The following is a 60,948-nucleotide window of genomic DNA, read 5'->3' as shown; positions in this document are numbered from 1 at the left end:
CAATCCTAGCATGCCTACTCAGAAGGTACCACCTTCCTCCCAGGTAAGTGGGTATAGGATGGGTGGGAAGGTGTTATGGAGTCGGGGTCAGAAATGATCTGGAGCCATCAGTTAATAGTAAGAGGTAAGTTTTTGAAACATCATGTTATTGAGGGGCAACACAATCATAGAGTTGAGATCAAGTGTGAGTAAATGTAAACTGCAGCACTTTTCCCCACAAAAAGAACAAGAACACTTAAGGGGGATGTCAGGGCTGCCTCAGGTCTCAGCTCACAAAAGACCAACGCCAAGCTCTTCTTATGTACAAGGATGTTTATTGCAGTTCATTATTGGTTCCACAACCGAGGCGTGCAGCCCCGCGTCTCTTTTTCCTAGACATTAGAAGTCCCCTCTGAATCGGTCCCTCCCCTACACCAGTTTAATAAGCTAATGCTGCTCCGCCTCTTTCTCTCTTTCCTTTTCCGCAGGGTCTTTCTGCCCGTCGGGGTTCCTCCCCTCCTGCTTTCTCCTGAAGCGGAGTCTCCAGACTGCTCCTGCCTCCTCCTGCGGGCTTTGGGTCCTGGCCCCTCCTCCTCCGGGCTCCCTGTTCTCCCGCGCGCCTCCTCATTTGAACTTGGCACGCGCCCCCAACTTCTGACCTTCCTTTTGATAGTTATGCTACTCCCCTCACTGCCTTCCTCCCCTTCCGGGAGAACGGCTTGCTCTGATCCCTCCCCTTTCTCTGTCACCGGAGCTGCTCCCTCTGACACACTGGAACCTCCCCCTCCCTCGCTGTGCTCTGGTGGGGAGGCTGGCCCTGATTCCCAGCTGCCGCTTTGGGGTCCCCTGCTGGCCCCCCGCTCCTGACACGTCCCCCCCGGGGCTCCCCTTGCCCTTACCACAGGCGCCCCTTTCTGGGAATCCTCTGATTTGCTGGAGAGACTCATGGAATCCCCTGCGTCATTGCTATCCTCTTCCTCGCTCTCCTGGGATTCCTCTCCATCGCTCTCCATTTCCTGCCTTCCCTGTGCCTCTGTCCCTGTACCCCTGACAGGGGAAAATAAATCCCAACTGCTATGGAAATCTAGAATAGCTGCAGTTGCCTACAAAAGAGGTCATGGGGCAGAGTAGAAAGCTCAGTAGAAATACTAGCACAGTCTGCTGCAGCAGCAAAATAACTGATTATCAAAAAGTACTAAGAAAGGGACTGCAAATAGAACACTGAGCATCATTGGGCTTGTTTGGACACAGTTTAGGGTCCTAAGAATGATCTTAATCTCTCTCCAGTGTTGCTACTTCTTCTCTGGTGTGACCTTGAGGGCTTTGGAATCCTCTATTTTTTTAAATTAATCAGAGCATGCTATATTGTCTGAACCCAAATATTTGTTAATATAAACCTTGGTTTGAAAAATCGACTTGTTTCAGCAAACCATAGTTAAGATTAAACACTGTTTAGGGTTCAGACATAACACAAAACTGCACTTAATATAAAATGGAAGTGGAAGCTTGGAACTGCTTCATCGTGGTTGCATTGGAGGAGGAGAAGAGGAGAAGCTGCAGCTTGTCCTATGGTTCAGCATTACATGTGAAACCCTCCCTCTATGTAGTCCTGAGCGGAAACTTCTATGAAGGTGCCAAAATTGGAGAGTGGAAGAAAATGACTGAAAAGAAGGGGGGATTGGGGGAACTCACCTTTTCTTTAGTAGTGGCTTCTTTCTTTCTTTCTTTCTTTCTTTCTTTCTTTCTTTCTTTCTTTCTTTCTTTCTTTCTTTCTCATTCTCACCATCTGTGTGTTCCTCTTCTGGCAGCCACCATTCCTTTCCAGATCTCCCCACACCCCACACCCTTATATTGTCATTCAATGGCCATCCTAGGAGGACAACGTGGTATACCAAGTCATTTTACTGGGGCTGACAGTCCCAGTTTTAGTCCAAAGCATCTGAAGGGCACCAGCTTAGGTTTGACTGGTCTACACTGGTCTGCTCTGACTGGCAGTGGTATTCCAAGGTCTTGCACATAATTCTCTCTGTTCCCTGCTTCCTCAGATCCTTTTTAACTGTGATGAAGCACCAGAAAGAGAACCTAGGGCTGTAGCTGTATCAGTAATGTGCTCTTACCATTGAGCTATGGCTCCTTTTATGTAAGCTCATGTAGATGTAGGATTATGAAATCCACAATGCAGTGTTCTGTTTAGGAAAGAAGATATGTATGCATGCATGAAGGGCCTCATCATAAAGTTAATAATAGTCTCCCCCGCCAAGTATTATTGGGGACCCAGCAGCAGCTGATATTCAAATTCACAGTTGGAAATGCAAACACAATTTCTCTTTGCAGGTTTCACATATGACTGCTTTACCCGAAATGTGTCTAATTGCTCGAGAGAAGGTGGGACTAATGTTATTAGACACTTCAAGGGGCACCTCTGTGACTAAATGTTGCAATAGGAGTGCTACTGTTCAGAGTTCCAGCCAATTAATGCCCCGTTCCAGGACATTCCATTCCTTTCTCCCTGATTTTCCATTCCACTCCCAAAGGATATTCTCCCTTCTATGTCGCTCTGTGTTCTGTGGCCACTGACCATGCTGAGTCCTCACTAGACTATTTTGGGACTCTCCTTGGCCCCCCGCCCAATTTTGTGGCATTTCTGCAAATCTTGAGGTTCCCTCGAGCCAACTCATGTGCATGATAGTGCCATTTTGGCTACATAATTATTAGCTCTCAGATAATGAGTTTGCTGTTAGTAGTATATATGATAGCTGAAAAAGGAGCTTGTGTGTGTGTTTTGTGGACTTGATTGCTAGTTATTAAGAACCAAGGACAGAGGTAGTTATCTTCATCATACCCTTTTTAAGGGTATCTGGCTGTCATGGTTGGAAAATGAATTATAGATTAGATAAACCTTTGGTCTGATCCAACAAGGCAATTTATAAATTATGTTCTTACAAGCAACATTTTTAAAAGAGAAAACTTTGTTATAAGCAACATTTAACTCTAAAAATGTGTGAGGGCAAACTAGGGTGCAAAATCCCCTTTCTTTATTGAAAGAACCTTGTAAAGAGATGCAGAAAATCCCACCAACCTAGTGACATTATTTTCCTCAGGATTTTCAGTTCTTTCTTCCAATGAAACTGACACTCTTGTCAACAAAATAAAATTGTCAGCTAATTGTCACCAGCCCCAAACCCTCTGAACTTTTTGGAGATGTTTACCAGCTAGAAATGCATTGATTTGCGATGTGCCAATCTGATGCTCATTTCAGATTGTTCCCAGAGATACTGTTTTCATTTCACGCTCTCTTTTTTGTTGTTGTTGTTTTGGGTTTTTTTGCCTCTTTCTATCAAGTGAAGCTATAGCATCCTATATCTTTTGGAGATCAGCAATTTCAATACTTGGTTGCATTGTAATTTCCTGCAGTGCAACTTTCCTTTGAGCAGAGAGAGCAGGGCAGAATGGATCCTTGCTTTTGTGTGTGTGAGAGATGACAGAATCCAGAAAACAGATTCAGAAACAACCAGACAAACCTCTCCACTTTCAGTGACCAGTATCTAGTGGATGGATAAGATTTTCCTAAATGACTCTGTGCTACAGTGCTTCCAAATGATTTGAGTGGACAACATGTAAACAAATCCATCTTAAGATACTTCAAGGACATGGCGCTATAGAAACCTGCCTTGGTCTATTCCCCTTACTCTGGCTCTTTTATTGATCATTGTGTGACCCAACTAATTCAGTTCAAAGGTTCTAGGACAAAACGATTCATTTACTCTAGTGGAAGTTGGAAGAGCTTAGAAAAACAGCTGCACAGTCATCCACGGACAGCCAGATTGACAATGACTTTCTGGTGCGATTACACACCCAGAAACGAAACAAACTCTTTAGCTGCTATACAAGTCACCATTCCTTACGGGAAATTTCAGCGGACATATAATTATTTGGGTTGGGGTCCTTTTTCATTTAAGTTCACTGAAAATCATTGTTGGCTGCAATTAAAAAGTACCTGGTGACCGTAAGCCTTCCCATATGCTTATATTATAAAGTGTTGGTGAAAGCTAAGAGTCAGCTCCAGAACCTTTCCAGGGAGTTTAGTGGTAAATCATTTGCTCTGTCTGCAGAAATTTCCAGGTTCATTTCCCAGCATTTCCAGATAGGGCTGGGAGGGGAGCGGGGGACATCCGTGTCTGAAACCATAGACAGTCGCTGCCAATCAGTGTAGACAATACTGAGATAGATGGGAAGACTCAGTATAAGGTAGCTTCCTGTGTTCTTGTTTTCAGTGACAAAGCACCCCCCCCCCTTAACCCTGAAGTGATAGCTAAGAAAGGAGTACCTCTGCAGAGCACTTTTTCCTAACTGCTTAGTAACAGCCACCTTTAAAAATCACCTGCAATTAGGAGTGGGGTCTTTCAAAGCAGATAGCGTGGCTTATATCCAGCCTTTGTGCTCCATCATTTTGGAACTGAAGTGCTGCCTTTTATGAATTCCCCCACTCCAAACAATCCAAACCCCGTTCGAGCCTTTGTGGTTGGGCGAAATAAAAGGGCTAATTGTAACCTCCAGGCAAATGCGCCCACACACCGACACTCCGCTGCTCTGAAACACCAGGGCGGTCCGATTTACCTGTCTGTGAAATGGTAGCAACAAAAGTTCAAGGAAAAAAGGAGAGGAGGGAGAGAATAAAAGACGGAGCGTTCGAGTACATTTCGCTTCAAGGCGCCCAAGCGATGCCTTCCCCCGCCCCTCCCCCCGCCCCCGCTGACCCGAGGTGGGCAAAGGCGACGTGGAGTTTCAGGGACTTTTCGGGCAGATGCATTCAAGCGACCCGAAGCCTTTTACAGCGGGGAAGCAGCTGCCCACGGCCGTCCTCTGCCTACAGGAGCAGTGTAGCGTAGCGTGGGGAGCAGTGGCGTAGCGTGGGGGGTGCAGGGGGGGCCGGCCGCACCGGGCGCAACATCTGGGGGTTAGCGTTAGGGGGCGCAAATCCACGGGTTAGGGGGCACAAATTACTTGCCTTGCCCCGGGTGCTGACAACCCACGCTACGCCACTGCTGGGGAGGCTTTCCGAGTCTCCCAGCGCAGGTACGCGAGCTGAACAGGCGAAGCCCAACGTGGCGCGCCTGCAGGTGGCGACAAATGCCCTTGAAGCTCAGCGCTGTCCAGGGTGCTGAAATGCTGGCGCTCGCCAGCCGGCGCCGAAACGGACTTCGTCGCCTCTGCTGCCGCGAGGAAGGCGGGGAGCGGAGCAGGGATGCCCATTCGCCGCCGCCTTCCTTGCAAAGCGCCCGATTCCAGCTAGGGAACGAGATGGTTGGGGGGGGGGAAGGGAAGGGGGATCCCTTCCCTACGGTTCTCGCCAGCCTCGCCAGTCTTCCTCCGCTGGTTCAGCGGAGCTGCTTCCCCGGGCAAAGCGCTCCAGTGGAAACGAAGCGAAATGAGAGACGGGGAGCTCAGTTCAGCGGTTCTCGCTGCTTTCCCTCGTCAAGCCCCGCCAGTTCCTCCGGGTCGCCTCCGGCCAAGACGAAGCTCAGTCTCCATTGCATCCTGCCTCTTTGGCACTCCTGGCTGAGGGCGCACCTACAGGGACTGGGTTTTCAAGGGGAGGGGGCTGACGCGCGGCGAAGCAGTCCCAGCAACACCACTATAACTTTTGCTCTTTTTTAACGATTCTCGCCTGCTGTTGGAGGGTTGCGATGGGGGGCGGGGAGCAGGAGGCGGTTTGCGTTGCGTGTAGGGGGTTCCCCTTCCTTTAGAGAATCTATCTGGTCTAGTTTCTGACATGTGTGTGGATCATGTGTGAATGTGTGTTGGGGTGGGGAGGAGAGAATGTGTCCTATCGGTCCTATCCTTACTCCCCTATGGCTGCTAAGGCACCCAATGAATGCTGCCCCAGATTCCATTGACGAAAAGGACCATCAGCCCAGAGTCCCATGTCATCCGGCGAGAAGCACCCACTAACACACACGAGGTGTCTATGTGGGGGCGTTGTGTGTGTGTGTGTGTGTGTGGAGGGGGGGCGGAGAAGTGAAAGGGAGGGACCGAGGGGAGGAGGAGGGAGGAAATAAACCCAAGAGGAGGAGAATTGGGGGGAGGGGGGCAACAAAATGCTGAAGGCGAGAGATCTCAGCAGTCCTTGGCAATGGAGAAGTGAAAAGAAGAAGGAGGGAAAGGAGGAGAGGAGAGGAGCCGGGGGCAGACCCAAAGGCTGAAAGAGGAGCAAAGAAGCCGACGGGGTGACAAGGAGAAGACGAAGGGGAGGGCTGGCAGCAGGCAGCGAGGACTACAAAAAGTGTGTGTGTGGACGGGGGAAGAGCGGCTGCAGAAAGAGAGCAGCAGCAGCAGCAGCGAGGGCTAGAGAAGCGGAGCAGAAGCGAGGGAGAAGGCGGGAGAGGGAAGACAAGGGAGGAAGAAGAGAAGAAGTGGGGCAGAGAGAAAAGGGATATAAATTTATAAATAAATGGGAGCCAGGCAGAAGGAAATAAATAAATAAAGGAGACAAAGAAGTCGAGGAGGGAGCCCAAGAGGCAGCGGCAGGAAGAGGAGCAGCAGAGAGAGAGAGAGAGAGAGAGGGGACGGCGAGAGCAACGGGAGGCTGCGAGAAGCCAAGCTCAGTGAGTGAGTGACGGGGGGATGTGGCAGGGAGGATAAGAAGCGGCGGGCAAGAGCCAGAGAGAAGCAGAGAGACTTTGAGAAGGAAGGGCGAGGAAGAGGAAGCAGGAGAGCCAGCCCAGCAGCAAGTGGGGGCCGCCGGAGGGTTGAGCAGCGGCGGCGGCGGCGGCGGGAGGGGGCAGTGGCAGCAGCAGCAGCAGCAGCAGCAGCAGCAGCAGCAGCAGCAGCAGCAGCAGCAAGGAGGCTCGAGAGGAGGTGCTGGGCACTGCTCCCGGGAATGCCTAGCCGAGGAGGAAGAGGAGGAACAGGAGGAGGAACAGGAGATGCAGCCGGTGTGTCGGGACTGGCGCTAGCCCGAGGCGCTGCCTGGCTTTAGCCCGCGAGGGGCGCGTGAGCCCCGCCAGCCGCCGCCGCCTCTCTCTGCCCGTCCCGTCGGGGGGCCATGGTGGTGCTGACCCTCTGGAAGCACTGCTGCCCACCGCCGCTGCCGCCGCCGCCGCCGGAGTGAAGGCGCTGCCTCCTCGGCCCCCCTCGCCCCCCGCTCCTCCCTCCGGCCCCCTTCCGCCATGGAGATGCCCAACAGCACGACGGCGGCCAACGGCAGCCAGCCGACTAGCCCGGCGCCCGCGGCCACCCTGGGTTACCAGCTGGGCACGTCGGTGGTGCTGGGCGCGCTGATCTTGTTCGCCGTGGTGGGCAACGCGTGTGTCATCGCCGCCATCGCCCTGGAGCGCACCTTGCAGACTGTGGCGAACTACCTGATCGGCTCGCTGGCCGTCACGGACCTGATGGTGTCGGTGCTCGTGCTGCCCATGGCCGCCCTGTACCAGGTGCTGGGCAAGTGGACGCTGGGCCAGGTGACCTGCGACATCTTCAACTCCCTCGACGTGCTGTGCTGCACTTCGTCCATTCTGCACCTGTGCGCTATCGCCCTGGACCGCTACTGGGCCATCACGGACCCCATTGACTACGTCAACAAGCGGACGCCCCGTCGGGCCGCCGTCCTCATCAGCCTGACGTGGCTGATCGGCTTCCTCATCTCCATCCCGCCCATGCTGGGCTGGCGGACCCCAGAGGACAGGGCCGACCCCAACGCCTGCACCATCAGCAAGGACCCCGGCTACACCATCTACTCCACCTTCGGCGCCTTCTACATCCCGCTGCTGCTCATGCTGGTCCTCTACGGGCGCATCTTCAAGGCGGCGCGCTTCAGGATCCGCAAGACCGTCAAGAAAGCAGACAAGAAGCAGCAGCAGCACGAGGACTCTGAGAAGGTGGCCGACACCTGCCTGTCGGCCTCGCCGTCCAGCGGAGAGCCCAAGCGGAGCAACGGGGGTCCCCAGCAGCAGGCCAAAAGCTGGAAAAGCACCGTCGAGCCCAAAGGGCCTGAGGGCCCGTGCGTCAATGGGGCCCTCCGGCTGGGAGAGGACGGCCCGGTGGCTGCCTTGGAAATCCTCGAGGTCAACCCGTCCAACTCTACCAAGAGCCACCTGCCCCTGCCCAACCACCATCACCATCACCATCACCACCACCACCACCATCCCCACCCCCCTCCCCAAGGCAGCTCGGGAGCGGCCACGCCGTCGACGGAGCGCAAGAACGAGCCCAAGAACGCAGAGGCCAAGCGCAAGATGGCCCTGGCCCGGGAGAGGAAGACGGTCAAGACTCTGGGCATCATCATGGGCACCTTCATCCTGTGCTGGCTGCCCTTCTTCATCGTGGCGCTGGTCTTGCCCTTGTGCGGCTCGGGCTGCTACATGCCGGACTGGCTGGGCGCCGTCATCAACTGGCTAGGCTACTCCAACTCGCTCCTCAACCCGGTCATCTATGCCTACTTCAACAAAGATTTCCAAAGTGCTTTTAAGAAGATCATCAAGTGCAAGTTTTGCACGCAGTGACTGGAGCGCAGGGAGGGACTGCACACACACACACAGAGACACGCTTTTTGAGGGTGAAGTGGGGGGCTGGGAGAGGGGTAGGGTAGGCACTGGGTGTGTGGGTCTTATCCTCCACCTCACCTCTTCATGAACTCCCCTCCCCCCAGGCACCTCCTTCTACCATGGATGCTTTGCAGACATCTGATGCCCTGTAACGCCGTCGGGGCTGGGCCATCCCACCTCTGCTGCGCCATTTTCATTGGGCACTGATGGCTCTTTTATTTTCGGGAGAGGAGGGCGGGGAGCGTCGCCTGGACCCCCCCCTTTCCCCATTTGGGACGCTCGAATGGAGGCTGCCCTGTGCCTTGGGTCCCAATACAGACCGGGGCCCAAAGCCAACTGCTCTCGCCCAGCAGTGTTGCTCATCCGGCGCCCTCGGGGGTCCCTTTTCTGAACTCCTGCTTCAACACCGCGAGGCGGCTCAGGAAGGTAGGAGCGTCCCAGGGAAGCCTGACAGTCTCGTTTGTTGTTGCTCCCGGCCTCGACTCCTTCTCAGAGTTTCCTCCTTACTCCAAACTGTGCATAGAAACAATCCGATCTAGGGGAGCTGATCTAGGATTTTGAGGGTGTGTGTTTGCGTGTGGGGGTGGTAGGATGGGCTGCAGACCAGGAGACTAACCAACCGACCAACAAACAAACAAACAAACAGGGTATCTGCCCGAATTGAAACCACACAATAAAACCATCCTATGCATAACAACGTAAATCTCGTCTGGTTTCTCTCCTTCGCTCGCTCCCCACACGCCCCCCCCAAAACCCCCTCGGATTTATTTATTTTTATTATTTTAAAGAAGAAGCTAAAAAACTTCTTTGCTTCTTTTAAGGCCGAGTAAGTACGAACTCTGAAAGGGAGCGAAGCAACCAAGCCAACTGGAGCGGCTTCCAGGTGGTCGCTGGCTTGGGCAAAGTGCATTTCGGTGGGGTGGGAAAGGAGGGAGGGAGCCAAGCGGATCCGCAATCCTGTAAGTGACTTGCTAACTGATCGGTCTGTACCATGTATTGTAGAGAGCGCTCTCCCGCTTATATGTTGTCAGCCATTTCTATGTCCAGGACTCCCGCGAAAGGGCAAGCCGATCCCACGCTACGCATGTTTACTCGGAAGTAAGTCCTACCGAGCTCAATGCTCCCAAGGAAGCCCGCGGTCCTTGGCACACTTGGGTGGGAGGAGAATGGAGAGAAGAGCCACTGTTTGAGGCGGGATTTACTTCAAAGTAAAAACGTTCATCGGATCGGGCCGCCGTTAAGGCTTGAAGCCTGAAATGGTGGGAAACACACCTCTTATGAAAGATTTAGCAGACGAGGAGATAGCTTGAATAGGTGTTTAAAGCGCTAGAGGCAAGCTTCCGGGCCACACTGAACTTCCTGCAGCAGACAAACCGATGCGGTAGAGTTACCTTGATACAGTATTTACATAGCTTTCGGTTGAGTCCAGCTAGATTTTACTCAGAACAGATCCGCTGAAATGAATGTTTGGGGTGCCCGTTATTTTCGGTGGGTTTACTCTGAGTAGACCTAGCATGGGATTCAACCCTTTATCAGGACAAATAAGTAGTGAAATGCTTAATGCAGGCAGCGTTCATTAGATCAAAAATCCTTGATAAGGATGCAAATAAGAAAAAGTTGTTCCAGGGACAAAACAGCTTCTGGTGGATAGTGCCCAGAGGTGTCCTTTGGAAGCAGAACAAAGATAGTTCTGCATCACTGGAGTCTCCCACAATGCTTGAAAAAGTGAAAATAAAGAAGGCAGTCCTAGCAATTATAAATGATTAGCAACTGCTTACAACATTTGGTCCAGATAAATATATGGTCTCAGTTGAGTATTGCTCTTTCTTGTTTGGGATCAACACGTGAGACTTGGAACTCTTAATATTGCATCAATAGGTGAACGTGATGCCCTTAACTTACCCTGCTGGCTTCAAGCCTCTAGACACTTACTCCCAAGTAGACACATTGTCAGCAGAGTAGGTGAATGAGTGAGCTGTATGCCCAGAGAGTGAACAAAGAAGTTAAAACATTGCTCAAGAGATAGCAAAAGTCCATAAATCAAATGAAATGTGTAATATAATGCCATTACATATTATTTAAATGTCCCATCAGAGAAACGTGGCCACAGACTGAGTTTATCTGCATGCATGTCTGCATATAAAAAAGCCCTCATGTCTAATAAACTTTGCTGAAAGTTACAATGCAGCTACTGACTGCAGTTCACAAGCCCAAGGATGTGGCTTGTGGATTGCAGACTGTAGAAAACTGTCACTCTGCTTTTTTATTTTATTTGAAAAGAGCATTTTAATGTACCACTAATGATTAGTAGGTGTAAAGGGCATATGTTAGCAGAGGCAGCAAGAGGTCTCCTAACTCCTCCCACATTGACTTTGACTCATATTGAATCCTTCATTTTAATCATCTCAGTTCTCTTGTTGAAGATTAATGAAGAGGGGCAAGTTTTACTCCCAAAGTTCTGTGCATTCCATCATTGATATGAATGGAACTTGTGCCAGAGCATGGGAAGTGCTCTCAAATACTTCAGAGGAGTTTGCACAAAGGTATGTCTGGCGTCTTGTGCATCACACAGCTGTAAAAATAGCCATGCAGCTGTAAATAAATAAAACGTCAGCTTAAACTCATGAGCAACCATGTTAGAGTGCCCAGTGCTTCAGTCCCTTGAGCACATGACTGGAAAATGCATTGAGTTGCTTCCAGGGAGTGAGATTTTCTGACAAGTCATGGACTGTAGAACATAATGGACATCAGCTGCATCAAGCCTAAGCACATATACAAAGAAGTAATGGGCATTTCTGTGTAAAACTTGCTTCCATGGGAAAGCTTTTGGAATTCTTCTTATGAAGACATAATAAACCTAGGGAAAAAAGTCTTGTCAGAATTCATTAGCAGCACAGATTTTTAAAGGTTGAATTCATAAGGAGACTAGATTTGTGTTGGTTCAGTTACTGGGCTTCACCAAGAAAAACACACATGGATAACTACACAGCAGATATCTCCCTGAAGGGTAACTCCAGAAGACTAAGTTATAATAGAAACAAAATGTGAGTCATTCATTGTGAAGGACCCAGATATATTCTCTGAAAGCTATGCTTCTGTTACAGGGATCTAATATCCAATTTCCACTGCTCTCCAACTGAACTATTGTTATTGGTAGGATCCCAATAGTGCATCCATTGATAGTTTTATTATTGTGTAGAATGCGGCAGCGTCAATGTTGCAGGCACATATTGGAGAGTGTCTGTGACATTATCAGTCACAAGTGGTACAACTCTTCCACATGGCTGCTTCAATTTCATGTACGTACAAGAAGTCCAATTTAGCAAATTATAATTATCATTAATCTTCCAGTTAGAGATGGGAAATATGCAGCCCTCCAGATATTGTTGGACTTTAACTCCCATCAGTTTCAGCCAGTGTGGACAATGGTCAGGGATAAGGAGAGTTGGAGTCTGAAAGCCTTTGGAGGGCTGCAGGTTCCCCATCCTTCGTTTATATGTGGAGCATGGCAATATTTGTGTAGCTCTTAAAAAAATAAATCACTCCCAGAATTTCTCAGGCCTGAAACCTACATCCGTATTTTTTAATATATAAAAAAGCAGCAATATTGCTGTTCCCCTAGAGCAAGATTATTATTTGCAGCAAAGCTACTTCAATCTTGACCCAATATCAAGCTATTACTTTTGAGTTAGTCCTTGCTGAACAAATTAACACAGGCTAAAATCCATATCTAGAATACAGTTTGACTGCTAATTATTTAAGTCTAAAATCCTAAAAACACTTACTAGGGAGTAAGTCTCACTGAACACAGTGGGACTTCCTTCCAAGTCAACATGCAGAAGAATGCACTTTTCCTTATGGGACTAAAAGTAACACCAAAGGCATATGAACGGGACATAATTTCAAGTGAAGTCTATCCATGTTTTAAGCATATTTACACAGAACTGAGTTCACTGAAATCTTATGGGGGCATGCTACTATGAAAGTGGATTGTTACTGCCTAAGAATCATATTTGCATGTAAGGTTTTAATAGCTATGGGTTGATGTACACATTACATCTTTATTGTATAGAGACAATTCCCAGGTAGTTAACAAAAGTGTTCTCCATCATTTCAAGGGTGCTTTTGCAGCCAGTGTGCTGATTGGGCAGTTGATACACTTTACAGCAAAGGGGTATTTAGGTTGTAGTGGATCTTGCACAATTTTGCAATTCTTTTTCTTCATCTTTGGCGATCACTCATAGCCGAGTAAGATTGTCTTCCATAAACACAGTTTTAACAATGAGTCCGTAAGTGACTGTGGAGGTGAGTTCTGGATCCGCATGTCCTTCCACAGTGGGGACATTGGTTTCCAGGCAGGAGTTGATCACGGTGTGAATGAGCTAATGTTATATTTATACTAAATGCCCATATAATTGGAGTTGGAAGCAAAGGTTGTGATTCAGGACCACTTATTCTTTTTATTCATTTATTTATTTTATAATAATAATAATAATAATAATAATAATAATAATAATAATAATAATAAATGTGCACCCCACCCCTGAAACTATTCCATTGTAACTATCCAACCTCCCAAAATTTCAACATCTCTTGCGATGGTTTGACCCCTTTCCATTTTAGCGGTACAAATTCTACAATTACCTTCCATATCTCCTCAAAATCATTTCTCCTGCAAATGGGACTGCTTATTTTTGAACATGGCAGCTGAAGTCACTTTGAAGACTCAGTGACAGTACCAGTTCAAGATACTTCTGCAAGGGCCAATACTTGAAAAAGAAGCCAATTCTCTCCTTCATCTATAATCTGCCTTCTCCGTGGTGCCACCTGAAGCAGGTTACTTCACCCTGTTGCATAGCAGGGGCTGGACTTGCTATGTGAATACCTTGACATTGCTCCAGAGCAACTGGCATGTAGGGTTTAGTCTTTTACATAAGTTACTTTGAAAAGATTTATACGCCACCATCTCCCAGGCCTCACGGTGTCTCACAGCAGCTTTACCTATATGCATGTCCTGCCTCCATGGGACTCAAAGCTTTAGGCGCTTAAACAAACAAGTAACTAACTAACTAACTAAAGGAAGCCAAAACAATGAAAAGCCCCCTTTTATGGCAGGGTTGGGGAAACCATTGCCAGCCCAAGGGCTGCACTGTCTTCTGGGCAACACTTTGGGCACCACATGCTGGTGATGGATGAGGCCAAAGGCAAAGGTTGGCAGGGCAACATATGTGAATTTTACATATGTACAGTAGGCTGGTTTCTATGCACAGCAAGACAGACGCATTATCCAAATTCAAGGATACATTTATTCAAGACAGAAACACTAAATGATGGGTGTGACCTGGGGAGAAGGATGGTGGTGAGAGCTTGAGAGCCAGATGGAGATGCCTGGAGGACCACATTTCCCCTCTCCACCATCCCGAGGTTCCCGATCCCTGTTTTAGAAAAATTCACACACAAAAAGGAGTTAATGTAAACCAGTTAGCAAGGAGCAAGTCCCATTCAATTTCCTGGAAACTTACAAATAAACAGAAGTCGAGTCATGTTGCATTTCATGTTGCATTTCATGTTGCATTTCATTCCAACCCTTTCCTGCTGTTTCTTGCCCCCCCCCCCCAATTTCCCCAGCCCCTCCTATTACACATAGTTTACCTGACTGGCTTGCCCCTTTCAATGTAATCCTGACCTAAACGAAATCCATTGACATCAGCAGTGTCAATAGCATGGATAGAATTAACCCAAGTCCCATGAAAACCCATTTTGAAAATGAATTTTGTTTTCTTGGCTTCAAGCCCAAGCACTCTGGCTTGGAAAGATGTTCTATAGAAATCCACCAGACCTGTTTCCAAATATATGTGTTTACAATCCAGGTACAGATCTCTCAGGTGCTGTTAAAATGTCAACCTTGTTATCTCGAGCCTGAAAACAATTTGTATGAAAAGAGAGATGTATGTGTTTGGGGTCAGTTTTCCAGCACTTAAAAGTTACCACAAAGAAGACAGAGAACACTGAGGGATGTGTATGGTGAGATATTTTAACATGCTGTAGTATAAACAAATGTTAGGTGTTAGGACTCACTTCCTGACTGCAAGATTAGTTGGGCAATAATACAAGTTATTGAGAGTCTTCTACTCTGGAATGATCCTTAACCTGGATGGGTTAAGGAAGGCATGTGTTGTCTTAAGGGAGATGGGTTTAGAGTAGATGATCCTTGAGGTCCTTTCCAGAATCAGAACTCGTAGGGAGGTGACAGAATGCCCATTTTGCACAGCACCCCCTATCTTCATACAGGGTATGGATTGTGATCTAGTCTAACGTTCACAACTCCTGGTTTGACAGGGATGCTAATTTTGCACTATGAAATAGTCTGAAACCTTTGTGAAGTTCATCTATGATCTCATGCTTTAGCCAAAGACAGAGAAAGAGGTGATTGTCCTGCTTAGTTTGATACAGTATGTGCTACCTAGCGATAAAGGGAATGTTTATTCTGTGATTCATGTGAATGTATATGTCCACTCATGAACTGATGCTACTACATACTGTGTTCGATGACGTTGATAATTTTAATATGTTCTATAAATAGTCTAATTTTCTGATTAAAATGGACTGCATTTTCTCAATTAAAGTGATCTTTGATCTCACTTTCCCCTCTTTCTTTGATCGACACGTTCTTGAATTTCCGCTCTTTGAAAATGAAGTTGAGGTCTCCAGAACATTGCAAAAGGCGAACACACAAGAATTAACAAGTGTTGCTGATATAGCCATATTAAAGCAACAGACACAACTTGTACACAGGGATCCAGGAAATTTGTTAGCCATACATATATAAACAACATTTCAGGGGACTTTACAAATTAATTCATTAGCTCTGTGTTACTGGTGGGTGATATTTGTTGAAACAAAAAGTTCCCTATGCATGAGTAGTGATGATGATGATGATTTGAAAAATATGCATCATTTATCTGTGTAGGTGTGGAACTGTTTGCATCTGCAAATTTGTTGGTTCCTACTTTCCCTTCCTTCCTGTAACTCAGTGACAGACAGCACGGTTTGCATGCAGTGGGTCCCAGGTTTAATCACTGGCATCTCCAGCTAAAACTGGGAAAAGACTTGCATTTGAAATCATGAAGAGTCACTGTATGTTAGTGTAGTCAGTAGTGAGCTCAGCAAAAGGCAGTTTCCTATGTTCCTTTCTCTTTCCTGGTATAAAACACTAGATACTTTCTAAATGTAGTTATGTCAGCTGGATTAGAGCTGGATTTATTTTAGTGGAAGATTAAATGGGATAACAAATGGGTTGTATTTCTTGTTTCCCCTAAATATCACATGGTCAGAAGCTGGAGGTGATCTAGTGAAGCACAGGGTGCTCAGAGCTGCTTGTTATTTCACACACTGAGAGGACCTAGACCTGGCTATGTATGAATATCACCCTACTGGAATAGACAGGTCATTGCCATAAACTGTTCTTATACTACCTATATTCTGATTTTCCTGCCCAGTTTAATGAGAACTTGAGGATCACAGGGGAAGGACTAGTGCCAAATCTAGTCCAAGGCTGGATGCATCTAGATAGTAGCACTAGTGGAAGCCAGTGTAACACATCCTACAAACACAATGGGATTCCCCTCTCCTCATCCGTGCCCCCTAATTCACACTAGGAGGTCAGGAGAATCCCCAGAACAGGGCAAGAGTGGAAGAGAGGTGATATCATTTCATCAGGCATGTAGAGATGCTAGTGCTGGTGGAGTGATCTCCTCAGCACTACTTCAAATTCCACCTCAGGTCACATCTTGGAACCCGCACTGTCCTCTGGAGGAAGCTACAAATGATGTTGTTTCTGCAGAGATGTTGTAGGCTAGAACTAGAATGTGGTAGGATCTGTCTCCCTGGAGGAGCTGGCTGGTTATTTAAAGGGCTCTTACCTTGTTTTGTAGGGACGCAGGTGGCACTGTGGGTTAAACCACAGAGCCTAGGACTTGCAGATGAGAAGGTCGGCAGTTCGAATCCCCGTGACGGGGTGAGCTCCCGTTGTTCGGTCCCAACTCCTGCCAACCTAGCAGTTCAAAAGCACATCAAAGTGCAAGTAGATAAATAGGTACCGCTCCGGTGGGAAGGTAAACAGCGTTTCCGTGGGCTGCTCTGGTTTGCCAGAAGCGGCTTAGTCATGCTGGCCACATGAACCGGAAGCTGTACGCCCGCTCCCTCGGCTAATAAAGCGAGATGAGCGCCGCAACCCCAGAGTCGGTCACGACTGGACCTAATGGTCAGGGGTCCCTTTACCTTTACCTTTACTGTTACCTTTACCTTGTTTTGTATCCTTTGCCTTTTGCAGGGCTGGGGAGACAGAAGCAATTCATGGGACTCATTCTCTGAGTTAGAGGGTGTTGGCAGGGCTGTGCCCTCTGACATGCTCATGGCTGTCTTCTCAAAGAAGGCATCTGAACCTTGTCATCATCAGAGTCCTCTGCCATACGCTGCAAGTTCCCTGTGTTGTGGGTCATGATGGTTGCCTCTTTTTCTTATTACTCCTTTCAGGGAGATGTATCACAAAATGGAAGGAATGGTCAGTCTAGATCTCTTTTATATGCACCACTAGTGTGGAATATGTGGTCTTCTACATGGTGCTAGACTCCAACCACCATGATCCCTGACCACTGGCCACGCTTGTTGGGGCTGACATAATCCACCAACCCTTGGAGGGCCACAGATTAGAACCCATACCCTGATATAGGTATGCACAATCTCTTTCATTTCCTTTTTTTAGTCAATTAATTTTCTTTTGCAACAGTTTTATGAGTGTTCCACTTTGGCTGGGCAATCAAAGAGCTTTGAAGCAAACAGAAAGCTACATGCATGGCTTCAGCTCTTAATGGACGATCTGGAAGAGGCTATATTAGTCATCAGTGGACTATGCCTTCAGAGAAATTATGCCTTTAGAGAAATATAACTCGTAAATCATACTTCTATTTCAACCACGTGTCTGCCTGACATAATTTGCCATTTTAAGTGGAAGTTGAATTATGGGTTGTGGGTGATCAGTAGGACCATATTTACATTATAGACATGGACGATTTTTCACACCACTTTGACCGTCAAGGCTTCCCTAAAAGAATCTGGGAATTGTACCTTGGTGGAGTGTTGACAAATCTGCTTCCCCTCACAGAACTACAGGCCTAGACTTCCCTGGAGAGGGAGAATGACAGTTAAACAAATATATCTATCGTAGAGAAGTCATTTGACTCAGCTTTCTTTCAGCGGAACTGATTTGAGAAGCAGATTCACATCCTTGGCATCAGTTTTATTTCCCACAGCCGCATATTTGTAATAATTTGGATGCAGGCAACCCACTGATGATTCACATAATCAAACTAATCACCACTGGATTGTTTTGAATAGTTTTACGCACAAACATTGTGCCATGGAAGCTGAAGGGATGTTTCCCTTGGAAAACATGGTTGTGGGAATGTATCCTGAGTCCTCCAGTTTACTATGATAATTTCCTTTTTCATGGAGAGGTGGAGATTGCTTGCATGGTTCTATTATTGTTAATTAAATTTGTTAGACGCTTTACTTTGCCCAAGGCAACCCAAAGTGACTTACAACCAAGCAGAGAGGGTTGCAGAGATGCACCAGATTCCATGTTTAAGCATGAACGTGAAAGGGAATCTTTTTATGAGGGATGTTGTTTCAAGTATATTGGAGTGCTTTAGAAATCAGTCTGAATACATACAAAAGCCAGTAGTGTGGAGTGCTCCTGTTCAGGGTGATAGTCCAAGGAAACTCCACTCCTTTCCTCCCCATTCCATCTCCCTCTGGTTTTCCATCCCTTCCCCAACCACCAGTCAACATTTCACAAAGTGCTTTATATCCTGACTTTAGCACAGTTATAGAGGAGCATAAGAGTTCAACGGATATTACTGAGTGTAGTAATAAGCAGAGGGTTGTGGTTCTCTGTGGGAATTTTTCCCTAGCCCAAGGTGAGCTTGGATGCCCCTGAAAACACCACCCATCAAACAACAGGGAAGCACAGAAAAAAATCCACTGTTGCTTTACAATTCTATTAAGCTCATAATATTAGGTTAGAACTGGATTCGTCTTCCTTGATTGGAAACCTGTTTCCAAAGTGATAGTTCAAATGAAGCTTTCTGTTTTTTGACTGCTATCAAAGTAGTTCATTTTAGGTACTCAGGAGTCCTCTTGGTGGATCTGCGCGTCTAGCAAACAGGTGCAGCTTTTAGAGAACCTTGATAGCTCCAGCAAGTCACAGATGCCAGCTTTCCCTGCAAAAACCTCACACAGAGCTCATTAAGGAAATTAAGTCTGATGCTGATTCTGTGTCTTCTCTCTAAGTTGGCAGTTCCTGCTGTACAGGCAGGCTTAAGTTTGTTGATACTTTACTGCTGAATATCGTTGCAACAGGGTACCATAAAGAACTGGCACTAGCAGACAGCTGATGCTACCAGATGGAATATTTCTACAGAGGAAATACGTAGTACTGCTAGGGTAACTCAGCAATGGCCATTGCGAGCATAATTAAAGAACCCGCCTAGAATTGCTGTGGGAGAGGAACAAGAAAAATAAGGCGGCTGTAAAATAAATGAAGGCATTTTAAAGCTGCCTAATGGGTTTTATAAAAATAGAGAGGAAAAAAATCCTGTTTTCACTTGCCCACCTTCGTTGGGCTTTCCTTTAAAGGGAACTAGTTTTCATTAGCAAAAAAATGAAACTTCATATGAAAAAGCAGGGGTGTGACATATACTTATTCTCCACCTAATCTGAACATGTATCTGGTCAGTGACCTTCAATAGCAGATTGGAGAGATGAAAAAAATAAACCATCCATGTAGTTATGCATGCCCAGTGGAGTTCAGGAAACTAGGAACCTGCCATATCAAGCCAGGCCATTAGTTCGTCTAGCCTGATGTTGTCGACACTGGTTGGCAGTGGCTTTCTTTCTTTCTTTTTTCTTTTTTTGCAAGGATCCACCCAGCCTCACCTGGAGACGATGGGAGACACTTGGGACCTTCTGCATGCAAAAGAGATGCCCCCAAACTGAGCCATAGCACTTCCCTCTAGCTTGGGGCTTATACTTCGCAAATAGCATTCCTTTCTACAGAGATGCTCAAGGTAATTTGTCCAGCACTTTAATGTGAACAGACCAGAGCCACACTTTCTAGATCAACATATAGATTGGAATACAACCATCCTTTGTTTTTCACTCTTCTCCAGATTATGCAATACTGAATGTACTAAAATGCGTACACAAATGCATATTTGGGGGCAAAATGTGCAGAATACAATGCCAAATTTGTGTGGGAAAACATTACAATTTTCATAATAATAGATGGGTACATGCAGCTGCCAGCGGCGTAGCGTGAGTTGTCAGCACCCGGGGAAGGCAAGTAATTTGCGCCCCCTAACCCGGGGCAAGGCAAGTAATTTGCGCCCCCCCTAACCCCTAACCTGCCAATCTGAGGCGAGTTGCCGCCCAAACCACGCCGCTTGCCTGGAGGAGGAGGGGGGCAGAGAGGCGAGGAAAATGCAACATGGCCCAGCAGCTGCTGCAGCAGCAGCGGAGGTGGGGCTGTGAGGAGGGGCTGCCTGGCGCGTCCTCCGCGGCCCTGACGCGCGGGGCTGAGAGCCGCTGCCTGCCGGACGCCTTCAGCCCGGGCGCGCGCACAGCTCGTCGGTTCCGCGACTCTGGAGGCAGCGAGCGCCCCCCCCAGATGTTGCGCCCGGTGCGGCCGGCACCCCTAGCACCCCCCATGCTACGCCACTGGCAGCTGCTGCAAATACTGCTGCGGTAACAGTGTTGATAATAAAAAATAGAATTACTGATGCTTTGGGTTCCCCTTTTAAAACTGGAATAGGTAATTTGGAATGTCAAAATCCAGGGAGAAACTCCAAGGAGAATTTTGGAAGGATCCCCACTTACTGGTTTAATCCAGTTTTGAATATTTGCTTTCTCTATTATTGACTCTTGCCCAGTGGCAATAGAGTGTGGCTTTTAAAAAATAGGTGTCCTGTGGGCAGCTAATTGCCATTGTTAAAGCTCACATAGGGCTAAGCCCCAGCACTTGTTTTCTCTCAGTTCATTCGCTCTGATAAGGAATTAATGTTGAGAAATTGCACTTGTCTGTAGCAGCTTTCATAGTACCCTGGTCCGACTTTCTAATCGCATTATGGACTTGTTCTTGTAGAGAAGAATATTAAATCAATATTTTGAGTAGCAGGTATGCACAAATGTGAATGCTTTCTTTAAGTCTTAAGAAGAATGTTAGCACAGGCAATGATGAAAGAGAAAATCTAAATGGAGAGCAAAATAATTTTTGCTCCTTGCTGTGGGGAATAGGTCCTGCAGTCATTTAAGGGCAGAGAAACTGCATTACCATAGGTACTGTATATGAACTTCCCTTGAAGACTGCTAGAATCCTTCTTTTGATATTAATGGAGGTTGGTAAAAGTTTCCCTGAAAATGCAATATCTATAGAGAAGATTATGCTTATTTATTTTGTTACTGTAATATACAGGCAGAGAGGTGAGTGCAGAAGTCAGCATTCTGGGTTTTTTTTGTCACATTTTCTTCAGAGTAGACTCACTGAAATGAACAGCCTAAGTTAGTCCTGGCCATTAATTTCAGTGGGTTTACTAGAAGCAAACACTAGTTGAATACAAACTGGCAAGTCAAAAGTTTAATCTTTGGAAAGTAAAAATCTAGTCCTTAAGTCTCCAGCTGTTTTTGGACTAAAGTTCCCATAATACCAGATCACTGGCCCTGCTAGCTAGGGATGATGGGAGCTGTAGTCCAAAAACAGCTGGATACCCAAGTCTGGGAAGCACTGATCTAAGGAAAGGATTGGAACCTGGTTGATGAAGATGGGGCTTCATCCCCTTCAGTAGCTGAAGGTGAATGAATTAGGTCAAATAGGTAATTCTGATGGTGTAGTGGGGTCTGGGTTTGCATGTAATGCTAAATTATGTTTAACATTAACCAAGGTTTATAAACCCACTGCAAGCCTTGGCTGACAAGAATCCTTTAACTATAGTTAAGCTGCTGGGCTGGGTTAACACTTAAAGGAGAACTATGGTTCAATATCATGGTTTAGCATTGCTACTATACTGCACAAAATTATTTACTGTTACCTGTGCAGATCCCTTTGTAGACTTGCATGGCACAGAGGCACACTTCTCTTCAGTACAGGGCTAGGAAAAGCTGCATCTTCTGGTTTCTTTATATTTTCAAACAGCTTTCAAAGGCACAAAAGCGATGAAAGGTTATGATGAATAGTTTGGAACTGTATGTTTGCTGACTCAGTATCTGTGTTAAATACCAGGGGCTCCAAAATGGGCCATAAGTGTAAGCAAGTGTACAATGATGAACATTGGGACAAAAGGCCCTGTTTTTACAAACACACCAATGGGCTCAGTACTGGCAATGACTGCCTTGGAAAGAGACCTTGGGGCCATGGCAGGTCACTCAGTGAAAATGTCAACCCAGTGTGCAGCAGCTGTGAAAAAGGCAAATTCAGTGTTGGGGATAATTAAGAAAGGGATTGACAATAAAAACTGCCAATATCGCAATGCTGCCCATTATATGCATCTATGGTGTGACCACTGCATGCAAAAAGGCCTGCATGCCACACATCAAAAAGGATATTTGTAGAACTGGAAATGTTTTAGAAAAGGACATCAAAAATGATCAAGGGGTTGGAGCAATGCTCCTATGAGGACAGGTTGCAACATTAGAGATAAGGAAAGTGAGGGAGGACATGAAGTTAAGCATGAGGTGGACAAAGTGGATAGTCCACTGACCCTAAAAGTTGGAAGATTTAAGACAGATAAAAGAAAGTACTTCTTCATGTATCACATAATTAAACTGTTCAGCTTACTTCCGCAGGAGACAGTGATAGCTACAAACTGGGATAGTTTAAAACATCTTTCAACAAATTAATGGAGGATAGGACTATCAGTGACTATAAGACAGAATGGCTATGTTGTTCCTTCATTGGCTGGGATACAGGTGGCCCTGTGGTCTAAATCACTGAGTTTGCTGATCAGAAGGTCAGCAGTTCGAATCTGCGTGACAGGGTGAGCTTCCATTGCTCTGTCCCAGCTTCTGCCAACCTAGCAGCTCGAAAGCATACCAGTGCAAGTAGATAAGTAGGTACCACTGTGACGGGAAGGTCAACGGTGTTTCCATGTGCTCTGGCACTCGTTACGGTCCTCCATGCTCCAGTAGCGGTTTAGCCATGTTGGCCACATGACCTGGAAAGTTGTCTGTGGACAAATGCCAGCTCCCTCGGCCTGAAGTGAGATGAGCACCGCACCCCATAGTCGCCTTTGACTGGACTTAACCACCCAGGGGACCTTTACTTTTACTGTTGTTCCTCCATTACTGGAGGCATTGTGGATCTGAATGCCAATTGCTGGGAATTACAAGTGGAGGCTGTACTGTAATGCTCAGGTCCTGCTTGTGGGCTTCCCATAGGTTGGCCACTTTTTTTATACAGGATGCTGGACTGATGGACCATTGGTCTGGTGTCCTTCCTGTGTCTTTACCAACAAATGGATTGATTACTAGCTGAAAACAACAATGATAATTATAATGATAGAACAACAACAGTAGCAATGATTACTTCCGTGTTCTTCCACTCCCCGCCCACAGAAACCTTCAAGATAAAAAATACATGCAATACATTCCTAAAATACAAGACAATAATCAAATTGCCAACAGACAAAAACATATATAAAACAATTACCTAGAAACCTGACAGCCTTAATCCTAATAGATATTGTAAATGAGAAGCCTGTTGAAACAACAGTATCCTCAGTTTCTGACAAAACACAATCAAGGAAGACAACACTGACTTTGACAAAAAAATGGAAAGTTCCATTGTGTTGGTGATGGCTGGGATCTGCTTTAGCGCTCTCAGAATTTTTTTAAACACAGCGACGGCTGTGAATTCCAGAGATGATTGAGTGGTTGCTTTGCAGGAGAGATCCTGGTTTACAGCAGAATAGGAAGCCTCTATTCTGGCTTGCCATTTGTATTATGTCTGTGCTGCACACACATATCCAGCAAGATGATTTAGAATACATTAAGGGCACTGTGTCACCTTCATAGTGCTGAACAACATGTATTTCATCTGCTCTGTGGCTTATAGTACCCATTCACCAAGTCATTTCCCTTCTACAAGCAGCTCTGGTTTAATATATATTTAGTGATAGCGATGCTTGTGCGGAAATCAGCAACAATATGCCCATTATGTGACTAGACAGCCAATGTGATGTAGTGGTTAGAGTGCTGGACTAGGACCTGGGAGACCAGGATTCAAATCACTCCTCAGTCATAAAGCTTACTTGGTGACCTTGGTTGCAGTCCAACCTACTTCCCAGGGTTTCTATGAGGATACAAATGGGAAGGAGGAGAGACACATGTGTCACCTTGAGAATGGTGGGATATAAATGCACTAATAAATGTGCAGAATTGATCAAAGTGCTGCTAGATCTTAAGCCAGTTCAGCATCCAGATGGGGACCCAGTCTGGGCCTCTGTAGTGTACCAGCCTCAAGCTGTTGTTGTTTAGTCATTTTGTCGTGTCCGACTCTTCGTGACCCCATGGACCAGAGCATGCCAGGCACTCCTGTCTTCCACTGCCTTCCATAGTTTGGTTAAACACATTTTAGTAGCTTCGAGAACACTGTCCAACCATCTCGTCCTCTGTCGTCCCCTTCTCCTTCTGCCCTCCATCTTTCCCAACATCAGGGTCTTTTCCAGGAAGTCTTCTCTTCTCATGAGGTGGCCAAAATATTGGAGTCTCAGCTTCAGGACCTGTCCTTCCAGTGAACACTCAGGGCTGATTTCCTTAAGAATGGAGAGGTTTGATCTTCTTGCAGTCCATGGGACTCTCAAGAGTCTCCTCCAGCACCATAATTCAAAAGCATCAATTCTTCAGCGATCAGCCTTCTTTATGGTCTCACCTCCATACATCACTACTAGCCTCAAGCTAGCATAGCATAAGTTAAGGCAAAAACTGCCTCCCCCTTCTGCCCTGGCAAAAGGCAGGGCCCAAAATGCAGTAGTGGAGATGCTGCTCCATTCAACACTGTTTCCCCTTGACTAGGAGCTTTAATTGCTCTCTAAACAAGTTTGTACTAGCCATCTCCCCCAGGAAAACATTGTTCACAAATCCCTCTCAAATGTTCCCTTTTCCTACATATTGGGGGATTGGCAATTTACCAGCAAAGCCCTGCTTAAATGTCTGTTTTTAGACTGGCTGTGAGATGTCGCTCTGCATATTTACATCCTTTGTCACGTTTGCTCAGCTTACTTTAAAGAAGAAAGTATAGCGACCTAATTAAAAGAACACCATAAAGACCATGCAAGGTAGTAGGAATATTGGGGGGAAAAAGGTCTGGGAAAGGCTGGAGTTATGGAGACATTTGCTTATACAGGTTAGGTGTTGTAAGCAGTGCTTTTTTTCTAAGAAAAAATGTTTAGGGGTACTCTCATTTTCCTACTCATATTGAAATGCTGCCCCTCAATGAGGTCAAAATTAGATTCACAAAATGTTTAGGGGTATGCATACCCCTGCATCCCCCCAGAAAAAAGCACTGGTTGTAAGATAATTTAAACAAATACATGAGCAAGGGGCATTATACCTGATGAGAGTATTTGTCCACCTAGTCTCATAGTGTCTACCCCAGGTGTAATCAATGTGATGCTCTCCAGATATTGTTTGACTACAATTCCCATGCTGTCTTGAACTTATGGGAGTTTTAGCCCAAGAACATTTGTAGAGCAACATATTGGCTATCCCCAGGCTACCCCAACTGGCAGTGGGTCTCCAGTATCTCAGCTTAAAGCCATATCGAAACTCCATCACTTGCACTGAAACATATGGCCCCTTTGTGTGTGTGTTTTTAAAACCTTTGGTTTGGGGGAAGAGATTCTAAAAAGCATTCATGGGGAAGTTTAATTGGGGAACCTTAATGAGGGTTTTCTCAAGCTACAGAGGTCCAGAGGGCTGCATTTCACCCACAGTTCCGAGGTTCCCAATCCATGTCTTACAATATGTTGGCCAAGGCATACAGAATTGCTGTGGGAGGACAATGGGGCACTGTGCACAGATACTGGGTCCCATTCTGGTTTGCCAGGTAAAGCGAAGACTTTGACTTTATTTGCCTCTTTTGTCAATATCATCTTTTAAAATATACCATCTTTCCATAGATGCTTGAGGAGGTTTACATCAAATGGATGAAAACATTACAATTAAAAAAAACATAAACAGTTAGCCTACACTCTGGCCAGCAGTTAAATGTAAATTAATACATAAGGCAACATGTAGGTATCAACATATTACAACAGAAAACCCCTTAAAGCAACTAATTGAAACATAATCTATCATGAATGAATTTACTAGATCATAGCAATATTTTTTTTAAAAAATGACTGAAAAGCATAATTGATGAATAAACAAATAATAAGCAAAGTCTTCCAGCAGGTCAAGAAATAACCAATTAGTATGAATCATAACGGGTCTGCCATTTTCAGTGGCAGCTCCATTTTTCTTCTAACATGCAGATCTGCCCTTAGCAGAGATAGCTGTGACTGTTCTATGACTATGTGAATGTAATTGGAAATGGAAATGTATGTTATCTGTCAACTACCAGCTCAGTATTTTGCTGTACTGCATAGACCTAGGTTAGACATATGGTGATCAGCATGAAAGATGCAGAAAATGCTTCTTTCCCCTTGCAATCCTGAGCTTCCGAAACAGATAAAAGATATGTCTTAAGCTAAGAATATTAATGTTCAAGAACACACCAAGATAAACCATTGGGGGTGCTTTTGTATTGAAGTCACTTTGCTTGCGATAGAAGGGATGGGGAACCTGTGTCTCTCCACCTGGTGCTGGTTTACAGTTCTCATCTTCCTTGACCATTGGATGGGCTGGACGAGGCCAATGGAAGTTGGAGTCCAGCAACATCTGGAAGGCCATGGATTCCTTATCCCTGATCCACCATAAGCAAAGTACGGCATAGCCTGCCAAATATAAGTGCCTTGTAAATATAAGTGGTGAAATTCTCTTTAGCTAAATGTGAGAAAATCCTGATTCTTAGCTTCAAACAAGCATGCTCCTGTTTTCAGTTCCCATTCAGTATCTGTTTTGATTTAATAGTAGTCTTGGCTACCTGTCAAAATATTGCTGCACATCAAGATGCTGAAATAATTATTCTGGACCTCTGTCAATTTGGCTGTGGACTTGGTTGCCTCTGCTGTAATAATATTGATCAGGCCTTTGACAGCCAAATTATATGGCTTGTCCTGATTGAATAAATGGTACTGTCTTCCATGCTGAGTAGTTGCTCTGCTGGGTGATAACTTCAGCTTTGTATAAATGTGTACGGGGTAATTGGCAATGAAAATCACCTGGTTAGACTGGCAGTGCATTTGTTTGTAAGACTGGTTACCTACAGCATCCTCTCTAGTTTAGAAACGTTACAATGCAATCCTATGTGGGCATACCCAGAAACAAGTCACATGGGGTTCAATTGAACTTACTCCCAGATACATGAGTGTAGCATTGCAGTCTTAATTAATGAGAACTTGTGAAGTCCAGCTTGTCTCTTGTGTTCAGAGCTACCTGGTGAGTCCATCTCTCTTTCAAGGTTGTTGTTGTTTAGTCATTTAGTCGTCTCCGACTCTTTGTGACCCCATGGACCAGAGCATGCCAGGCACTTCTGCCTTCCACTGCCTCCCGCAGTTTGGTCAGACTCATGTTTGTAGCTTCGAGAACACTGTCTAACCATCTCGTCCTCTGTCGTCCCCTTCTTCTTGTTCCCTCAATCTTTCCCAACATCAGGGTCTTTTCCAGGGAGTCTTCTCTTCTCATGAGGTGGCCAAAGTATTGGAGCCTCAGCTTCAGGATCTGTCCTTCCAGTGAGCACTCAGGGCTGATTTCCTTAAGAATGGATAGATTTGATCTTCTTGCAGTCCATGGGACTCTCAAGAGTCTCCTCCAGCACCAAAATTCAAAAGCATCCATTCTTCGGCGATCAGCCTTCTTTATGGTCCACCTCTCACTTCCATACATCACTACTGGGAAAACCATAGCTTCAACTATATGAACCTTTGTCGGCAAGGTGATGTTAGGACTCTTCTTATTAGCAGGCACTGTCTTCGGTTTGTTTATTTATACTCCTGAGACTTGGCCCACTACTGGAGTATGCTGTCCAGGACTTTGCAAATCTCCTTCCTCCTTTACCCCCTTCCTCCCTGCTTGGTAATGCATGCCACCCCTTTATCCAGCTGTAAGCTCTCTTCTCTTACTCACCCTGGAAGGTGCTCTTTCCTGTTATTACAGCTGCAGTCAGTATCTTACTCCCATCTTTGGTTAACTTCACTTGTTTTTGCCTGTTTACTATCTGCCTCTTTGCTTGACCCTTACTCATACATTCAAACTCATTTCCTGTCCTTCCTTCTCAGTGGCTGGAAGTACCCCTGGTGTGTCTCTTTATCCTAACAGGCTGGGTGGCTCTGCTCCTCAGCAGTCCCTTCACACATTACAGTACTTTAGTTCTGAGCAGCTCACCTTCTGATGGAACACCAGCCTCCTTGCCCTCTCCTCACTGAATATTCAATTCACAGAATGTTGAACTGAATATTGACTTCTGCATGCATAAAGTCCATATACTTCAGTTGACTCAGGTACCGGTATATAAAATGAGACACTTACCGTATTTTTTGCCCTATAGGACGCACTTTTCCCCCTCCAAAAATGAAGGGGAAATGTGTGTGTGTCCTATGGAGCGAATGCAGGCTTTTGCTGAAGCCTGGAGAGCGAGAGGGGTCGGGGTCCAGGCTTCAGGAGAGCCCCAGTGCCAGCCCCACAAGGTCGGGGGACAGCGGGGAGGCGGAACGCCGCCATCCCGCTGTCTCCTGATGTGGTTTGGAGGCTGATGGCGGGAAGATGCGTGCTTCTCCACGCCGCCAGCCCCGCAAGCTCCGGGGACAGCAGGGAGGCGCAGCGCGTCTTCCCGCTGTCCCTGGACCTGGTCTGAAGGCGGGTGGCGGGGAGAAGAGCACTTCTCCCCGCTGCCGGACCCACAAGCGCCTGGGGGGGAAAATAATTTTTTTTCTTTATTTCCCCCCAAAAAAACTTGGTGCGTCCTATGGGCCGGTGCGTCCTATGGGGCGAAAAATACGGTAGTCCATATCCCAATTCCTTAAGTTCTTAAGTTTATTCATTGCCACATATCTCTGCAGTGACTTGAGTTTGACATTCCTTTCCCCATCCCAATGGAGATTTTCCTTTCCCATCCCAAAGGATTTGGTGGTATTTAGTTGCCAATATTTTATTTATTCCTACAGTATGCATACCACATTTTCCCATCTCAATGGCATTTCATTTTCCTATCCAAAAGGATGTGGTGGTATTTTGCTGCTAATGTTTTATTTATTCCTTCACCTAAAACATTTATATGCCAGCGTTTCAACCAATGGTTTTGGGGTCGTGCACAAGAAAGGAAACAGCACTAACAACATGCAAAACAACCAGCAGATAAAAGCACAATGAAAGGTCAGACTAATAAATAAATAAATAAATAATCCCTGCACCCCACTCTCTGTATCTATAAAAACTGACTAGGTTATTATTATTTTTTAAAGTTTTTGCCCACTGCCCAAAAGATAGGAATAGTTAGCAGCACCAGCCCTACTGCTAGACCAAGTAAGGTGGCCAATTCAAGTATCAGGTGCTGAAGATGGGTGGGAGATGGTGGCAAGGTGTGGGAGGACAGAGCTGTAGTCTGCCCTGTGCCTGCCCCAAGCTAGCCTGCTGCCTCAGGTAAGGTGAATTTGGGCCACCTGATTCAAGTATAGTACACAGATGTAAATATTTACTTTAGGTCTTAATTAACTAAGGTACAATCCTATACCCATTTAATTGTGGCCCTATTAGCTACTGCATCACCACCACCATCATCATCATGTATTATTTGTACCCTGCCCATCTGATGGGGTTGCCTTGACTCCCCCTGACAGGGCCTTATCAGTGGTGGCTCCCCATTTGTGGAACACCCTCCCTGGTGAGGTGCATCTGTTCCCTTCATTATTGACTTTCAGGATAAATGTAAAAGCCTGAACATGGACCACCTATGGCACATGTTACTTCAGGTGCATATGGAGGGGATGATGTGCCCTCTCTAAGACTTTTGGAATTGCGGTTTGGCAAGGATATAAATTAGGCCTTAAATCCTATCAAGTAAGATCTGTAGATCTGCAGGCCTGGGGTTTTCAAATAATTAATGATGGCGCCTGTGCATGAGCTAGGAAGTGAATCACACTTCATGGTTAGGTTGGACCTATCATAGTTCTGCTGCTACAGCTGCCCATTGTGTTCATTCGGAGATAGGTTACTCAAGGCAGGAGTCCTAAAATAAGACTTGGGGAAGATGCCAGCTGAAAATAGAACAGCTTTTACACGGTAGATTGGTCACAGCACAAGGATGATTCAGCAGAACGTAGTTCCACTCAGCGTTTATAAGGATTGCACTAGCTTTACATTAGGGTAGTCATGTGCCCCACTTTATGGAAGTTTGAAGGGCTGTCAGAGGTCAGTCCTTTGTCTGAAGGAGTCCTCTGTTTGAAGGATGGTCTGGTCCATGCCTGGTTTAAAGAGTGATCAGAAGGGAGAGCAGGTGGGGGGGGACTTGTAGTTGCCCATCCACACTTGCTGTCTGGACAGCAGAATGAGCAGGCACACGGGCCACCTGCTCACAGTCTTCTCCGTGGTGGTGAGCTGTATGGTGTTTCTATTTAACTTGTATAGTAATGCTATCTGATTTTGCATCTATACATATAAATTAGCTCATGCAAATTTGTGTCTTATTTTTATGATGTTTTCTCTTTTTTTGGCAATGTTACTGATGTTAACCTAGAAAAGACTTGATGCTTTATTGCTGAGTTTTTTTTAAAATTAATAATGATAATAATAATATAAAAAAGAGTTACTATGCAAGTCTATACATCTTAGTCAGAGGAAGTTCTACTGATGGGACTTAGTCCCTAGTAAGTGTGCCTATGATTGCAGCTTTTAGATGTGAGTTTTCCCAGGTTACATTTCAAGTCTCACTTTTGCATTTTTAGTCCTGTAGGTATAAGGGGGGAGGGAGGGAATCCATAATGCCATCTAACGAGAAGGTGCTTGCAAATTAGAAAATGGGATTTAGAAATGCCAGACAACAGCTGGCTAGAGACAATTCCAGTCAGATCCAAGCTTTTGTTCATAAATCTACAGTGTTTCAAAACAATCTTGCTGATCAAACTCCAAAAAGAGGTGAAAACTGAAGAAAAAGCATTTCTCATTATGAAGATAGCAAGTGCACAGGGCTCTCCTATTTTCATTTGATTACCTGAAGCTTTGAAAGACGATCTGCAGACAAGGATGTACTTATCTGGATGCACACAGCAATAGTTCAGACAGATGCAGACAGAACCACCAAGCTAGAAAAGCACGGGGGCAAGGAAAGCACCTTTCTTCTCTCTCAAAATGGGAATGGAGCAGGGAGAGGGAGCAACCTAGCCGCCAAATTCTCTGTCAGTGTTTGTAAAAAAGCAAAAAAGAAGGAAAGGGTTCTGACCTCCCTTTATCTCTTCAGCCTGGTCCTCGGACCCTTGTCGGCACAGAAAGAGTCCACGAGAATATCTTTGCAGAGTTTTATTCTTAAAAGTCTTTGTGCAAAACACGACTGAATAACTATACACACCAGCACCAACCAACCCAAACACCAGCCACAGCCAAACTAACATTTCTCACTATATATATACAACCTGGTTCAGACCGCTGAGTCATGCTGACCCAGCTTTATTCACATTAAAGAAACAGCGGCCATTTTAGCCGTGACATTCTCCACCAGCTGCTCCATCTCCCTACTCCATGCCCATTTCACCACCATGAGGCTGCTGCTGCTGCTGCTCCATTCCGCTCAAGTGCTGCTGCTGGAACTGACTCTTGAAGGATGACAATTCTGTTTGTGTTACTGCTCCCTCCCCGGAATCTATAGACGTTCAACCTTGGAGGGAGGAGGGTCTCTAGCGTGCATGTATTTCAGTGCACCAGAATATTTGTGGCAGATCCATTCCTTGACCCCAGTCAGTATTTCAGAATGCCCTGGGTTAGTCACGGAGGCTAGTCTACCCCAGACGTCTACTAGACCACAGGGGGGAATGGGAGGAAGAGCTGAATGGCTGTTGTGATTCAGGGGAAAAACCCAAACAAGAAGGAACGCATCCATGCAAATGACTTCTGCTTTCCCCTTCTTCTCCTCAGCAGATTCCCCATGCACCCTCAAAGTCTGCTCCAGATGGTTGGGGGACCTCTGGAGCAGATGGGGGATTGGAGAAAGGAGAAGGGGAAGTCCTGTAGCATGAGTAGCACTGCGTCGCTTGCGCAGTGTTGGGTACAATAATTCTGCTCTACATTTGCTCAGCCTGTTCTGTGACCTCATTCTTATTCCCATGAGTCCCAGGCCCTGAGCCCCACTTACCACATGCACACACATGAACACCAAAGCACTGTTAAGGACACAGTCTGCTGTTTCACATACTGCAGCTGCTGAGGTAATTTGGCACTCTTGTTAATCTATTGTGGATATACGTATTTTTCCTGCCGAAAGAGCAGTGGATGCAGTCTTTCAGGACCTGCTGTAAGTGAGATTTTGGGCTCCTAGTCTTAGCTGCCATTTGTCACATCTAACAAACACTCTTCAGAAACAAATCTTGGCCCTTTGAGTACTCTTGGCCTCTAGCACTTGGTGATTCCTCTCTCTCTCTCTCTCTCTCTCTCTCTCTCTCTCTCTCTGCGTGCGCCTGTGATTCATCAGCCAGGTTACATTGCCATTATTTCTTTTCACTATTTAATTGGATGACACTTTACAAATTGAAATAATGAGCTCCCAGCACATCATATACATGTTTGGTAGTGTATACATATGAAAGCTACAAGATCAAGTAGCCTTTTATGGTGCTGATGAAGATGCTCATAAATAGGCTATTTTGAAGTTAAGGCTCAGCGTATTAACTGCTTACGTTTATCACTTGCCTGCAGAAAGTTATCTGCATATATAATGATTAAAGGGTGAAGGCTTCTTCTTGCAAAGAACCTGCTAATGATGGCCCTCAGGTGGAGAATGATGAAAAATGCATGTATAGGGTAATCTCCAGGTGTGGGGTTGGTGTGGATAATTTCTATGTAGTTCCCCACAGAAAGAATTTCTCCTGCCTTATTGGAACAGGTTGGCAGTCTGGGTTTAACATCAGTGCGGGCAGAAAAGGAGTGCACAGCTAAGGTCAAAGTCAGTTTTTATCAGTTCAGTATGCTTGTCAAGGATCAAATTATCGCAAGGTGCCTTGCTTTTCATATATTTCTTTATCATTACATTTATATCATACTTTCCCTCCAGGGAGCTTAATGTGGCAAACACGGCTCTCTCCTGCTTATTTTATCCTGATGACAACCCTGTGAGGTAAGATTAGACTGTGTCTCAGTCACTGAGTGAGCTTTATGGCTGAGTGAGGATTTGGACCTTGGTCGCTCAGGTCCTAGGTCCACGTCAAAGAAGCGATTCAGTTAAACACATTGCAAACTCATACAGGGAAATCCGGTAGGGAAAGATAGGACTCCACAGCACCATCTGGTGTCACAGTGTTATATTGCATATACAACACATAGAAAATGCTTTTTCTTTGCCAATCTAGTTGAGTCCCTAGTTGAGGACTCTAGTTTGTGTGTGTGTGTTTTCATCACACTTAACTCTATGTTTGATTGTGACCATTGTATTTACCACTTTTACCTATATGAAAAGTAAGGCTACTGTTTAAGCTTAAAGATCATGGTCATGGTTGAGGAAAATAAATAAAACATTTGTTCACATCACACTGTGTGTGTTTTGTTGTTTTCTTAGTATTATTAAGTATATTTTATAATTTATCAGAGTAGCTTGTAAAACCTGATGAATGAAAAAAATATATGCAGAGGAGCCCGTGAATGATCTGTGAATTGAACTGGAATAGAATTAGTTTAAGTTTGCCACCTCCAAAAAGAAACAGGAAGGAATTCCTTTTTTTCAAATGACCTTTCTAACCATACAGCAGATCGGGATTTACTGGTAGATTTCTGGGTAATTTGCAGTACACCAGCAAGTGTTCCTGACTCCCAATTGTTTAACAATAGCAAGAACAAAGCTATATATTCCACGTAAACAGGACTGCTGAAATGATGAAAGGTAATCAGAAGAGATACTGTGTGTGAAAGGACCAATAATTCCATTCTGTTCTGGTGCTGAAAACAATTTCCTAGACTCAGAATATGCTCAGAGGCATCATATTCTTTAATTCTAAGCACATGTCTTTTGCATCTAGCGAAAAACAAACTAAATTTCAGAAGTCTGCCTATGCCTGCTTTAAAAGTTATCACCATAACGCTGACTTGTGCTCTAAACAAATTGGTAACCCATGTAGGCAATCCAGGATATGTGAAATATGGCCCCATGTGTGAATACCCACTAACATCCTTGTAGCTTCAGCCTGGACCATCTAAAGTTTCCAAAAACTCTTCCAAAGGAGCCCCAGAGTACATTGCATTCATCCAATGAAGCTACTCTTGAAGAATTCATGCTGAGTTCATGTACTTAGCATTTGGCATGACCTTGTACTCCTTGTTTTGTATCCATCTAAGGCTTAAGTACATGGACCTCAGTCATCAGTTGATGCAGCGGTCATCTGCTTGTGTGAAGCGGCCTTCAAGCCAGCTTCCAATGTCCTGGAATAACTACTTGGGCACTTTTCCATTTCCTGTTATGAAAGCCACCTTCATAAAATCAGTTCACTTTTGTGGTTGAATGTATTGAACATATTGAACGTATAGTTCTATGAATGTAGCTTTTTGCATTTCAGCTCCACCAAGCCAGAGATGAGGAACCTGTCTAGATGTTGTTGAACCCCAACTCCCATCAGCCCCAGAGGCAAGGAATGATAGGATCATCCTTGCAACAAGCCCTTCTCCTATAGCGGTGGAGACTTGTGCTTACAATGTTGAAATTTGTGTTATTTAAAAAAATCTTACTACTGACCTCTGATAGATTAATTAGGAAATTTGCAAGTCAGGTTGGTTTTATAGCTTATCCTGATTCCTCCCCCTTTTTTGCCACCATCATTAATGCCAGCCAATAAATGTAAGAGCTTCACAACAATTCTTAAAAACTGCCCAATAGTTCTCAAGCTTTATTGGTCAACTCATCCTCCTGGTTCTGTTAAAGGGCTCCCTCTTCCTTCACTCTCCATCTTGTTAAAACTAGAATGCATCCGTATCAAGCCAACTCCTTCCAATTGCAGATAATAAGCTGCATTACATCTGTATATATTACACATTTATTCACCCCTAACAAGCCAATGTACTTAACGGGTAGCTTATTCCCCACATATCACATTTGTCCTTGATGCATTTCTTTGATTAGATTCTTGAGCCAGCCAAAAACACATCAGCCGTTATTTCATTTCATTTTTTCTTTTTTGGTGCCTGGGCGGTAGAAGTTGCTTTTAAAATGGCCTTTAATTGTTGGCTCGTGTGATCCAGAAACCAGGCAGACTTTCTGCCTAATGTCTTGCATCTTTATTTTTTTATTAAAAAAAAAACACACCAGGAAAGATGCTGAATAAACAGCACGTTGCACAGCCAAATTAGAGCGGCAACGAAGCATTAGCAGGATGCTGAGATTAAAGGAGACATCATGTTGCTTGTCCTACCGGTGATGTCTTGTCTTTTATTTCCCATCCCCCCTTCCCTTGTTTGTTTTCCTGAGTCTGGAAGAAGCTTCTCTATTGTGGGAATGAATTTAAGCCTCTAGAACGTTTCCCCCAATTCATTACCATTTCCCATTGGTCTCTTTCTGGCTCAAGAAACCCAGGGAAATGTGATAAATTAAGAAAATACCACTACCTTACACTTCACTAGAGGAAAAAAATAATCAGGGGTGAGATCTAGCCTCCCCACAATGTAACAGGAACCAAAGGCACGTTGGTTTGTGCAGTGGCAGACAAACTTGTACTCCATGGGGTGGTTCTCTGGCTCACTGGGGAATGTGTAGGGCTCCAACTTGAAGGGGCTGGGGGTGGAGTTTAAATGCTCTCGTGTGCAAACAGAGCAACTGTTCAAACTGAGTCAGATGTATGTCCATACACAGTTGTCTACTTTAACACATTTGTCAACATTTTTAATTGGGGCCAGAGAATTTTCTGGGCTAAGTACACTATTTGTATTCTGGCTCTGTAATATAGTTAGGGATGAATGATTAGTTTTGGTCCCTGTCAGTTTATCACATGTCCATTCACAAATTTATCTTGTCCTCATTCCACAGGAATCTCTCTTTATTTTTTAATTTAAAAAGTGGTATCAAAACCCATATTGGAATCCATATTTTATCTCCATGTACACATTTCTAAATTATTTTAAAATACACATTTTAAACACATTTTGGCATTTTTTTTAAAAAAAGTTGAGATCTGTACCATCAAATTTGAGGAAGTGTGAAATCCAGAGTATAATTACATTCTGATTCAGGAGGTACTAATTATGTCTGCTTAAAAATGCAGAATTTAGATTCCCCCTCCATCCCTAGTAATTTTCCCTTTCAGGGCCAGCCCTATTGTTAGGCAGAGTGAAGCAGCTACCTCAGCTAGTTGATTTGGGGTGCCATGAAACCAAATGGTTCATTATTCCCCATGCAATCTAAATCCAGTAAGTGCTGAGTTGAGTGAGTTTGGAATAACTGGATCTTGGGTTGTCACAGATGCACTGGGGCTTCACCAGTGTTAAGTCCCTCATCCTGGCTCATGCTGGCATAAGTCCCTCTACCCAGCTGAGCTGGGCCGGTGTTGACTCAGCCAAGGCTCAGCTGGCAGAATTTAACTGGTGGAACTTACACTAGCATAAAGCACAGAAAAGGAGTGTTCTGGGGGTAGGGAGGGAGAATGAGATTCTTACACCGATTGCAAACCATTTCCAGCTCAGCCCCATGGCCTGGCAACACAGCACAATGCATACTGGCAAAAAGGGTGGTGTAAAAAAACCCCTCTGCTTTAATGGCTTGTTTTCCCTCCGTTAGGCTTGGGCTGACTCAGGAAGTGGTAGATCCGCTCCGCAATGTTTTGGAATAGGGGCGACTGAATGCTGGCTTCACTTAAGATAGCATAAGTTCTGCCAGCCTCACACACCTAGGATTGCTCTGCCAGTTTATTACTGCCAGGGAGAGATGCTTGTGGGAGTAAGTGCCAAAATAACTTGGCCACCTTTGTGTACTGTGCTCATCTTGACCTGGTTAGCAGGGGCACCATTTGTTACTCTGCCTCAAGCGGCAAAATGTATTGGGATGACCCTGGCCCCTTTTAGCACTGCACCTCTCCATTAGTTCACCCTGACTTTGCCTTGCTGGTAGCTGCATTCACTTGATTGACAGTATAAAAAACACTATACTATCCATTACTAAGAACGAAATGCTGTTTAAAGAGTTCATCCATCCTATACATTTTCTATACATCATATAGGAGGAGCACATTCAAGGGATGTCGTACTGCAGAGAAATTATTATTTCATGTCACAGAGTTTACTTCTGTTGGGTTTCTCCCACAATCCTTTGCAAGTCTTCACTGGCTGATTTTTATTCTTTTATGCAACAATTCCCGGCATAGGATTGTTTCTAGAGAGGAAGCAATCAACCTTTTAATGGAGAAAGAGAAGGCTGAGGAAAGGTTAGGTTCTCATAAAACAACTATTTAAAAATCAGAGTAGCTAATGAACCAAAGGTATACATGATCCCACAACACTGCCAAGTAATGCCTCCATTATTTCTAAATTTGACTTTAGTGCTAGAGATGGGTAATATTTTCTCTCTTTTAAAAATGACTTAAAAGTTGTATAATCTACCTACACCATCGAGCTCAAGGCAGTTTACAGCCCATGAAAGTAAAATGAAACATCAAACTTAGGATGATGACAATAATCACACAAAAACTAAACTAGCCTTGTAGCAAAACAACCACAGTTACCTTACCGCCAAAGCCTCAGAGCTACCATTGTGAAGGCTCTTCTTTCTTACTGTGTCCACCTTTATTGCTCTTACTGATGGCATTTATCTCAAGGCCCCTCAAGCTAGATGCTTAAAAGGAAATGGATCTTATGTCACTGGCAGAGCAGAAGATCCCAGATGCTACCTGAGATAGTAAGAAAGAACTCCACCAGTCAGAACAGACAATATTGGCCTAGATGGCTCAATATAAGGCAACTTCATGATGTAAAAGGGGAGGCTCATAGGGGGATTGGTGCTTTCTGAGGAAAAACCGGAGGCCAAAGAAGGCTTTCAAAGTCAGCACAAGCACCTTGAATTGATCATCGGAAACCCAAAGCAGCTACTGCGAAAGTGTTTGAGTATGACTCCTCCCTCCTTCCCCAATTCACCAGATCAGGCAGGCTGCAGCTTTCTTCAGGTCCTGAACCATCAGCAGTTCTCCATTAATCCTCAAAACTGTGAACTACAAATTTTCAGGCCTCCATTGTGCTGTTACAGGAGGCACAAAATAAGCTTGGATCATGAATGTGATCTTGCTAAAATGAAACAAGGGGGTGAGGGAGACATGGGCATGGGTAGGTTGTATAATTGGTGACAGAGCCAGCTCCAGGGTTGAGGAGCAAAATGCTGCCAAGTGGGGTCCTCTCATGTAATGGTGCTGCTCCTGGGTTCATGGGAAGCTTGCTTTGGTGGCTCTGGATGGCGATATTTCCCCCTAACAATGGCTTCCTGGTTTGAGCCGTCTTTCAAGGCTTTGTCAAAAACAAAGATGGCGGTTGAGGAGCCAGTAAGTGTGTGTGTTTTAAAAGATGGCTCATGGCAAGCATTGATGGTAGGCCCTACTAGGGTCTGGAGGCCCAGTAGCTACTGAAAGATCTGATCCCAACCCTGCTCATTGGCATAGTTCCAAACAGTAAAGATGAGAGAAGAGCAACTGGTTGTTAGTTAAGATGCTCTATCCAGGCTTAGCACAACAGCATGAAAATGCTCGGGAGAAATGTACAGTTTCTTAAAAAAAATACGCAGCAAAGACTAGCATATTAAAAATGACTTTGCCTGTTGTGAATCTGCTTCAGCAGTTGCCTTTGTTGAACGCCATCTCTGTTTAAGCAGCTGTAATATGGTGGCAGCTGGTCTTCCATCAGCCTTCTGGCAAGGCAGTGATGAAGTATAATGCAGCTGCTGGAGCAAAGCAAGGCTAGATTAAAAAAATAAAATAAAAAGCTTTAGTATAGATCCAATGGGAGGTGTTGTGCTCAAATGTCATTGACAAGTTTATAGTCTGACATCTCCATTTAACCTGTGGCAATCAGAGGGCCAGATTCAAACTTGGCCAGCCTTTTGGGAGCCATATTCCAATGGTAGGTGGGGCAAAACAACAACATAAAACCCCAAAAGACAAAATGTGCATAGCTATCAGGATCCTGCAGTCAAATCCCCCACCTTCAGGACTGAGGGTGAGAACCAGAAAAGGAAGGACATGCAACGGACAGCCCCACAAGTCTTTCCACCAGATGAGCCTGTGGAGTCAGTGAACCTCTGGCCTGAGGATGTGGTACTGCTATCTTCAGAGGACTCTATTGCAGAAGCCCCAGTGAAACCAGGGGCTCATTCAAATACTGTTGCCTGTTACTGTCAGGTAAGCCTACCTGGTCTCATGGAGGGGGCACTCATGCAGGAGGAAGCCAGCAGAAGGCACTATGCCGAAAGCTGCCCAAATCCACACTCAACACTCATGTCCCCATCCAGCTCTCTGCATGATGTAAGTCTCCTTTGCTTCATATATGCTAAGGGGAGATCCTGCTCTCAAGCCAGGAGTGGGAAATGTTTTTATGTTACCTGAACCTTTGTACAGGAAGCTACATCCCAGCCATGCAAAAGCTACAGATTTTGACAAACACACACAACCCTCCATCCAGACAAGCAAGAGGTGTCATCACACTTCAAGGACACACACCAGCCAGGTAAAAGCATTTGTGGAGGATGTACAGTAGGGCTGGTGAGAGGTGGGAATGTCCTGTGGCCTAGAGAGAGTCCCAGGAGCCAGACAGAAAAGCTTTTGAGACCTGAGTTTCCCCATCCCTGCCTCAAGCCTTGTTGCTCGCAGTACAATAGACTTGCAGATATATTATGGCAGTGTGCGATGCAAAGCAGGTGTCTGCACTGATGTATGTATTGGGGGTAAATGAAGCTGTTCGTAAAAGGAAATGTTTGAAGCTAAGACAGGCAAAGGAGTTTGAATGGGGAAATTGACAAGCTCTGACTCAAACCAAACACAGGTGGGAGGTTGACACATGATATGGGATGATCCACTGAAATAAGAAAATCATGTCTAAATATTGGGTCAGCTTTTTTTTTTGTTAACCCCCGCCCCCCAATGAATAAATAAATGCTTACTCATTAAGAGTGAAACCCAAGACCAAACATTCTGGGGCTAATAGTCTATGACTAGACTTACCCTTAGGAAATTTAATATTTGGGGTGCCTGTCCATTGACTTGCACTGTTAGGTGGCTACTGGGAAGACCAGAAGACTGCATATTTGTATAAATGACATTATGGCTTAGTAACTTGGGGAGGCCTAAGTATTTGGGCTTACAAGCATATCCTGTTCCTGACGTTTGTGCCTAGAGAGCTGGCCCTACTTCCAGTTACTGCTCAGGATGAAAACAAAGTTTTCAATGGGAACATGTCCCTTTTGTTTGAATCTTCCCTTCACACTAGTGCACATTAAAAAGTTTAAATAACAAAAAGTTTTTAGCATCACATTGCTTTCCTCCTCTCTGGATTAACGTTCTAATGTTTGTGTGCTGCTCTCCAACCCTTAGGTTAACATTTTCAGTCTAAAGATACAGATTTGGGGTGTGTGTTGGAGCAGAAACATAAATAATCAAGGCAGAGCTAAACGGCGCAACTGGGAATGGAGGCATTTCCCCTTTGTGCCACTGGAGCTGTGCTGCAGACGAAAGCAGCCACCCATGAACTCTGAAGCTAAGATCCAATGTGGTGCAAATCCATCGACAAACACCCAGCTGAAGAAAGGAGGTTCCAGTGGGATTTCTGCACTTTTCATGGAGTTTTGAACAGTGTTCTAATTGTGCTTTCATTTTCTTTTAGAATAATCCATTACAGTTGTTATGGATTCATACTAGTCTTCCTCAGCCTGATGCCACCAGATGTTTTGGACTGCAGAGGAACCCAGGAAGCTGCTTTCTACCAAATTAGACCAATGGTCCATTTAGCTCCGTGTTGCTGTCAATCCCAGCAGCAGCTTTCCAGGCTTTTAGGCAGGAGTCTTCCACAGCCCCTAGGATTAAACTATGAATTGAAGCTGGAACCTTCTGCAAGCAATTTGCATGAGCTTCAGCCAATATGGCCAGTGGTCAGGGATGATGGGAGCTGTAGTCCAAAATTGTCTAGAGGGCACCAGGTTGGGAAAAGCTGTTTTATACAATTTGGGGAAGTTGTAGAAATATAGAAAACAAAGTCACCTAGTTTATAATGGCATTGGCCAGGGGTGGGGAACTGGATCCAGCTAGTGAGATACCTTAATTCCTTCATCTCCATGGGCCAACTTTGACAAGTGGGTGAGGCCACCCATCTATCACAGTTTAAAGGAGCTTGCTGTAACCACCAGTCAGCTGATGCCAATCTTTGACATCCATTTGCAGAAGCAGTTTGGATTCAAACTGCACCTGAAAATGGACATTTCCCCTCTGTAGACACTGTCCTTACCTGTCCAACACCTGACATCACATATGATGCCACAACCTTATGAGCCAAACTGGGATCTGTGTTGGTCTTAGTCAAGCCAGTGGGCAGGAGCCTCCCCACCACTGACATAGACCGAAAGTTCCCTATGTTGGAAGTACAGCAGCAGAGATCATTCAGTGCATAACGTAAGGGTTAATTCAGTTCTCAGTGATAACTACCCAGAGAGGTATGTGCAGAGCTGTCACTTAGCAACCACTCAGAGTGGCATGATCTCTAGTGCTCTGATTGGCTGTGGGGTTCTGAGGTAGTTTCCCCCACTGTGTGTTTGGTTAATGTCACCCTGTACGAAGTCTGAACCAAGAAACACAAAACCTTTATGTTCATTTTGCCTCAGATTATATGCTGTTATGTTTAGTTTCCTTAGTAAAGTGTTATCGAGATGCTGTCTCTGTTATTTATATGACTTTGCTAATGTTTAAATTCACCACATTGGGTGGAAGATTCCTGCACTGCAGGGGGTTGAGCTAGATGATCCTTGTGGCCCCTCCCACTCTATGATACCATGCTTTTACCAGCACTATTTGGGACCATTGATCTCTCTCTACCAGTAGCTGCTGGTGTGGTAGAGTAGAGTTGTGAAGCCATCCTCACAGCACTGGCATTGCTGCAGCTTACCTGGGTGGTCCTGGGGCTTCACAGATGCACCAGTGAGAGCTCTGAACCTCTGCTCCACCATCCCAGCTGCTACTGCTCTCTGTGCAAACTCTTTATTCAACGGAAGAGATTTGCTCTGTAGCTCTTGGTTCAGTTTCCATTCAAATTTGGTTCTTCCAGGATGTGAGGAGTTGGCCACAGACTGTTCTATCTACTGTCCTTGGAAATGAGACCAGAACATCTTTAACTAATCATATACAAATCAAACCCAAATTGGAAGAAGCATCAACAGAAGCATAAAAGCTCAGACCTAAACAAAGCAAAATATGGTTTGACAAATTTCCTTGCACTGAAAATCTTTAGGTTCCCCCCCCTCTGAAATTCCAGACAGATAAACTGTTTGAAAATAAGTAAGTGCGTCTGCTTATTTACTGGTTTTCAGGCATTCTCACATCCAGGGCAGTGTGCAGAGAGCTCCATTTGAAAAGAAACTCATTTCAGACCCGCTCTCCTGCTGATAAATTGTAATTGGTGCCTGATTGAATATGAGACGGATTTTGTTCTTTTCCACCCAGCCTGACCTGACTGCTCCGGTCATTTCCTGTCAGTGGTTGAAATAGGCTGCCTCAATCAGTGGCAAAATGCATTTAGCTTGCTGAGAGAAAGCACTTCACTTATATCTTGAAAGACTCTCATGTACAAAGCAAAAAAAGGAAAAGGAAAAAAAAGGAATTGAATCACATGATGGGAGTGTTTGAAAGTTAAAGCAGAACATTTACATAGTAGCAGATTACAAATAATTGCTGCAGCTCTATTCATGTACCCCAGTTTATAAAGGCCATTTGAGGAATCATCTACAGATATCATTACTTCATGAGATTGGCCTGTGTTAGCTGACTAACAAATTAAATAAATCGTAATCATTCATTGATTGTTTACAATAAACAATATGTTTTGCACTCCACTTTTCTTTCCAAAAGGAAACCCAAAGCAGACAAAACAGCTGCAGTAATATCAAATCAAACAATTGTGCTCCGATTATGGAAGAAAAAAGGAGCACTGTGTCAACTAGGTTAAGTAGAGCATCTTCTGAAATTCATGAGGGGGGCACCTAGCAAAGCCTCTCTACATGATCTTAAAGTAAAAGGGAGAAAATGTATTAGTTCCAACTGGAAAAAATGGATCTTGGAAACTTAGGGCAATCACACGCCAATTTTCTCTCCTAATGCATAGTTTACTAAGGATGTTGCCACACTGCAGTTCATGTGGTTGCTGACAGGTGGCACTGTAACCTGCAGTCTGGTGACAAACTGGGCTCTCAGAGCTGCTGGGCCATCACAGTGGTATTGGAGGGTGAGGAGGAGGGAACTAGAGACAAAGGTCAGTGAGTGAGTCGGTGAGAGGCCCCGGCCAGCAAGCAGAAGTTTGGTGAGATCTAATGGGAGAGAGGAGGGGTGGTTTTGCTGAGCTCTGGGGGAGGGGGTAGCTTTGGTGAGGAGTAAGCTGAGGGAGCCTAGAAACTAGCCTGGTGTGCCAAGGCAACATTTATATTAGTTGCCCCCCCTTTTGCCTCTGGCCCCACCCACCACTGCCATGTGACCCTCAGAAGGTTGCCTAGCAGGGAATACATTCCTCAGTCTGAAAAAGCGCATCACTCTTGACCTGTGTCTTCAATCCATGTATTGTAATCCTAAGAACACATCTGCAAAGCTAAGCAGGGTCCAGTATTGTTTCGAATTGGATGGGGAACTGGTTGTTAAGATTCCTATGTTGCCAGGGGCTGGGCTAGATGATCCTCAGGGTATCTTACAACTCTACAATTCTTCAATTCTATGATTCAGTCCACTTTCTGGGCCCTTAGTGAAGGGGACTACCAATACTTCTCATCCATCTGATCAATAAATGTATGAGTGAAGGTGTGCCTAATATTGGTGTCCTCCTCTGGCCATACCCCTGACACCTGTGCATTCAGAAGAATACATGAAAAGGAATCTGACTGTTTTACTTTGCCTAGAGGTCCCTTTCACACATTCTGCTGATTGCATGGATACTGAGGGCATGCCCCAAATATGGAACCTCTCAGATATGGTTATAAAGTACTTATATGCCTGGCACGCTGTTGTGAACTATGCCAATGACCCGGGCACAAGGAGTCCTTGCTCATGTCGTTACCGGGGAATCAGGTCGTCACCAGGTTTACACTAAATACTCAGGGATCCCAGAAAGTGACATTTCTGGGGTTCCTGGTGTCTGAGCTACTGCCGTCTCAGAGTCCAAAGTGCCAAGGATAAAGGATTGGAAGTCTCTCTGTTGCTGGCACTGATAAACTGCATTGACAGGGTATATGATGCTTGTGACAAAAGCATTACCAGCTGACCCAAAATGTTATGGGAGTTTGGGGTTGGCTCATAATGATTTCAAGGAGAGGGGCATGAACTCTTCAAGTTCACTGTTGTGAGCTCTTCTGGTCTAACCTTGGGCCCCATGACTAGTTAACGAGGTTGCAGATCAGCCTATTAAACCTCCAGCTCAAAACTGCTCAGCTAATCTTGGGGTACTGCAATTTGTCTCTGAACGCCAGTTGCTAAGAATTTCAGACGGGGAGAGTGTTTGTTGTGTTTAGGTTCTGCTTGTGGGCTCCAACTTCCACAAGCATTGGCAGCATGGACCCCAGGGATGATGGGCGATATAATCAAAAAACATCTGGTTCCCCATCCTTGCCTCCCAGGACACAGAGAAGCAACCTTCCCACTGATGCCAGCTGCTATTAAGAAGCCTGTATTGCAACCAATATTATGTTTTATGAATATTGCATCAAAATGTAATGGATTGGGAGCTCAAAGCCAATTCAGAAAGTGCTGAATCTTTGTAAGTGGACAATTTATAGCTGTGGGTGATGATACTGCTGAATGCTATAGCAGTTCAGTAACCTGAGGAAATAGAAAGTTCATACAAATGAAATATCACCCACAGAACCAGGCTCTCTGAATTAAGATAGACTGGTGAGAGATGTTATATGAAGGGCATAAGATCTTCCTTGATGGGTGAGACCAAGGTCTGCCTGTTCTACTCCTCTGGCATTTCCACTCATAGCCACATAGATACCCCTGCTAATCAGAGCCATGTGGCAGTTCTTCCATCTTATAACTGATTTTATCACTGGTCTTGCAGCCCCACTGGACTTAATGGTTTTATGCCTACCTTGTTTAGATGAGCAGATGTATTATTTCAGTTCCTTCAAAATGTGCTCAAAATCAGTCATCCTGCACTGCTCATTCAGCTGAGTGGGGCTCTAGAATGTCTGCCTTAAAGTTCTACCCTGACGGCTGCACTGAAGGTGATTATGAGCTGATAATGGCAGGACCAATTATCAGGAAACTTTTTACAAATAAACCTTTTGCCCTGCAGCTTCATCAGGCTCTCAGTAGTTCCCTTCCTTGCCTATTCAGATGATTTGGCAAGGGTTAACATGAGGACATTCTAGATATGTGACTGGGCCCAGGAATCTGCCCAGCCTCTGCAACCTATTTTGAGTTAGGCCAGGCAATTAGTGGGTTCTTGAATTGAATCATTAATGGAAAACCAAAAAATCACCAGAGAAGAACTACCATGGGGTTTTATCTTCCCAAATCAAAAGGGGTGCCAGTTGAAGGGGAATTATGGTTTCCCTAGAACTCAAAACTCAGGAGAAAAGTCCATGAGCTCCATGGAGGAAAGGCTGGGTACCCATGTATTAAATAAAGAAAACGCCTCTCTGTGCCTCTTCTTTTCCTTTGCTACGTGTAAGTGCTTAACACAATCATCTGTGTGTCACCCAGTAGTGTGAATGCTGTTGAGACTTCTCTTACTTCTTTCCACCTAGAAATCTTTTCGATGAGAGCAGGGCAAAGCAAAGAAATGAGAAAAACAAAGTGAGAAAATGTGAGGGGGGGTATGGAGGTGTTAGGTATAAGTGACAATCACAGAAGTGGGTAAAGGGTGGGAAAGAGATGTCAGAGAATCTCCGAGAGAGAGAGAGAGAGAGAGAGAGAGAGCGAGAGAGCGCATAAGGTATGGTGGAGAAAACAGAGCTTTCTAATTAAGCAGAATTCTCTCTGCTGTAAGGAGAATGAAAGATTCAACCACACCAAACCTTTCTATGAAAGAAATCAAGTAAAAAGCAACACCTATTTGAATCTCGAAAGACTCCATAAACACAGGGCAATTTGTAGTCCCGGCACAGAAGGTGGTGGATTGGTTATGCAGGAATTTCTCTTGAAATGCAACTCAAGACTATCGTTTTCTCATTAATCAGGAAAAAGCTCTCCTTGAGCTTAATTACCATTCTTACAATAACTTGCATATATCCTGCTCACTCAATAAAAAGTATGGATTTTGGTTGCTTTAAAGAACCTTGAACTGCCTGAGCTTCTGTGGCAATGAATTCCACCTTGACTCCCATGATAGATGAGTGTCTTTTGCCTGTGTGACTCTCTCCATTTTCTCCCAGTCTGAATGGGTCAGTTACTTATACTGAATCAGACTCCTTTGTCAAAGTTAACAGGAGTGCCGTTCTATTATATGATATCTCCTTATCGTATTTGTTCTGCTGCTTATAGTGGGAATAGCAAAACAACTCTCAAGTAAAAAATAGATTGGCCATAGCCCACTCAATTTCCAGTTCAGATTCCAGAAACAGATTTGAAACTGTACAGTTAGAGGACGTTTTCTTTTTTTAAAAAAGATATTTATTAAAAGTTTTTAAGATATAACAAGAAAAAAGAAAAATAAACATACAAAATAAAAAACAGTTAGAAATACACATTAATTTTCAATAACATAACTTCCATACACTTATTTCCTCGGACCTCCTCATACCTCCCTTCTTTGTATTCCAGTTCGATTTGTTAGTTCAGCAAATCCTTACCATTAAACTTTTACCCATTTGTAAAACCTCTTTTTTTCTTCATATCTCTTAAAGCATTACAGCTGGAAACTGCTTAGTTTCTATCCAACATCCTTCTAACATTCATTAATTTTACAATGTTTCTATAAGTAGTCTTTGAATTTCTTCCAGTCTTCTTTCACCGACTCTTCTCCCTGGTCTCAGATTCTGCCAGTCATTTCTGCCAATTCCATGTAGTTAATCACCTTCATCTGCCATTCTTCCAGGGTGGGTAGACAGTTAGAGGACATTTTCAATGCTGTGAGTGAAAAGAGCTCCAATTGCCCATACAATACTGCAGTCACTGCAATCATAGTCCCATGACCCCAGTTCAGATCCTGAGGTTGACCAGGTCACCAACTTTTTAAAAACAGCAACAACCTTCATAGGTAGGGTCTGCATTGTATTTGAAATGGCTTCTGTAGTACACAGACAGAGCTCCTTAGGTGAATTCCTTCCCGGTTGTTTTACAAGTCGAACCCCTGCACTTAGAAACTGGCGCACCAACTCCTAGGGGCAGAGGTGCCTTCCACCCCCTCAAAATCGGCTGGCACAGGGCTGGGCCCCCTCAGTGTTGAGGGGGTGGAGGAGGCCAGCCACTGAGCTGAGTGGAAGCCGTGTTGCGCCAGGCCCAGCGCTTGTCACATCATGCGTGTTATGCATGTGTCGCACACATAATGTCACATGCATGCCCTGAGTTCAGTGGAGCTTTCTCCTAGGAAACTATGCAAAGGATTGCAGCCAAGCCAGTCCCAATAAACTGAGTATTATGTTATGTACTACTCTTCTTTGGTGTGTGCATGTCATAATGGAATAGCTGCCTTCAGTTTTGGACTGTCCTTGGAGGCATAGCTTTGGACTTGCCTGGCGAGTATGGCTATGGACTCTCCTAGGGAGTGTGGCTATGAATGTGACCATGATCAGCTCCTGAGCATCCAAGTTTACCACTAAGCCACTGAGAATGAAGCTTTATTTTCTCTGCCCCATTATGAGCCACCTACAGCTTTCGCTTTTCAGGCTACTCCATGAAATAATTGCTAATTGGAATATTAACCCAAACCATTGGTTGGATTTCTTGCTATGCGATGCTGGGCATATTCAAACTTTTGGGCATTTATTAACATCTCCAGGTTCTCGAATACGGGCTTTTCCAACAAATAATGTTTCAGCTTCTGATACTATCATGATGCTGTGACCTAATGCATTAACAATGTCTGTGGAGCTGCTCTAGCCCAGGAAATGAAGTTATAACATTCTAGTTAGCATTTCTGGGGTTCTTCTCCATGGATATAGGAGAATGTTTCTGGTAAAGAAAGCTGATAAAGGAGCGGGGGAAAAGTAAGAGGCTGTTACTCCCAAAGGATTCCTTAAGATGTGCTGCAGAACTCTGTTGGAAGAACAGAACAGGCGGTTGCTGTGCATCTCCAAGGACTACACTAATACTTTAAATCCATGGCATGAGCCAAATATTTAAGTTCAGCCAGTCTTGCATTTCCCTGCAGAGAAGTGTTTGTACATAACTTTGTCTCATTGCTTTTGCATAAAGTTTAAGGCAAGTTTCCCCTACTGTTCTATAAATAATGATGGGATATGCATTCATTCATATGTATTTTGATCTCGGGAAATCTAATATGTGGCTTGGTGTGATCTGCAATGCCTTTGCATTGAATTCTGATAAGAATCCAAAATATAGAGATTTCAATTTCATGTTCATCTCCCTTAATATATTCTTTCTTCCCCTGCCTTACCTTTAAAGGCCCTTTCCCCTGATACCCGACTAGCTAAAACTGGCTCCAAGAGCGGATACAGCTCAAGCAATATCTAATCCACAGAAAATGTTTACTTCTTTACGCCAAGAAGCTTGGGAAAGGAGGACTGGAGGAAGAGACATGCAAGGACTCAGTTCAGATTGGACCTTTGTTGAAGCAAATTTCTCACTCAGAGCTATCTCTGGGGCTGCAACCACAGGCCTGTCCATTTTGGTGCCTGGAACAAATGGGTCAAAGCAGCAACACATCACTGGTCATAGTACAATGTGAGTATAGGATTGTTCTGAAAAGTGGTTTTTGGTGTTTTGTTTTGTTTTGTTTTGCAGGTTTGAGGGAACCTGGAGCTGAACCCTGGTGGGTATGGAGGAAGAGTTAAACCTGCTTCCCTCTCATTCTGTGGCCCCAATTCAAATTGCCCTTTCCTGCAGTGGTTGATGGTTTACTTGTCCCTCACCCCACCCCGAAAATGGAAAAAAGAAAGCCACAACCAAACACACTGGGTCCAAATCATGCCACGGCTAGTTTGACCCACTGCCCAATTAGAGAAAAGTAAAGCAGAATATATTGTTATGTATGAAACATTCAGCAGGTGGCGATATTGCTTTAGTTAATTATTGCAAGGAACTCTCTGGTTAAAGGAACTACTGTCCCGTTGGAGGGCAGTTACTAGGTACAAGCTATAGAATTATATAGAGCTTATTTACCATGCCCAAGATCTGCACACTCCATTTGACCACATTGGGATGTTGATTGTTCCCCCACCCTCCCATTTAGATGTACTTTGCAAATTGAATTCCCAGTGCTGCAATGTATTCCCAGTTGAGGTTCCATATACCAGACCAAAGGTTATTTCTACTCTCTGCCCTCCTTTACGCAGCCTGATAATTCTTTCTCTGAAATGGGAATCTCTCCAGCGTTAGAAGAACACTATCAGAAAAACAGAAGATCTCTATGAAGACAGCAGCTTCCCAGCATGGAAGCTGAGAGTACATTGTGTGTCCTGTATACTTGAGGCTGCATGATAGCAGAAGCTGCCAATCTTTTTGGACCAGTAGGCACATCTGCAAACTGCAGAAACTACCATGGGTACCACAACCCCACTGTCTTCAAGCACAGGCTGCAAGCTAGTCTATTGACTACAATAGGATGCTCCTTTCAACTCTCATTTCAGCAGGGCAAGAGGGAGGGAACTTGGTGGACCCTCTTTCAAGTTCAATATTAACACCAAGAGGTGTAATAGAGGGTTGCACTATTGTTTAATCCTTTTATAATAAAACATTTCAGGAGCATTCTTCTTCTTCCCCTACTCAATCTTATCTTGATTTTTGCTCTTATTTAGTTATTTGCAATGTCTTGATATTTCTTTATGCACTGGATCAAAACAAAATATGCTGGTTGCATTGGTAAGGAGTGGCTGCATTCAGACATCTGGATAAATTATGGTTTATAGTGACAGGAATCAACCTAGCCTCCTCCAGGATCATGTGCCCCGCTTCCCTCTCCTCCTGCTTGGCAGTTGCTTCCTGCTTCAGTTAATCACTGAACTCTAAACTGTGGCTAATCTTAACTATCATTATTTGAAATAGGCCAGCTTTGTAAACTATGGCTTTACGTTGGCTTGCTTCAAACAAACTTCACTTAAAGGTTCACCACAATTTGTTGGGCTTGTACAACATAGCAACCTGAGCTCAATCAAAACCAGAAAAAATGCTTCTCATCCGCTCCCTGTGGCTGGATTGGAGAAGAAGGGCAAGCACATGAGCCAGGGGTCAGGCTAGACTTTTTCTCATTATGATAAACTATTGTTAATCATGATGACCAAACATGGTCATTGTGATTTCATATATCATATAGTCTCTGCTGAGCCTTCTAATGAGACTGAATCTTCCCACAGATCTACCACATATGCATATCATATGTACTGGAACCTTGACAGTTCCAAACATATATCGAATGTTGCTCTGTTTAATTGGCTGAACTGTTAAATTAATAGCACAATACCCTTTAGGGGGTGGGATTTAACTAATTGGCCCTGATTGCAGAAACCTGTGCAAGGACTTCTATTAGTGCAATGGGGCTTCTCCCTCCCCACATGTGCCCCTCCCCCTATGTGCCCCCATGCCCCCACTGGCTCTGGGGTGTCAGGAGAACCCCCAGAAGAGCACATGGGGGAAGAGAGGGGATATTGTTCTATTGGGCAAGCAGAAATGATGGAACTTTTGTTAAACAATGGAACAATGTTAAATTCCACCCTTAGTGTTTATTTTGTTGAATACATCAAATCCTTGCACTTTATTGGATAACATCTCTTTGTTTATTTCTGTGTGGCTCTGTCTATGCGTTGCAAATGTATGTGTTCTGTACAGTAATTTGATAGCTTACTCATCTCTTCATGACCATAGTAAATAGAAATCGAGAGCCTAATAATAACAAAGTCTGAATTAGAACACACAGATCTTGAGTGCACTATTTTCCGGGAATGGGAATCTTGGCAAGCTGTCTTGCAGGTCTTTTCGGAACAGCTTGTGGCCTTGTCTAATTGGTTAAGGGTAAGAAACAAACATATGGTGTTTAATTGGAGCAGAGAAACTTTGGAACATTAATTCATTTTATCTGGTCATTGAATTTCTGTTGGGGTGGAGGGCCAGAGTAACAGAGATTTCAGGCTTTCTAGGTGAGAATTAAATACATGGCCCAACCAACATTTAGCTCTTGTGTGGTTCATCTGCAGATCCCTGTTCAAGCAAATGGCACAACTTCTAACCTGAATAATACAAGAAAGGATAATTGGTATCAATTTAATTTCTTTCCTCAGGTTTTGAAAAGTTCTTTTTCAAAAATTGTATGTATTTTTAAAAAATCCACGTCTTGCATGCTGAAGTATTCCTAACCAGACTTAATGCAAACCTGGGTCTCAAGCTGGGTTCTAAGCACATTTGCTTTGAAGAAAGCTTTACTGAAATTCATTCTAAATAAAAGCGTTTAATATCAAGGTGCATATGCTTTATCTTAATTCTTCCTTCCTGAGGGCTATTGCCTGGAGTTCAATAATCTCTTAGATTGGATTGGAGATGAACTGATCTAGTTCTACAGTAACAGATTGTGGTATTTGAACCTCACAACCACATTTAGAAGAGGTTAAAAACAGGATGCCTGCAGCTGAAATAACAATTGTTACTATTTTAAATCATTTAGCTCTTTCCTTCCAGTTTTGCAATGTTTCTGTTTGCTTTTATTAAGTTTTGAAAGCACATCACTACCTAACATCACTGTAGATTTTTTTTTCATTATGTAATTATATTTTTCTTGAAACAAACAAGGATTTGGCCCACTTTAGTTAATTATCTGACTTCAGACCAGTGGTCCATCGAGATCAGTATTGTCTAAGTAGATGGCACTGGCTGCCCAGTATAGCAGATGGGGTTCTCTCCCAGCCCTTCCAAGAGATGCTGGCAATTGAACCTGAGACCCTCTGCATGCAAGGTCTAAAGCCTGTGCCCTTACTGGGACGTTAACTTAATCCCAGTGCAGTTGCTACACAGGTAACTCTCAATTTACATGCATTTAACTTGTACACATTCAGCTTTACATGCTCAGCAAAAATAAAATTTAAAAGGGGTGGGTGTCTGGGGAAAAATATACTTTGACAATCCCACACACCATTGAATCCAATGTGTCTTGACTATATGTGATTTTGCCTTTATGCGCTGTCCCTGAAACGTAATCCCCGTGTGAGTTGATCATTACCTGCAGTTCATTTCTGTAAATCAGGAGTCTCTGGGGTCTCTGTGAGAAAACCCGGATATAATGTTCTAAATTTAAAAATAAAAGAGTGTGGAATATGTACAGTGTTGTTGTTGTTCATTTGGAGTCTTTACTTACATAGTTATTTCTGTCACTTTTCAACGGTCCATACAAACTTGCAGAAATGTTTTGCACAGAAGTAATACAGATGTTGGAAGAGTCAGGACAGATAAAAGGAAGTTCTTCACCACATGGTTTAACTATGGAACTCACTCCCACAAGAGGCAGTGATGTCCACCAACTGAGATGGCTTTAAAATAGGATTAGACAAATTCATGGAGGAGAAGGCTAATTGATGGCTAGTAGCCATGATGGCTTTGCTCTGCCTCCGCAGTTGGAAGCAGAATACAGTACAACCTCTGTTCCCAAATGCCTCTTTTAAAAAAATATATATAATATGTATTAAATTTTCCATTTTAACAATCCAATAAAAACCACATTAAAACATTCCAAATTAAAATGCAATCCGAAAAAAACAAATATTCATTGTCAAATTATATATCTTTTATATATCCTGCAATGTTTCTGTTTGCTTTTATTAAGTTTTGAAAGCACATCACTACCTAACATCACTGTAGATTTTTTTTTCATTATGTAATTATATTTTTCTCGAAACAAACAAGGATTTGGCCCACTTTAGTTAATTATCTGACTTCAGACCAGTGGTCCATCGAGATCAGTATTGTCTAAGTAGATGGCACTGGCTGCCCAGTATAGCAGATGGGGTTCTCTCCCAGCCCTTCCAAGAGATGCTGGCAATTGAACCTGAGACCCTCTGCATGCAAGGTCTAAAGCCTGTGCCCTTACTGGGACGTTAACTTAATCCCAGTGCAGTTGCTACACAGGTAACTCTCAATTTACATGCATTTAACTTGTACACATTCAGCTTTACATGCTCAGCAAAAATAAAATTTAAAAGGGGTGGGTGTCTGGGGAAAAATATACTTTGACAATCCCACACACCATTGAATCCAATGTGTCTTGACTATATGTGATTTTGCCTTTATGCGCTGTCCCTGAAACGTAATCCCCGTGTGAGTTGATCATTACCTGCAGTTCATTTCTGTAAATCAGGAGTCTCTGGGGTCTCTGTGAGAAAACCCGGATATAATGTTCTAAATTTAAAAATAAAAGAGTGTGGAATATGTACAGTGTTGTTGTTGTTCATTTGGAGTCTTTACTTACATAGTTATTTCTGTCACTTTTCAACGGTCCATACAAACTTGCAGAAATGTTTTGCACAGAAGTAATACAAATGTTGGAAGAGTCAGGACAGATAAAAGGAAGTTCTTCACCACATGGTTTAACTATGGAACTCACTCCCACAAGAGGCAGTGATGTCCACCAACTGAGATGGCTTTAAAATAGGATTAGACAAATTCATGGAGGAGAAGGCTAATTGATGGCTAGTAGCCATGATGGCTTTGCTCTGCCTCCGCAGTTGGAAGCAGAATACAGTACAACCTCTGTTCCCAAATGCCTCTTTTAAAAAAATATATATAATATGTATTAAATTTTCCATTTTAACAATCCAATAAAAACCACATTAAAACATTCCAAATTAAAATGCAATCCGAAAAAAACAAATATTCATTGTCAAATTATATATCTTTTGGGTGACTTCCCACACTCTGAAGTTCTATTTTGGAATGTTTTAGCTCCCAAACGCTTAAAACCCAGAAGTAAATGTTCCAGTTTTCGAACATTTATCGGAAGCCAAAAGTCCGATGCAGCTTCCGCTTGAGAGCAGAAGAAGAAGAGAAGAAGAATTTGGATGTGATATCCCGCTTTATCACTACCTGAAGGAGTCTCAAAGCGGCTAACATTCTCCTTTCCCTTCCTCCCCCACAACAAACACTCTGTGAGGTGAGTGAGGCTGAGAGACTTGAAAGAAGTGTGACTGGCCCAAGGGAACCCAGCAGCTGCATGTGGAGAAGCGAGGAATCAAACCCGGTTCACCAGATTACGAGTCTACCGCTCTTAACCACTACACCACACTGGCTCCTGCAGCCCATCGGCAGCCACGCCTCAGGTGTTGAACATTTATGACGCCAAATGGGCTTTAGGAATGGATTACGTTTGACAACTGAGGTTTGACTGTACCCTGTTTCTGAAAACCATGGGAGGGGAGAGTGCTCTTGTACACTGGGTCTGCTTGTTGGTTACCCAAAGGCATCCATCTGGCCACTGTGAGAACAGGATGCGGGACTAGATGGGTCATTGGCCTGATCCAGCAGGCTCATCTCAAGTTATGTGCACACACATTCACAATTTTTAAACTTTCTACCTGCCCAGACATTGGCCAAAAGGAGGAGTAATTCAACCTGCACAACAATATACCAATTTGCTGGTGCAGGTCTCCAAAGGTGCTGCTCTTTCCAGTAGAATTGGATAAACATGTTCTGTGCGCTTAGCAAAACAACCTGCAGATCTGCTGAGCTGTGCCCTGCTACTCATAATTGCTGTCTGTAGTTGAAGTAAACAAGCAGCTGGAATAGTGCATTACTCTTGAAAAATAAATCCCGTTTTCAAATCTGATTGAATGCCGCAGAGATACGAGACGATATGAAGAAGATGCAGCAGCCACAAAATCTCTGCTGTTCACAGAGTCCAAACAGGGCTCTGTGTTGTGTGCGTAGGAACAAATGAGGAAATGAAGTGAGGACTCTGAGGTGAGGAGCATGTCAGCTGCATGCCTGACAAAGGCATTTTTGATAAAGTAGCCACTTATCTCTTACCTCAAGATAGGAAATACATCACCAAAAAAGAGGCCACAGATTTGTCTAAAGCCTACACTGGTCATTGGTATCTGTGGAAATTTTTAAAAGATTAGTAAGAAAGATTTTTTAAAAATTAATATAATTTATTTATGTTGTAAATTCTTGTTTGTGTTCATTTTAAGTAATTGATTTTATATTTTGTAAGCCACTTAGAAGCCTATCTTGGCATTAAGTGGTATATAAATTAATTTATTAATCATCACCTCACCATTGTGGGTAAAACAACCCACGTGCCCAGTATAATTGTAATTGTAATTATGCTGTAAATTCTTGTTTGTACTGTATTGATTTTATATTTCTGAGCACCCTACTGCTAGCATAACACTTCTTTGTAGGAAACAGCTTAAGGAGTCAGTCCATTCAGTACAGTATTATTGACAGGCAGGTGCTCTTCCGGGTTTCAGGCAGGAAGTAGGTGGGGTGGGGTGGGGACTTGAACCCCCTCTCCTGCAATCAGAGCAGCTTCACTCATATATCGTGAGCACATCAGGAATATCTCCAAGGAATAGAACAGCTTCCCAGGTTGTTGTTGTTATTTATTGAATTTATATACCGCCCTATACCCAGGGGTCTCAGGGCAGTTACAGAATAAAATCAAGATATAAAACCACAAAATATCTCATAATAACAATGACAACAACAACAAGAACAGTGTATTATTTATACCCCGCCCCCATCTGGCTGGGCTTCCCCAGCCACTCTGGGCAGCTTCCAACAAAATATTAAAATACAGTAATGCATCAAACATTAAAAGCTTCCCTAAACAGGGCTGCCTTCAGATGTCTTCTAAAAGTCTGATAGTTGTTGTTCTCTTTGACATCTGGTGGGAGGGCGTTCCACAGGGCGGGTGCCGCTACCAAGAAGGCCCTCTGGCTTCTCACAGTGAGGGAACCGCCAGAAGGCCCTCGGTGCTGGACCTCAGTGTCTGGGTAGAACGATGCGGGTGGAGACGCTCCTTTAGATATACTGGACTGAGGCCTTTTAGGGATTTAAAGGTCAGTACCAACAACCCAATAGCACCCCCCCCCATAAGACACATTTTAAAAGGGCATAGGATGTAAATCAGATCAACCAAAGGCCTGGTTAAAAAGGAATGTTTTTGCCTGGTACCTAAAGGTGTATAATGAAGGCACCAGGCAAACTTTCCTAGGGAGAGCATTCCACAGACGGGGAGCCACTGCAGAGAAGGCCCGTTCTCCTGTTGCCACCCTTTGGACCTCTCAAGTTATGCCCTATTTGTCACCTGACCAACTTTCTGTCAAAATATATTTAGTCCTTACTTAGTGTGTGGAAATCCTGGTAACAATAACAGTGGTCTGTGCCACTCCTTTAGTCTCTGGAACTATTTTTTTTTCTTTTTTTTGAGTCATGCTATGGAAGTTGCTATTTATTTTTGTAATTGCTTACATGCCCTTCACCGTAACGTCCCAGGCTGGGTCACAACAATTAAAACACAACAGCCAGAGCTTCGATCTATAATATTTCCTTTTTAATAACTATTGGACACTGTTGATGGAAGGAAAAAAGCCAAACCTGTGTTGGAACAGAAGGGTAAAAAATCCAAATGGAGGTAATTTTTGTTATTAAACTAACCATAATGTCAAAAAAATCCTTGTGCTAGCTTTTGAGTTCTCCAGGCCTCTTCATCAGCCTAGACAAGAGGAAACAAAGAACAGGGGTATGGTGGTAGTCTTACTGAGGCAGCTCTATTAAGGGCTCTGCAAGTTTCAGGTTGGAGCTACAATGACTGGGAAGAAATAAAAATATACAATGGTTGATTCCCCCTTTCTGAAAATACAGAATGCAACTGTTACTCATATTTGCCTGTTGAAGGAAAGACCATCTTCCTGTTCTGAGCCCTGTTCCTTGTATAGTTAACGGCAGAATTTAGATCTAGGGCATGGAACCAAATAAGACCATATATATCAGTAAGAGGGGATGCTGAGTGCCAGTTCCTGATGGGCTTTTGTTAAAGGTCTTGGATGCTGCTCCCCATTGTGAAAGTACAAAAGGGCACATCTGCCCTGAAGTGAATGAAGAGCCCGTATTGTATGCCTCACCTTGACTGCTAAAATGCATTATGTCTGATTCTATTCTCTCCAGTAATCAATGCCCGCTTTTAAATATAAGTTCCTCGTGTCTCTTGCTTGCTTCCTCTCCCTCTCTCCCTTTCTCATGGCAAATAGTTCATTTTAGTTTCCATATTGGAATGTGATCAATTTGCTTACATGCTCTTTGTTGTATCACATTGTGTCAAATTCCACTCAAGCGGAAAACATGCTTTGCTGTCTGAGTTTGTAGTATGCTTATTTTAATCTCCTCCTGCCTTACTCCCAAGTCCCATAGCAAGGATGGCAGATGCGTAAATGCTGAGGAATTTTATTTTTACTTAGGGATTTTTCTGTTTACCAGGTATTTTTAACTTACATTCCCCCCAGCTGTCATCAGTATTGTACATAGTCATTTCAGTTGATTATTTCATATACTGTACTGCATTTAGACTACCTCCGTGGTAACCATGGCAACTGCTTCCCGCTTAAGCGCGGTTGAACATGTGGGTTCATGTTAATTTAGTTGCAGAAAGGGAGAGTAGCTCTTAGAAGCCCTAAAATCATTTAAGTTATTACTGGCTTTCATTTGAGGTTCAACAAAGGTAGACTATGTGGATTCTCTCCCTCATTATCAAAGCCAAACTTAACTAAAGGTTGGGGGATGCAGGAAGGTTGGGTTCCAATTATGAAGTATCTATACTTGAAGTTCATCAGTTATGCATGTTTATGTCCTGGCTATGGATGGGAGAAAAATTAGGTTCACTTCATATTTGAAGATGAGTTTACCTAATTCACACTTTCTGAAAGAAGGTATGCACCAAAAACAGGGATGTCTTGGGCATTCTCACTTCTCTGAATTTTGCGGTGCTGTTCTTCAGACAAGTAATGTGCACAAAAATGCATAAAGCACACAAGAAAATGTGCATATTAGTGAAAATAATGTAGGAAGAATCATTGCATTAGGGGAAATTGCCTCACCAAAATGATTCTATTAGGTAAAATTGCATTTAAAAAAAATCTGTATCATTAGAACAAAAATTGTACTAAAATGAAGTCTCACGAGGACTAAAAAAATGCAACCTGATGTGGAAATGTAGAGAAATGAACTTAAGTTTGGAAAAATGAGAAAGGGAGAGGAACAAAAGTTGACAGACTCACTTGTCCCTAGTTCTGGCTCCCATCTAGAGATGCAGCCTTTAGACTTTCAGCTCAGATCAGGTTACAAGGTGTAGAGATCAGCAGCCATTTACCTCTAAGGCACATGGCTAGGAGTAAGTTGATACATTTCCCAACACTAGACATGTCCTCTGAGCTCCACTTTTGAAGAATGGGGCGGGTACAGTCATTTTCTGTTATTATTGATGTATTTCTTTCTATTTAGAGTTGTAGTGTGGTAGATTTTCTATTCTTTTCTAATGATCTTATTGCGTTTTATGTAAATCACTTAGGGACTTGGTATATTAAGCTGTATATAAATTTTGGGATGATTTGTTGCGGTGGCTGTTGCAGTTCAGAAACTGAACAGAGGACTGTTTTGGGGTTGTTGGATTTTTTTTGTTAATGGCACATATCCAATTTGCTCTCACACCAGCACTTCAGACAGAAAGAATAGTGTGGACTATGTATTAAAGCAGGAGAATAATTGTATTCCTAATACCTATTTTTTCCCCAAAATTCTGCAGCTTGCCCTTCAAGTGTTCCTCAAGTGACTGAGAAAGAGAAAGCTTTTAAATTAGTTATTGTTTATTTTTTATTAATTAAATTTCTGCAGCACCCTTCACCCGGGGATCATAGGATGGTTTGTAGTATTAAAACACAAAATAATAGCCAGTGCCTTTTTTTCTTGAGGTCTTCCCTGGTGAGCCACCTGGCCATTGAATTCTGTACCAGCTGAAGTTTCTGAACCACCTTCAGAGGCAGCCCCACAGAGGTAGCCCCATGGAAGATAAACCAGGAATGGCCATTCAAAACGCAATTTCCTGCCCCCTGAGCAATCCCAATTGCTTTAATGGGAGAACTCATAGTTGGGTTCCATGCAACCCAAGGCCAGACACATTTATTTTATATCCAGTATTATTTTCTTGAGATATTGTACACTGCTCTTCTTTATATGATTGGATTGTTTTATACATTGTTGCTGGAATATGTTGGTTCTACTTCACAGTACTGTTTGAGATTTTCTAGAAGGTGGGATATAATGCAAATAGTAGCAATAACAAATGTTTGCAGAAGGCTATAATGGAAACAAGATAGCAAAGTTTTCTTTGTTGCATGAAAATAATAGCACCACTCTTCCTCACTGAGTGGCAGGCAATTCACACATTATGACCCCTTCCTACTGTGACATCACAGCTCTGTGTTAATTGAAAAATGCACCTACTTGGCTACTGCCATCAGTAAGGGGAGCTGAAAATCTGTCTCAGCAAAGTCCCAGGAGGCACCAACTTGGGAGTTCTGCATATTTGTCTTCTTTGTGCTGATGCTGTTTTGATACATCTTGCTAAACTAGGTGAGTAATATCTGGGAAGGGAGTGTGTGAATAATAATAATAATAATAATAATAATAATTTATACCCAGCCCATCTGGCTGGGCTTCCCCAGCCACTCTGGGCGGCTCCTAATAGAATATTAAAAACACGATAAATTTATCAAACATTGAAAACTTCCCTAAACAGAGCTGCCTTCAGATGTTTTCTAAAAGCCAGGTAGTTGTTTATTTCCTTGACATCTGATGGGAGGGCGTTCCACAGGGTGGGGGCCACTACCGAGAAGGCCCTCTGCCTGGTTTCCCCTTCCTACATTGACACATAGTCAAAGAAACAAGATACCAGAGAAATAATGTTCATATTTTGCTGCAGATCATCATCAATATGCTAATCCTCACTCCCCAAAGATGTGTTTCATGGAAGTAGAAGCTTGGGTAGCAGTGGCCCAGGAAACGGCATTTTCTGCCACAGTCCCTATGTAGCAGAACTGCCTCCTCACAGAGGATAGTCTGGCATCTTCACGACACAGTTGTCATTGAATGCTGAAGACACAACTCTTTACCCTGGCCTCTATATTTTTAGGACCCATCCTTAGTGTGAAGGGTGGGTAATAAATTATAATCATAATCATAATATACAGAGACAAAAGCTATGCATACAGAAAAGAACAGCCAAGTAGGAAAAGTCATATCCATTATGACTGGAGTTTTGAGATTAAATGCTTACAATCATTTTCTATTGAAATCTCTGAATTGAAGAAAAGGCAGCAGACTGGCTCAATCCATGTCAAAAATGATGACTGACTGAAATAGAATTCACATTTTCCCCCCAGGAACTTTCCAGCAGAAATGAAAATTGCCTTCTCTCCCCCTGCAATGACTTTGCAGCACTCCTGAAAATTCTTGCTTACTCAGTCAAATTGCCCTCATTTGCCTTCATATTCAGTTGCTCTCACTTGCCCTCAGTGACATCACCATTCAGCCAAATCTGGTTGCTGCCAAGTGGTGTGATGTCATCTCACTCACTATGCAAAGTAATTGAGCGCGGACGTGTGGCTAATTCATGTGACTAATCAGGAAGGAGGAGGGAGCAACAACCAGAGGAGAATATGGCACCGAAGAAG

At 44.0% G+C, this 60,948-nt stretch overlaps 1 protein-coding gene across 4 annotated transcripts; it reads left to right on the top strand.

The window, feature by feature from the left end:
• The first annotated feature begins 5,097 nt into the window (after positions 1–5,097).
• HTR1A (5-hydroxytryptamine receptor 1A) lies at positions 5,098–50,799 on the top strand. Of its 4 annotated transcripts, XM_082191784.1 has the most exons (3): positions 5,098–8,948; positions 48,768–48,970; positions 49,582–50,799. In XM_082191784.1, the coding sequence occupies exon 1, from the start codon at positions 7,149–7,151 to the stop codon at positions 8,478–8,480; it is 1,332 nt and encodes a 443-aa protein (XP_082047910.1). In that variant the 5' UTR covers positions 5,098–7,148; the 3' UTR covers positions 8,481–8,948; positions 48,768–48,970; positions 49,582–50,799. The 4 variants fall into 4 exon arrangements, with proteins under 4 accessions (XP_082047910.1, XP_082047909.1, XP_082047908.1 ...); XM_082191783.1 differs by having other exon boundaries at positions 48,793–50,799; XM_082191782.1 differs by having other exon boundaries at positions 48,768–50,799.
• Positions 50,800–60,948: the final 10,149 nt, after the last annotated feature.

This window comes from Podarcis vaucheri, assembly GCF_965113315.1.
Source record: "Podarcis vaucheri genome assembly, chromosome: 11".
Lineage (NCBI taxonomy): Eukaryota > Metazoa > Chordata > Lepidosauria > Squamata > Lacertidae > Podarcis > Podarcis vaucheri.
Note: the sequence above shows the minus strand (reverse complement) of the source record. Positions and strands in the feature narration are given on the sequence as shown.

Bases quoted from the DNA above. Each gene is read 5' to 3' on its own strand.
- HTR1A (XM_082191783.1), top strand. From the start codon at position 7,149: ATGGAGATGCCCAACAGCACGACGGCGGCCAACGGCAGCCAGCCGACT.